Raw genomic sequence first — 72089 nt, 5'->3', positions numbered from 1 at the left:
AAAATAGCTTATAAGATAAGCTTTAAGCTAATAAAGACTAGTATATAGAAGAGATAGTTAAGAATACTAAAGAAACTATTATTACCTATATACGTATATAAATAAAAAGAAATATATACTAGACTTTCTCTATAATACTATATACTTTAAGAAATAATAGTAAGCTAATTTTATATAAATATATTCTTAATTAACTAAAGAAAAGCTATAGAAACTTATATAAAAAGCTAAATATCTACTATAATTTCTAGTAGCTATATTACTAAAATACTACTAACTTCGCGTACTTCTAGATTAATTTCTTCTATCTTACATAGAAATATAAGCTTTTTATAAATTAATAAGTAGAGAAATTTTATAAGAAGCTTCTAGTAAGCTTATATACGTAGATAGGTATATATTAACGTTAGTATATAAGTAATTATAACTAATATATAGATCTTACTTAAGATCTTATCTAAGAACTTACTCTAGAGAAAGCTCGCGTATTTAAGAAGACTAAAAAGCGTAATATATTTATATTAATATTATATTATATACTTTCTACTCTTCTAGACGTTTTACTAGTATCTAATAAAACTCTAGTATTTAAGAAGCTAATTATCTACTTCTAATACTAATAATTAGATTATATAAGCTATAATTACCTAAGTACTTCTACTATATAGAAAGCTATTATGAATATTAATCTAGAGAAGCCTCTAGAGCTATAAGTCTTTAAGAATAATATATTAGAATATAAATCTAATAATTTAGAAAAAGTCTAGCTCTAGAAGAAGTCTTCTTTCTAGAGCTATCTATTAGAGTAATAAATCTATATAAGAAGCTATTTAGTAGTTTTATATTTACCTTACTCTATTAAATATCTATAAATAGTCTTACTATTAAGCTTAGAGGCTTAATTAATACTAGAGTAGGTAGTTACGTTCTAGTCTACTTAAAGTACCTTTAGACTCTTAGAAAAAACTTTTATATTAAGCTATTATATATAAAATCTATTTCTCTTACTAAATATAATAGATAACCTAATAGCTAGATAGATAAATACTTTAAAGCTAATCTAGTACTAGAAAGCTACTAAATACGTACTTACTTTATATATTATAATATAGGCTACTATAACGTAATAATTAGTTATAAGCTACTTAAAGAAGCTAATCTTTAGATTAACTATAAGTAGCGCGTACTAATATAGCTAGATACTAATTAATTAATTAATTATAAACGCGACGTATTTATCTTTATATAATTCTCTTAATTCTCTACTAAAGCTTAAGTAGCTTACTAAGCTAATACTAATTACTATAACGTCTTAATATTAGTACTAGAAAAGCTAAAAGTAATATAATATAGAAAGAGAAAATTATAGCGCTAGAATCTTTAAGAAAACCTATATAAGATAGATAATTAGCTTAAGAATCTAGATTTACCTACTAGATTACTCTATAAACTAAAAAAGCTACCTATTTTATAAGAGACGTATCTAAAGACTAGACTTAATATTAATATAGTTAGCGCTACTACTTTTATAATTAACGCGTATAAAAAAGATATTATAATTAGATACCTTAGTATCTATAAGATTAATTAGCTTATTACTAATAAGAAGAAAACCTCTACTACTAATTCTAAGAAGAAGCTCTACTAGTTAATTACTTAGAAGCTTCTATTTCTAGAATACGCTAGTATAACTATAGCTTATTTCTTAAAAAAGAATTTTAATACGCTACTATTACGTAGAGAAGACGTAGATTATAATATTAAGCTTATAGTAGAAAATACTCTAATAAATAGTTCTTTCTATAGTATATTACTAGAGTATCTCTAGCTTATATATAATTACCTAGAGAATTACCTCTACTATAGCTTTATTATCTATAGTAATATATTATATACGTTACTAGTCTTATTTACTAAAAAGCTAGAAGAAGAATAGAGATTCTACGTTAACTATTAAAAGCTTAACGCTATTATAAAAAAAGATATCTATTCTATCTCTCTTATCTAGAAAACGCTTATATACTTATTACGCGCTAAGATCTTTATAAAGCTAGACGTTTAGTAGACTTTCTATAGAATTTAGCTTAATAAGTTAGTAGAGAATCTAACTTTTTTTTATATATAATATAGTAACTATACGTATTACGTTCTACTTTTTAGTCTTTATAATAGCTCTACTACCTTTTAATAATATATTAATAAGGTGCTATATAGACTACTAGATAATTTCTATATAATATATATTAATAATATTCTTATTTACTTAGAGAATTCTCTTAAGTATAAAGCTTATATTATCTAGATACTTAATTAATTATATATAGCTAGGTTATAAGTAGATTTTAAGAAGTTAGAATTTACTATTAAAAGTACTAATAGAATCTAGAAGAATTCTAAAAAGATTACTACTATCTAGAACTAGCCTATATCTATAACTCTTAAGAGTCTTTAATTATTTCTAGGTTTCTATAATTTCTACTAAGTCTTCTTAAAGAATTATAACTAGATTATTTACCTACTTACTAAGCTACTAAAATAGAAAGTATAGTATATCTTTAGAAAGACTAAGCTTATAGTATTTTAGTATATTAAGAATCTTATACTAGCTAATAATATTCTAGCTTACTACTTCTTCTATTAATATATAAGAGCTAAGATAGATATATTAGATAGTATAGTTACTAGAGTTCTTTTATAGCTTTAAAAAAATAATATCTAGAGACCTATAGTATTCTTTAGTAAAATAATAAATATAGTCTAGATAAATTATAGTATTTATAATAAGAAAATACTAGTAGTTATTCTTAGCGTATAGAAATAGAGAAGCTAGCTAATTAGTCTATAAGATCTAGAACTATTTATAGTATTAACTAACTATTAAGCTCTAGAGTACTTTATAACTAAGTAAAAGCTTACTATAAGATAGGTCTACTAGACTAATAATATTACTAACTATAACCTTAAGCTTACCTATTAATCTAGTTTAGCTAATATAGTAGCTAACGCGTTATTATAAAAATAAAAAAAGCTTAAAACTTAAAAAAAAAAGAATTACGTAGCTTATATAAGAGCTTTTCTAAGTAAGAAATAAATTAGTCTCTTAGCTATTAAGTAATTATTAGGTAAGTTATTACTTCTAGCTACCTAGAGATTAGCTAGTAGTACTATAGAAATTACTTCTACTAATACGTTTATAGAGGTACTCTTTACTAAGAATCTATATACTATAATTAATTAGATTATTAGTACTAATTAATAAAATAAATTCTTATAGCTAGCTTAAGAGAAAGCTACTATATTAGACTCTATATAGAAAATAGAAGCTAGCTTACTAATATATTAGAATTAATTAATAATCTCTACTATTAACTATCTATAAGCGTATTTAATACACGCTATATATACTACTTAGATAACTATCTATCTAGAGCGTAGAAAAACTTTCTAGTTACTATAAAATTAATATTACTAGCTAGATATATAAGAAGATATAGATATATATATAGTAGTATATAAGACTTACTACTAGAGCTATACACTATATAATAAGATACTAGGTTTTCTAAAGCTTCTATCTATCTCTAAGAGAGTATAGTAGAATATTTCTATAAATTTTAAAAGTTTTCTTTTTAATAAAAAAGAATTTAACTATATATATATTATTATAAATTAGCTAGATAAGTAGAGCTTCTCTCTATTTTACTATAAGAAAATTATAGCTTAATATATAGTAGAGCTATATTATTAATATATCTAGCGTATATATAGTCTCTCTAGGTCTATCGTATCTAATTATAGTTCTTAATTTACTTTAGCCTTTATAAATAAGCTTTATAAGCTTACTAGAATTAAGTAAAAGCTTTCTACTATATATTATCTATAAACTAATAGAAATATAGAGATTATTAATTAATATCTTAATTAGTATCTATATCTATTTATTAACTACTACTAGAATAATTAGTTAGACTTTTTACTCTATATAAACTAGGTATAGACTACGCTACTATATAAAACTATAGAACTATTATTATATAAGATTAAGTTTAGATACTAGCTAATATACTACTAGAATTAGAAAAAGTATATAATAAAAGTCTCTACTCTATATAAGTATCTCTTATACTAGAAAGCTTAGAATTTTACTAAAAAGTAATATAATACTATAAAAAAAGCTACTAAGATTATATAAAGTAATATTATAAAAGCGTAAGCTAGATAGATACTCTAGATAAATAAAAAGCGCTAAGAATCTAATTTTATAATAGGTAATCGCGTTTGTATTAAACTCTATAGCTTTTTAATAAATTAACCTAGTATAAAGCTTAATTAGTAGATATATAGCTTTTACCTAATTATTACTATAAAAGGTTACTTCTTTTAGCTTTAGCTACTAGCGTATATATATATATATAATATCTTTTATACTAATTAGCTAAGAAAAGTCTTAGAGCTACTACTAGAGTAGGTAGAGCCTAAGTAGCTACCTCTTAAAGTTAATAGTAATCTAGAGTAGTCTGTATAAGAGATATAGAATAGCTATTTTTATTAGAGTTATCTTTAATACTAAGCTATATAGGTTACCTATAATCTTAACTCTATATAGTATAATACTACTAGCTTTATTAATGCTCTCTATAAGGTAAGAGACTTTTATACTATCTATCTAGAAAAGCTAGAGCTCTTATTATAGTTAAATACTTAGATTAAAATATATAAAAGAGAGAAGACTCTATAGAAAATAGTAGAGAATTTAAAACCTATACGAGTAGAGAATAGATAAGTAGTATAAAGGCGCTACTAAGTAATTTAAGATCTTACTAAGCTTATAGTATTATTTAAAAAGAGAGTCTATAATAAAGCTACTCTATAGACGTAGAAATAGGTCTTCTAGTTTAAATCTAAGCTAATAGAGATAGTTAAGAGTATAATATAGAAGTTTTAGAAGAAAAAAGATCTTAAAGACGTATTTTAGAGCTTAGAGATAAGTTCTTTCTATAAAAGAGAGTAATATAATAGTCTAGTTTAGAGATTTACCTAGATTATATAACTTTAGATTACGTAACCTTATTATATAACCTAGCCTAGCGTTTTAGTACTTAGTATCTCTATATATAGAGTCTTTTAGAGTATTTTTTTACTTCTTACCTTTAGATAGCTAAATTTAACCTAACCTACTCTACTAGTACCTTTTATTCTTATAGCTTATAGAGATAGTACTATCTATAGCTAACTTATCTAGCTAGGTATTTAGAGATACTTATAGTAGTAGAGACTATAAAGCTAGCTCTTATAACTAGTAGACTTAACCTCTACGTAAAAGAAGAAAGTAGTTATCTTTATAAAGATATTAGCTATATAGCTTATAATAGAATTATTTATAATTCTTAAGTAGTTATAAAAGTCTTTAAAACTAGATATATATAAGAAAAAGAGTATAAGATTAGCTTTATAGTTAAGAAGATAGAGTTTACTAGAGGCGTTAGGTATAAAGAAGAGAAATTTAGTAGTAATAGCTTAGAACTATCTATAAAGATTAGTATTAGGTACTAAACAAAGCTAAAGATTATCTATACTCTCTAAAGTTAGAATTTCTTCTCTACTTTAAGCCTTATTATAAGCTTTACTAGCGGCTAGATTATGTTTACCGTATTTCCCTACTTAACGCACAGACCCCACTTAACGCACAGTTTGAGGATAGCCATTACTACTACTTTTGAAGCTGTACAGCCCTATATAGATCTAATTATCACGAGATTTTTTAGAGAAGCATTCTTGAAGGCTTGTTTAATTAATTGGCAACGACAAATTACGTGCGATACCTCTGTGGGAGGCGTACTTTGCGAGTGCGCGATGATGAGCCGGATGCCTCTACCACCTCTTTAATAACTAATAGATCCTCAACATCAACCTCTAGCTTCTCAATAACACGAGCAGGAGGTGCAGGAGCCTTAAGGTTACGCGCCTTACCCTTTCTAGCTAATTGTATATTAGTCCTAAGTTGCTTTTTAGCTGCGCGCGCAAGTAGGGCTTCTTCGCGCTCTACGGCCTTCTGCTATTTTTCTTGCAACTTAATCTCCTGTGTAGCTATCCTTTTCTGCGCCCTTTGCTTAAGCATAGCCTGTTTCTCCTGCTTTTTCTGCTCCTTAGCTAGCTTATCGCAATCCTTTTAGTGTTGTAGTTCTTCTGCTTTAGCGTCTTTTTAGGCTTAGCGATTGCGGGCAGCTTTAACTTTAGATGGTGACTAGAAGACGGCGCCGCTAGCGTAATTCTTGGAGGGTTTGAGTAGTAATGCCTTGCCACGCTTACGGCGCTTCTTCTTATTAATAAGGGCATCTCTAAGGCAATTATTTTTATGCTAGAGGAGCTGTTTTTAAGTCGCTATCGCGTGTATCGTGTAAGAAAGCTGCGAGGCGCGTTTATCGTAGATATTCTCAACTACCTCTCGCAGGAGTCGTTTAATTTTACGCTAATCGCTTGCAGAGAGTACTAACGACGTACTATCGCTACTTAATAGCCTCTTAGGCTCTAGATTCTTGAATTTCTTTAATATAGCGTTGCTATCCAGTAGAGAGATGCTAGTAACTTTAAAGGCGTTAATAATCGTTTCTTCGGCGAACGCGATCCTATATGCCCTATAGAAGAAGCAGAAGAAGTCGCGCTTAGTAATAGATGTGAGTCCCTAGTTGTTGTATATATATTCGCTAAGCTCTTTTGTATATGCAGCTAAAAGAGGCTTAAAAAGGCAGACATCTAGAGGCTGTAGCGTATAGGTTAAATACGGCGGGTAGATAGCTAGAAGGATTCGATTTCGATCGCAGAACTTAATAAACTTCATAGTAATATGTGAGCCATGCCTATTAAGGATTAGGAGCCGATAATCGCGCTTTGCCTTCTTCTTCGTCTTCTCTTGAAAGCACCTCTTGAGCCAGGCAATCCCGAGTTCGTTGTTTGTCCATCCAGATAGTAATAAGGCGAAGAAGGCCTGGTGCTCTTAAGAATTAAAATCCTGCAACTATGTATCCTAGATATTGCCAGAAGCCGCCTAATATATTAGGGCAGGATTAAGAGAGCTGCCGTCGGCGCATATACAAGCTATTGTCGTTATCCACTCCCTGTTGCCGTCCTAGAGTACCTGCTTGACGCCTTCTTAATTATATCGCTGTCGGGAGAACACGCGCTTTATTTTTAACACCACCCCGATTAAGAAGCCCTTCTTATTCATGTTGTATGTATTTAACGGCGCGATATTATACTGCTTAATCTTATCGTCTAAAAGCTTGAAATAGAGAGCGTATTTGAAGGCTGAATTAGCTTTGTGGCGCTAGTTATTAATACTAGATGTCTATCGCGATACAAGGTTAATTTAATGCCGCGCAATATAGCGATCAACCTAGTGTTTTCCAGGCTCTTAATAGGCTATTTCTGCTGCGAAATTTTGTATTATCTCTCTTGTAGGGGGTAGGCCTCGTACACACAGCTTATTAATATACTGTAGAAGCTGTTTTTCCTGTATAGTGTTGAGGAGTCGCTTTTTCTCAGCCCGTGATGTATTGGTGCCCTAAACCCCGCGATAACGCTTCGAGAGCCGCGACCGCTCAACGCCGTACTCCCGAGCAACCTGGGATATATTAGGAGGTCCTCCCAGCTCTAGGGATTTTAAAGCTTCAACAGCTGCGTCAATCGGGTCCATATTGGTGGAGTTATGAGGTGTTGAAAATATACGCGTTTTGGTGTTAACTGTGCGTTGAGTAGGGTCTGTGCGTTGAGTGGGGAAATACAGTATATACTACGCGTTCTTATTACAACCTCTTAACTAGTATACTCGCGCGTCTAGCTAAATTTTCTTTACCTTCTATAGCGCTTACGCTAGTCTATTATACTTCTCGCTGTTAAGGCCTAGATCTAAGAAGCTACGCGACAGGACGACGTTGTCTAGAATACGGATTGCAGAGAATGCTGCTAGCGGCAGCTAGGTTAACTAATAACTCGCCTTGTTAGCTATGGCGTTGCCGCCTTGTCCCCTAAGGCAGCATTCCCCTCCGCAAAGACCTCGTCCGATGACGTCGTTTTTCCTGCGCCCAGCTTCCCTAGGACAATTGTTTCTTGCTGTCTTTCTACTATAATAAGCGACGATTCATGTTCGCATGCGTAGACTAGAAGTTGCATTGTAGTGCTCGTGGGAATAGACTATAGGAGCGTTTTCGAGATAGACGAGGTTCGATCTAGAAGTAGTTCTAAATAGTAATTATATAGTTTAATTTCTAGGTTTAGACAACTAGTTGCGACGTTTCGTGGCGAACGCTTTCTTTAACTTATTTCTAGAAATAAGCCCCAGAGCCCTCGGACTTCCTCGGAGCACGACCCTACCGCGCGGCTTAAAGAGCTAGAGTAAACAGGGTCTAAACCGCTACAAAAGCCGTCTTACGCGGTTGGATTTACTCAGCAGAAGCAAGTGAAGCGTCCGTTTGGATGCTCTGGATTAAATCCTCTGTAGTAACGATGGCAGCTCTATTCGATCGACTCTAGTGCACCATTGTTCCTAGTAAGTTAGCGCATTTGTATTTTAGCTGCCAAGATCCGCCCACTCTAGGTTACGTGGACTTGCTAGTTGCCTCTATGTCCGTTTCTCGGCTTCTTTACTATACAAAGTCCGACTGAATTCTGAAAGTGGCATATCGTCAAGCTCTCTATCGTGGATTGGACCTCCTCGTAGTATTCATACAATAGGTGCATTGCCTGTGATCGAACACGATCATGATCCAACCGAACCATCAGCCCTTATACGTATCATATGCTTGCGTCAAAGAGTAAAGTACTGCATGAGACTTTGGGTAAATCGCCAACACACTATCGCCCATCACATGAACCCGCAGACTGCAGATCACGATAGGGAAGCTTCCATCCCAGTCTTGCCAGTAATTGGTGCGCACCCTTGCTGATTACCGACTCTAGAAAGCAGTCGCGAAAATCGACATCTTTGCATGAATGAATAAGCGAAATCCAAGATGCCGCTTCCGATGAGTGGGACGTGAGCGAAGCAATATAAGTCTTGCGATCTTGTTGAAGAGTTCGGCTTGGGGGCAGGACGGGTTCCTGGAGCTGAAGCAAGCGAGGCAAGCGGCCAGCCAACTGAATTGGAACCTTTGCAGCAAATCCCCAATCGATAATACTTCCACAGTTAGCAACATAAGCGTATCTACTCTTGACGCCTGCTTACCCAGTGACGTTGTATTCCGAGTCGGCTAGTATGTTCTGCGGTGATAGATCACCGTGATCAATGGCGTATGGCGCGTTCTCTAATTCCAGATGAAGCACTTGAGGAAGAAGTCTTCTCTGCTCAAAACAGTCTTGCTCAGTTAATCGGGGAAGTTCACCCTTGCGAACTCGGCGGAGCTTGTTGTCTATCAATCTCAAGAAGTACTTTGTAGCGGTGCCCCCTACAATTATTAATAGGCATTTACACAAGGTGGGCGTGTGAACACACTGTTTTCTTTGGTACACTCGATGAGAGACATCTGAATCTCGGCGATTTGACCAAGGACTTTATCGCGGAGAGGCCTGGGTGGGTCGACGGGAGACCAGGAGAGGGGTGAGCCTTCGATCCACGATAACGCCAGGAACGGAAATCCAACCAAGTTTTGGAATGTGAAGCTGGATCCAAGGTATTTTGGAGCCCAACGAAAGCCTTTTCGGTTAATCTCTTGAAGCACGTCTCGTTCGGCTTGGAGAACATTTATAATAACGTCTTGGGAATCGCTTTGGACGTGGATAGGAATGCGCACAGACCAACTTTCTCCGTCCGAAAAGTCTGCCTTGAATATGCAACACTGACCACCCTCCAAATGCAGTTCGTTCAAGACTGGAACTTCGCCATCGGGTTGGAAAGCAGAAATCGCGGTAGGTATGTTTTCCGGGCGGAAGTTCTGCATCAGGTCTGGTGGCATCGTGTAGCGCGACCGGCTTGTTCGCGACGATGAGAGAGGAGGGGAAATAGAAGTGTGGAGGATTTGTGCCTCTGGCGGCGGGGCAAGCATGACTCAAACCTATACCAGATTAGGATTAGTGCGACAGAACACATATCAGCCCGTGAGACAGCTAGCTTGAACTCACTGCATATCTCTTTCGATCAGAGTCACAATAATACGAATATCATGAATGAATGCAATTGAATCCCACAAGCCGCTAGGTTATGTCCATGCTGAAGAAACTCCATGAGCGAATAGCATGGCAAACATTGTCATGCATCCATCCTAGTCCGCGAAAGCCAGTCCATCCTCTTCCCTGATAAGGACGCATCGCTGTCATTAGTTGGGAGTCTAACCAGACTGTGTGATAACATGAGCGCCATGACCATGGGGGTCGGTGCGGTTATCGCAAGTGCATCTGCATCCTCGCTTTCTGATTGTTTCAGAGAAGTACCAAGCAGTGTCCGTCTGCACCAAGCCATCGGGATACTGTGTGGAAGACCGGTTAGTTGATTATGCTAAATCAGTCGAAGATTGACGTACATCTTTCGGCTTCAGGTTGATGTTGGCTAGGCCCTCAGTGATCTCACATGTACCCTCAAAGTCATCCCCAGGGTACTCGCGTAAGCCGAACAGCTGCCTCAGACCCAATTTGTCAAGCTCTGCCATGAGTTTGGCTGCGAAGGCAAGTTCCTTTTCTCCGATCTCAAGTTTGTGCCCTTTTGAGTACCGGAACTCTGTTGGCACCAACTTCCCCTCGGGGGAAAGCCCCAGAATCATTGGTTGGGGCTTATCCATCCCCTCACCAGGAGTCGCGTTCCAAGGAGTCGATGTGTTGTTGTAAGTGACCATAATCTGCCCAGCACGGAGATTGGAGTGACGGTGCATCATGGCCAGCCCGAAATGGCGATCCATGCCGCTGTTAGTGAAGAGGGGTCTGAAGATTTCCTCGACCAGTTTCGGGCCATCCGACTCGATGAAGGCGTCTCGCGCAGTGTTAAGATTCGGAAGGCTTTGGAAATAGTCGTGGGAGTACGGAGCGAGAGCGACGGTCATGATGACGTGGAGGAAGTGTGTTGAAATGGAGCGAAGACAGTAGCTGACAGCAGAATGTAGCTGGCTAGAGATGACCGCTTGGGCATTGTGGCCGAGTTGCTGGATAGATAGCAATCCTTCGCATCAGTAGACTGGTGCACGTCGCATCGCACATCGCACGTCGCATCGCACATCGCACGTCGCATCGCATATCGCACGTCGCATCGCATATCGCACGTCGCATCGCATATCGCATCGCACATCGCACGTCGCATATCGCATCGCACATCGCACGTCGCATCGCACATCGCACGTCGCATCGCACATCGCACGTCGCATCGCACATCGCATTATCGGCTTAGATTCGCTTAGTGTTGGTGGTAGAATAGCCCGGTCCCTGCATCCGATAGCATATGATATTGAGGGGCTTCTATGAGCTGAGCAGGCTGGAATTGACCGGGACCGAGAAGGTGGAGAAAGCTCCAAATTTGCGTAGGGAAGTTTGTGGGAGCTGGATGTAGAGCGACCCCGTTCGGCTTATTGCCACTTGGCTGGTTTTCATTGGGCGGGGAATCTTCGGATCAAACTGGCTTAAAGCTTTGATTGGTGCAGCCTGTTTTCGGCGCATGCCCGTGCGTTCGGCCAGTGACAGTGGACGAAGTTGTGCCCGGAAAGATCACCCACCCTGAAACATTGTCGACTCGACAGTCCGCCTATACGCGTCTCTCAAAATGTGAGCATGAAGTTTAGGGCTCGCATAACGTGCTGACGCCGAACCAGGTGCACCCATATCACCACGATCAAGGTTACAACAGACGCCAATGGCCAAACACGATGGGTTACCGAGGTTAGGAGAGTCGACTGTGAGCAAGAAGATTGCCCAACATCCAATCGCAATCCAAATCGCCGTACCTGAAAGGTGTACGCTCTAGCTACGACGTACCAATGGACGTTCTTCCAATGCAGTCAAAGGGCAAGGGGAAGGAGGTGACTTTGCGATCAACTAGCGCACATGCTACACATTGGCTGTGTTTACGAGACATATCTGCTCTAAGAGCCTTTAGTGGTGCAATTACTCTTCTCCTTCAACCAAGCTTCTATCTTTTTCATTGCGAACTCGTCATGTCGTTGCGCAGAGGTGGTAAAATCCTCCTCTATCCAGCCATACGTGCCCGCGGAAAGAAGTTGCTCGCCAAACCGTCTACAAGACCTAAAGTCCAGAATGATCGGGTTATCATTGCTATCAAGTGCAATGTTCATTGGATTGAGGTCATTGTGTGCGAATCCAAGGGCATGGAGGTGTTCTACACCTGCGCGGATACCTTCCATGCAAGCAACAATGTTGAAACTATTTGAAACTTTCTTAAAGTGATACTGCAGAATGACTTGGTGATTTTCAAGGGCAATTCCGGTAATACGACCGCGATTGACAGTACGTCCGTAATATCTGATAAGATTTGGATGGTGGTGTTGTTTGAGAAACTCTAAGACCTCCGCTTCCTCGAGGAGCATTTGGGGCAAGAGCTTCGTCTCTTCTTCATCGTCAAGGCACAGAAGTTTCGGACGTTTGATGAAGAGATTCCTTTGGTCTGCATCTGAGACAGTGGAGATAGACGAGGGCCTTATCGGATAGACTTTTTCATCCGGGATTTGTTGCAAGAGTCGATTCAGATCTTCCACGGTCAAATCATACTTTCGTATATCGGGTGTCTGACCGAACCATGCCACGTCCTGGTTATCGACGTAGGTGAATGTTGTACGTTTGAATGCGCCGGTCTTATAATCTTCGACTTCGCAGAGGTTTCTCAGATCTCTCTTTGTGCTGATATTGGGACCTGGGAAAGAGTCTACTCGTGGCTGTTCAACGAACATGTTCCCAGAAACACTTCGGGTGTGCTTCTCGAGGCGGTATTGTGGACGTGCGGGGAGGTCGCGGGGAGGACAAACGTCTGAGGAACCGGGGATCCTGTTCCTCTAGGAGCATTAGCGGCATGAAAAAGTGTTTGAAAGCAGCGCAATACTGTAGAAGGGAGGGCACTTCGGCCGTTGTGCAAGTTTCTCCGTTTGATGGTGCTTGCGGTGGATGTGATGGCGAGCTTCGAGGGAGGTTAGTGATGCATGCGGAAGAGAACGCTTTCGTACCTAATCCCACGTACACGGCAGCACTGAAGCGAAGGGAATATTGCGCCCTGAACTTTTGGATAGACTCGCTCACAGTAGGTGACTGAACTTGAATCCGTAAGGGGTAGCTGAATGGAGAAGAAGACGTGGAGTATTAACACGGCTGACTGTGGGATGGTGTCGCTAAATTGCTTATATAATCCATTCGAGTGGCTAACTATTCGTGCCAGGGCTTAGCTTATAAAGCTAGCTAAGTTAGCGAGCTAACTCTTAATTCGATATTATCGTCTATACGATTTTTTTAAATAGCCTATTACTTTTATTAATACTTATAGTAAGAGCTAATTAAGAATATACTTTATTATCTCTAACTTAAGTCTTTATAATAGTATACGCCTCTAAATAATTTCTTTAAAGTCTATAGAATATAAATATTAGAAGTTTATACGTTTTACTAACTAGTATATATAGAACTTATCTACTACTACTAAGATCTATAGATAGAAAGAATCTTAAAGCTTTACTAAGTAATAGAATATTATATACGCTAAAAATTATATTTATAATTATTTTTTATAGATTCTACTAGACTACTTATTATATATAATAGCGCTAGCTACTCTTTATAGAATTCTTATATAACTCTAATATTATTAGTAGAAATTATAAGTAAGTTTTATAAAATATACTAGTACTCTTTTATACGTATATTCTATTTTAGCTAAATAATATAGTATATCTTTAGTATATAAACTAAGATCTAGAATTCTTAAGATTAGATATAAATACTAATATCTTATCTTTACTTTCTAGAAATAGCTTAAGCTATATTATATAAAGAATAGTTCTCTAAGCTATATATTAGCTAGAGAATTAGCTAGATATAATAGCTATAAAAACGCTAATAGTATATTATAGCTTATATATAAAAAGATTTATAGTTCTAGTATTAATAAACTTATTACTTCTACTAATATAGAACTATATAGTTATACTTATACTATAGATAAGTAGAAATAGAAATAAAGTTAAACTATAATAGTATAATAATAAAAGTTTAATTATCTATTTAATTTCTATCTCTAAACTTAAATATTAGAAAACTAATAATACTAAGCTCTTCTATAACTATAACTAAGAATTATAATTACTAATTATTATTTTTAGAATAAGTTAATTAAAGGTCTAGATTTAGATACTCTATTCTAAACGTTATCTTTTACTATATCTAAATACTTTTTAAATTTATCTCTAATTATAGCTAGTTTACTATTTATTTATCTATTTATAGTTAATTAACTTATCTACTTTTAGAGCCTCTATTTCTATATATTAATTATTCTTATTATAAACCTACTAACTACTACTTAGTTTCTTATTAGTAAGACTTTATTCTATTTATCTAAGTAATAGTAATATTATATAATTTCTTATACTTCTAGCTAAAGAGTTCTAATATAACTTAGAATAATAATAAGATAAAGTAGTACTATTATCTTAAGAGTAAAGTATAACTTAATAGTATATTATTTAAGAGTATACTAGTAGTAGTAATAATTAGTAGACTACTAAACTAGAGTACTTAGAAAATATATCTATATTAGAAGATAAGTATCTATATAATATAAAATATAATCTAACTTTCTTTATACTTTCTTTTTACTATTCTTTTATTCTAAAGTATAAGCTATTTCTACTTAAGTCTAGATATTATATTAGAACTTTAGATAGTAAAATAAATAGAATATTAAAGTAACTATTTTAGTAGACGTATACTCTTATTTTTACTTTAAGAAAATATAAAAACTATATATATACTATTATAGTTAGACTATAAGAGATAAATATAAAAAGTTATAAAGATAAAGTACTAGTAGAGTAGTAGACTTTAATATATAGATCTTAGAGACTTTTTCTATAGATTTATAAAAGCTTTTTCTATATTTTAGATAGTATTTCTATACTAAGATTTATATTAAGTAGAACTAAGATATAATAGTACTATACTAATACTAAGCTAGAATTAATTTAGTAAATAATTAGTTAGTTTACTTACTTACTTAGCTAATAGTAGTAATATATATAAGTAAGATATACTTTATATTTACTTATTTTTTCTTCTTATTAATTATAGATAGTAAGAGTATTAATATAATATATTAAATTTAAACTAGAAAGAAAAAAATAGTAGATTTAAAAGTATAGCTACTTATATTTAATAATAATAACTAGTTCTAAATACTAGATATCTATTACTACTTTTATAGATATACTAGATTTATAGTTACTATAGAGTAGTATATAATCTAATATCTATTATAAGAAATATAGCTAAGTCTAATATAAATAGTAAGTATAAGTAGTTATTTTATCTTTTTTTTTTTAGAGTTACTAGACCTAGTATTAATTATAGTCTCTAAGTAATTAGATTAATACTTAGCTAGTTATCTAGTATTACTTCTTTATTAGCTAAGCTATAATCTTTAAGTTATTAGAATAATTCTAAGTATAAAGAGGCTAGTTCTAGATTCTAAGTTTAAAGTTTAAGTTATTTAAAGACTTTAAAATTTAAGTTAGTAAAGCGTATATTAATAATAGAATAGATTCTTAAAAAGTACTTAGAAAGCTATAAATTATAGGTATTCTAGATAAAAGTTTATACTATCTATTAATTATCTTTCTATTCTATCTTTAAAATATTAAACTTAGTAATTAGATATTAGTAGAATATAAAGTCTTTTCTATTAATAATAGCGTAATATCTCTAGACTTTTATATACTTATTACTATAAGAGATTAAAAAGCTATTAATTTTATAATAAAGCTTATTCTTTTAATCTATAAGCTAGAAAAGCTCTATTAAACTATATAATATAATAGTTTAACTATAAGTATTCTACTAATTAGTAATATTAAGCGTAAATACTCTATATTTTACTTTACTAGTAAGAAATAGAGAGTATATATTATATATAGCTATAAAATAAAAATAATCTTCTAATTTATTTTTAATAAAGAGCTAAAGCTTCTATAGTTATTTCTAGATAAAAGCTTCTTACTTAAATTTAAGGCTATAGTCTAGTTATAGATATAATCTATAAAAAAGAATAGTATTATTCTAACTAGTATTAGTAGTTTCTCTAAAAGTTTTTAGATACTTAGCGCTATAAATTACTAAAATTTTAGTAGAAGAAATAATAAGCTACGTAATATTATAAATTACTCTAGTTTTATTTTTATTTTAATTAATTCTAAAGTATTCTTAAATAGTTTATCTTTAAATAATATATCTTTTAGTAGTAACTATAGTAAATCTAGAAGTCTTTAGTAAAGCGCTTTACTTTTAGTACTAATACTATCTTTATATCTATATATAAAGCTACTATATTTACTAAGTTAACCTTTATAATATAAATATTTATATAGAGTACTTTTCTATTTCTATAGTTATTAGTTACTTAGCGTTTATATTAAGACTATTTTAGTATTAATACTAGTATCTAAACGCTTATAGTAGAAAGAAGCTAATAAATTTTTTTTTACTAGTATAGACTAGATAAAATCTTAAAAATAGTCTATTATATTCTCTTATTTCTCTATTAGCTAGGTTTAGTTTTTATTCTAGTAGTTAACCTAAGTCTTTATAATTATCTTCTATCTAACTAGTTTACTAGCTAAAGCTATAGATGTTTATAGAGAAGATAATACTTTATCTTCTTCTTAAAATTACTTTAGTATTTTTATCTACTAAATAGAGTTAGGCGTTATCTAGATAGAATTAGTATCTTAGAAGCGTAGACTCTTACGTCTTTATATAGAAGAGGTAGAAGATAGTTAAATAGACTAGAGCTAGAGAGAGAGATTTTAGAGTTTATCTAAAGAGTATACGTCTTCTAGCTTATTAGTTTTAGTATTAGAGTCTTCTTTTAAGTTCTTTTTAGAGAACTTATATTAGAAGAAAGAAGGTTTTTAGAGCTAGTTTATAAAGTATATATCTTTTAGCTTATTAGCTTTAGCTTTAGAGTCTTCTTATAGACGTTTCTATTTAGTATAGACTAGCTAAAAAGTAAGTATAAAAGAGGTAGAAGATAGCTAGATATATTATAGTTATATGCTACTTTAAGTACTAGTATACTATATAGACTTTATAATAAAGATTTTCTACTAAGGTCTAGTTATAAGTTAGTATCTATTATTTTTAGTAGAAGTAGAATTAGACTATAGAGCTATTAGTATAAAAAGAGAAGTATAATATATAGTATAGCGCTAGATATATAATAATAGAATTAAAGAATAAATATAAAAGTATTAGCGTAAAGTTAAATAGAAAAAGTAGTTAGTTAGTAAGAAGATTTAATACTCTAGACTTAGCGCTAGTAAGAGGTAGATAGTAGTCTAAAATAAGCTAAAGAAATACTAATTAAACTATACTACTTATATATAGTAATAGTATAGCTATATATAATCTAGTCTATATAGTTATATAAATAAGTAGAGTAAGAATTACCTATTTAGCTTTAACTAAAGAAGTAAAAAAAGTAGATACTATAAATACTATTAGGTAATTATATAGTAAAATATAAGTAGAGTAATTATAATTAAGTTTATAGAATACTAGTAAAACTTTAGTTTCTAATTTAGATAAAAAAATTACCTAATTTAAATTAGTAGAATTACTTAATTTAGATAAAAATATTACCTAATTAGAGACTCTAATATTCTACTAAAAAGTAATTAGATATAATTAGAATTAGGTATAATTAAGTATAATTAATTAGCTAATTAGATAATAGAAATATATACTACTATATAGCTATATCTAATTAGAGCTTTATATACTTTTTCTAGCTATAAAATATTAAAAGTTTAGAAATAAACCTATATAGTATTAGTTTAGGTATTAGTTATTCTAATATTCTATATAGAAAATATATACTAAAATTAATTTTTTATTTTTTTATTACTATCTCTTTATATAATAATACTTATACTTATAATATCTAATTTCTTACTACCTCTTTATAATTATTATAATTAACCTTTCTAGTATATAGTAAATAGGTTTAAGAGTAGAAAATAAAAGAAAATATATAGTTTTTATTATAATTCTTAACTTATCTACTACTAATAGCGTATAGATAAAGCTATATAATCTCTATCTAGAAAGTAGTAGACGCTTTTAGATATTACTAATTTCTTTATTCTTAACCTTCTCTTCTCTTTTCTTTAGAAACTAAGCTTTTATACTATAGTAAAATAGACTATAGTAACTTCTACTCTATAACTCTAAAAGAATCTCTTCTCTTATAACTTCTTTTCTATATCTAGTATATTATTTACGCTATAGTCTAATACTATAACTAATACCTAGCTATCTATCTTTACTAGTAACTTACTAATATTTTTTTAGTAAGACTTATTAAGTTAGTTCTTTTTTTCTACTTTTCTCTTATTCTAGTAGAACTCTTAGTAAGACTTATTAAGTTAGTTCTTACTTTTAGCGCCTCTATTCTCTTAGTAGAGCGTATAGTAGTAGTTTCTATTAGATAATAATAAACTTACGCTAGATAACTTTACTATAGCTAAGATAGAAGTAAATACTTAACTATATAATATACTAACTTTACCTTCTATTCTAGATTCTACTTATTCTAATTTTCTATAAGAACCTATAATATTTAAATAGAATAAAACTCTAATTACTACTTTCTATAAGTATCTAAATAAGATTTAGCTTAAAATCTATAATATCTATAACTATTACTAGTTTAAGCTAGATATTTAGAGAGAAGAGTATAGAATCTACTAAGATAATTAAGTAAAGAACTTAGAGAAGCTAAGCTATATACCTCTATAGAGTTTAGAAAACTATTTTAATTCTAGATCTATATCTACTACTCTCTCTACTCTTACGTATATTAAAAAGATACTTATTACCTACGTTTACGTCTTTATAGAGATCTAGTAGTACTAAGATATCTAGTATAAGTATTAGAGATATATTTACTACTTCTTTATAAATATTAGTAAAGTATTTAGTAAGCTTCTACTTCTTTCTTAGAACCTTAATATTATTATTCTAAAGCCTCTTACTAGTAAGTAGAATAACCTAGATACTATTAACTAGTAATTTAAGAAAGACTATAAAGTTTATTAACCTATTATTCTTACCTAGCTTTAGTACCTAGTAAAGTACTATCTAGGCTATTAAGATATTAAGATTAATAAAGACGCGCTTTAATATCTCTCTATTAATAGTTTTATTAATAATAGTCTTTCTATAGTTAAGTATAGTAACACGAATTCTAAAGATAGTAATAGTTCTTCTCTATTATTCTTACTTAAGTCTAATACGTTAACTAATACTAATATTTAGAATACTAGTATACTACTTAGTAGTTTTATAAAAGATTTCTAATCTACTATATCTAGCTAGATACTAAAGAATAATAGTAGTTATTATAGAAATTCTATATTTACTAATAATAGTAATAGTAATAAGAAGAATCTTTCTTCTAAGACTACTACTATTCTAGATATTATTCTAGATATAGAAGAGTTTAAAACTCTATAGTAGTAAATTTAAAAAATAACTAACTATATCTTCTTATCTATAGAGTCTATTTATTATATACTATTATTAGAGTTTAATACTAAGAAGCCTCTCTTAAGCCTAGTATTTTTATTTCTTTTTTCTAATAGAACTACTAAGTTTATATACCTATATATATAAGATATTAATTTTAATAACTATATATACTATCTAATATACTATAAGAATAGTTAATTTATCTAATATTTATAATTTTATTTTATAACCTTTAATATACTTCTATAGTAATAAACTACTATAAAAGCTAGGTTCTACGTTTAGCGTAACTCTAATACTAATACTATAACTACTAAGAATATATAAGTAGTCTTTAATAAAAAAAATAGTAGATAGCGTCTAGTAGATTTAGTAGTCTAGTATATATCTACTATTTATAGAATATAAGTCTATTAGACTATATAAAAGAAAATACTTAAGATAATAGTATATATTAACTTCTACTTACCTAATATATAAACTAATATCTATTTTATAGATATAATAACTATTCTATCTATTACTATTTATTATCTTTTTAGTAGCTAAGTAATACTAGTATAACTTATTATAGTTTAGTCTACGTTTTAAAAAGTAGTATAACGTAACTATAAGAAACTATATTAGAATAGTAAAAGAGTTTATTTATAATAATTCTTATATAATAGCTTTCTAGTTCTACTAATAGTTTAAGTTATTTAAGAAGTACTATCTTATTCTAAAGTTTAATATATCTAACTCTTAGAACTAGTATAAATAGTAGAATTAAGATAGCTTATATAGCTATAGTCTCTACTATTATAAAAGTACTTTTAACTCTAATATTAAGTTAAAGAATAAAACTACTCTATTTAGTATAGCTTATCTAGTCTAATACTAGAGCTATTATATTTTTACTATATACTCTAAACCTAATCTATAGTAGTTATCTAAAAAGAGCTTTATTTTTATTTTTATTTTTTTAGATATACGCTTTAATTTCTAGAAACTATTATCTATTTTAACTTACTACTATTTATATTAATACTAGACTAGATACTATCTCTAGAAAAATAGTAAGAATAGAAATAAAATCTACTAATTTAATATACTATAGCTTCTACTATAAACTTCTACTTTTAAAAAACCTAAGTTTAAGTTTTATCTTTAGTTTCTAGCTAAGTATAACTATATCTATCTAAATATATACTTATAAGAACTAGTTTTTAGATAGTAGACTAATACTAATATTTAAGTCTATATTAGTACTACTAGTATTATTTAGTATATAGATATTTACGCCTTTAAGAGTAAAATATAGAGTAAGTTCTATAAGAATATAGCTATTAAGCTACTATCTTATATCTAAACTACTAATCTCTTATTCTTTTTTACTATAAAGTTAATAAATAAGTCTATTATATAGTATAACTATAATATCTAGAAAGTTCTATATACGCTATTTTAGTTTTCTTTTATCTACTATACTTAGACTATTATCTATATAGACTATTATCTAGTTAATAGTTAATCTAGAACTTTTATCTTCTAGAATAATAATTCTAGTTAGCTAGAAGATAATAATAATAATAGTAATAAAGTCTTCTTTTAGAGTAGTTAAAGTATTCTCTAGAAGTACTAAGAGTAATTCTTTTTTTATAAAAATATTTTCTACTTAAACTTTCTTCTATACTATAACTATATTAAGTATAAATCTTACTCTAGAGCTAAAGCTTAGATTTAAAATTTCTACCTATAATATTTAGTAGTAGCTAATCTAGAGTAGTTTTCTAGAGTAAAGCTTATGCTTTATTACTCTTTCTATTAATCTAAAAACGTCTAGGCCTTTAATAACTACTAGTTTCTATCTTTTACTTCTATCTATAGCTACTATTATAGTATTTATATCTATACTATATAGAACTTCTATAGTAATCTAGATCTTAGTACTAATAAGAATAACTTTAATTTTAAGAATATATTACTACTAGGGAGACTATCTTTTAATAAGCTTATAAATTAATAACTAGAGTCTAAGAAAGTCTCTATAGATAAAGACTACTTAGATAACTACTCTATAGACTACGTAAAGAACTAGTATATTAAAGAGTATATTAACTCTTTTAACCTTAATTCTACTATATATTAGGCTAATCTAAAAAGGTTTTATCTAGTTAACTAGGTAATCTAGACTAATATCTTACCTAATACTCTTTAGGCTAAATAGTAACTTTTTTATAATTTTATTATTAACTACTATATAGCGTATCTAAATAGTAACTCTCTAGTATAGTTACTAGTTAATCTTAATAGTGTAAGTAGAACTAGAAAGATGTATATTATTAAAATACTCTTAAATACTCTAGATACTCTTACTACTTATACTAAGTATAATTCTCTAGTATTATAATATATGCTAACTAGTATAGTAGTATATCTTATCTCTAGAAGAACGCTAAACTCTATCTTTTATATCTTTTTAGTACTACGTAGTAGCGTACTTAAGCTATTACCTCTAGCTACTCTTTAGTTAATCTAGTTAAGCTTAGTAAGAGTCTAATATATTATTCTTAATAAAAAGTCTATAGTTAGCCTTCTTATACTTAGCTAGGTATATAGCTAATATAGTAAGATATTTTTAGCTTAGATTTATCTTCTATTTACTAGTATAAATATTATTCTTTTAGAAGACTTTTATTAGCTTTCTTCTATAGCGTGTAGACTACTTTATAACTAATTAAAAGCTAAACCTATAGAGACTTATAGTTAGTCTCTTTATATTTAATTTATAAAAATAATTATTCTAGATATTATTATATAATAATAGAGTATAGACTAGACTACTTTTTAGAATACTCTTAATAGACTTTAGGTTAGAGAGTATATCTAGGTTAACTAGAGTTTATTTATATAGCGCTATTAGACTACTTTTACTAAGTATAAGTATTAAAACTTTAGCTCTACTATTTACTTATATAGTACTTAAGTAGAAGTAGCTATTATTAACTATACCTCTATATAGAATATCTTATAGCTAGTTCTTATAGCCTAGACTAAGTATAATTATAAAAAACTTTAATATATATCTATAGAGAAGGCTAGTAACTTATCTAGTAAGTTATCTATCTATATTAGTATTTAATTTATACTTCTCTATAATATTTAGATAGAGTATAGTCTTATTAATAGTACTACTAGTAAGATTAATAGTATTTTATAAACGTCTACTATATAAAACTATTAAAAAAAGATACTACTAGCTATTTTTATTATCTTTAACTATTATAGTAGTTCTAGTCTATATATATATACTAATAGTAAGATTATTATTTCTATCTTTTTTATTTTCTAGAAATTCTACTATAACTATACTATTAGCTTCTAGTTTTAGTTTTTCTTATACTTTATATAGACTATAACTATATATAAATTATAAAACCTTAGTTTTAAGAAAACTATAATCTATATAAGTAGTACTAGAAACTATACTTCTAGTCTTCTATATATAGTAGTATCTTAGATTAAAAGTATTAAAAGTCTTATATTTAATAAGCTTTTTAGCTTCTAGCGTCTAAGGTAGAAGAAGTTAATAACTTCTAAAAATATTAAGATAGATATATAGTAGTAGAGTAGGTAATAAGTTTAGGCTATAGATATTTAATTTAGGTAGTAGTCTAGTCTAATATATTATCTAATATCTTATTAGTCTAGATTTTACTCTTATAATTTCTAATCTTCTAATATTTCTTAGTAGAATCTATTACTCTATATATAGAGTATAACTATCTTAGTAGTCTAGTTTAATATACTACCTAATACCTTAGTAGTCTAGATTTTATCTTTATAATCTCTAGTCTTTCTCTATATCTAGGCGTATTACTATTAGCCTTCTAATATCTTTTAGTAGAATCTATTACTCTATATATAAGAGTATAACTACTTTAACCTCTAATATTTACTCTAGTATATACTTAGTATTATTATTATTAAGTTCTTTTAGTAGAAACTCTTTAGTAATACTATATTTATAGTATTAGTAATAGTTTAATACTTAAACTAATACTAGACTTACCTATAATTAGTTAGATAGTAATTATTAAATAGCTTTAGAAGAGATAGTACTTTATTTTCTTTTACTAGGTTAATCTTACTATATATATATAGCTTCTATATCTAATATTAAAAAGTTAGAGCTATAACTACTTATTCTACGCTAAAGAATAGTATATAGAACTATTACTTTAGAGCTAGAATAGATAAAGTTAAAGTAGGCCTATATTATATTAGTTAATATATTAGTTTTTTAGAAAGCTATATTTATACTTACGCGAATAGCTTATAGTTCTATATAGAGAATATATATCTTTAAGCTAAAATTATTAAGTATAGTAAGCTTTTAACTAACTTTATTAATTATATTTCTTTATTTAGTTTAGATAATATGCTAGTTACGTAGTAGTATAAACTTAGTAGTCTTCTTCTAGAATTTAGCTATTACTATAGAATTAAACTCTACGTTTTCTATTATTATATCTTTTATTTTAATATCTTTATTCTTATCTATAGTATTCTAGTTATTATTATTTAAGAATAGAATAGTTTAAGTAGTAGTATTAGAATTAATAGCTATTTCTAAAGAGTTAAAGTTAATACTAATATTATATATATACTATATAGATATATAAAAGGTTTATTAAGATAGGTATTTATTACTAGAATTTCTAGACTTTACTTACTAGGTCTAGTACTTACTAGTAGAGAATCTATAGAATATTAGTTATATAGTTTAATATATAGACTAATATCTATAAGTACTTACTAATAATTAATAGTAATATTCTTAGACTATACTTTAAGCTCTTTTATAAGCTAATTTTTCTTAGTCTTATTATTCTACTTATTTATTTTCTATTAGACTACTAGTATAAACTTTTTTTTCTAGAAGTCTAAGTAGTACTTATTAGTAGTATTCTTATCTAGTAGTACTTAGAATTCTTTATCTTTTTTCTTTTTATATATTTATTAGTTCTTAATAGTATTATAGTTTATAAATAACTTTTTTTTTTATAATTTTTAAAGTACTATATTATAATTAGTATAATAGTCTATATATTAGTTTATAAAAGCTAAAAAAGAGTATTAGTATAATATTTAATAAAAGTTATAGGTTTTTTAGTTTATAATACTTATAAGTTAAAAATTTTATTTATTTATAAATAGATAAGAGAATTTTATAGCTTATACTATAGAAGTAGAATAATAATATTATACTTATAAAATTATATAATTTTTAGTATACTATCTTTATCTTAACTTTTTAATTTCTAAAAATTTTCTTCTTTTTTATACTATACTTTCTTACTACTCTACTTAGTAAATTTTATATATAGAGTAATATTTTAGCTATTATAAACTAATATACTTAACTAATATCTTTCTTTACTTTTTATTCTACTATTTTATAAGTACTTAAGTTTCTTTTTACTTTTATTATTATTTTTTTATTATAACTTTTTAATTTAACTTTTCTTATTATACTTATTATTACTATTCTAATACGTTTATCTATATATTAGATTTTTATTCTACGTTATTATAATATAGAAAAGCTAAGTATTAAAAAGCCTTATCTAAAGCTCTAGATACGTCTTAACTTCTACTAACCTTATTAGAAAATCTAGTCTAAGTCTTCTATACTCTCTTCTATACTAGAGAGTTCTACTAGGTTAGATATTTTAGCTCTATAGTCTTAAATAGAGAATTCTAATCTACTAGCTACTTCTTCTATACTATCTTCTAGTCTATATTCTCTACTATCTTCTAGTCTATATTCTCTACTATCTTCTAGTCTATATTCTCTACTATCTTATAGTCTACGTTCTCTACTATCTTCTAGTTTACGTTTTCTACTATCTTCTAGTATATATTATCTATTTACTTCTTTACTTAATTCTACTTTACTATCTAGACTTACTCTACTAGTTACTTCTACTAAGTAAGCTTTTACCTCTTTAATTAATAGTTTTACTAGGTCTACTCTATTAGCTACTATAACTTCTTTAACTATTTATTATAATCTAGCTAGACTTACGTATAAAGGTATAGCTTATACTTATAGTAGTTATAGTAATAGTAGCTTTTATAGTACTATTACTACTAAGATACTAAGAAAGAAATCTACTTAGATAAATACTAGTTAGTTAGATATTAGTCTATATATTAGGTCTTACTAACTATTTTTAGCTTTTAGAGGTAAGAATAAAAAGACTTAGAAGATATTAAAGTAAAAGAAGATCTATAAGACTAATATAGGTACTAGTATTTAGAAGATAATTAGCTATAATATTAACGTACTCTACGCTTAAATCTATTATAAAGCTATGTCTAGAAAATCTAAAATACGCTATGTAGAGTTTAGTAGTAAGTATCTATATTATTATTTTTCTAAATTCTATATATAATTTACTAATATATTAAAGTATAGACTCTTTAGAAGATTAAGTACTACTAAAGAATAGTTAGTACTTTTATACTTATAATACTATTCTACTACCTTTACTATAAAATTAGTACTAAGTATAAGGCTAATATATACTAGTAAACTAATATACTTAGTATTTTCTAGATACTAACTAAGAACTTTTTATATACTTTTCTATAAAGTATATATTCTATTATATATATTAGTCTATATATTAGTCTAATCTACTTATAGCTACTAATTTTACTTATATTTATAAAAAGTATATTACTCTTTAGACTAGAGATATTAAGCTTATTCTACACGCTATATTTAATTTAGGTAATTAGTTTAATTTTATTAATAATAACTATAATAAGTTATCTATAGGTTAGATCTATAGCTACTTAAACTAGAGTTAAAGTAGTAAGTATTATAGCTTAGAGTTAGAGTTTAGTTTCTAAAATATTCTACTTATAGAATCTTTTAGGTATATAGCTCTATTAGCTTTATAGTAAAATATAAAAGCTTATCTACTAAATCTTTTTTTTTATATAATCTACTTACTATATCTTTTAAATATTTATAAATAATTAGCTTTATATCTTATATTTACTATAAACGCTTAGTAAATATCTTTAGCTAATAGATAAACTTATTAAAAATTAAACGTTAAAATTAGTTAGTAATTATAGTATTTATTAACTAAGATAGAATAGATAGATAGATAGTACTAAGAATTTACTAGTCTTATTAGTATTTAGTAAAATTCTTTAACTAGCTAAGAGTACTAATGTTTTTCTAGACCTATACTACTAATTATAGTTTTTCTTTTCTATATCTCTATATAGTTTATATATTATAAATATATACTATTTTATAATTTTTTATAATAACCTCTCTCTTTAGATTAAATATAATTAAGAATAATTCTATTAGATTAGACTTAGATTTCTTTTAGTGTCTATTTAAAACTATGTAGAAAGAGCTAGAGATCTAGAGTCTTTTAGAAGTAGCGCTATATATTATTAAGAATAGTAAGCTTTAGTATTTTAGACTAATTTCTATTACTAATATATAATAGATTCTAGAAACCTACTAATTATATAACCTTATACTAGTATTTTAGATCTTTCTAGCCTTTTATTAACTCTCTTCTAAGTTCTAAAATATAAGGCTTTTTACTCTATATAAATAAGTTATTAGATACGCACCTAAAGAAGAGATCTAGAATACTCTCTATAACCTTATTACTAAATTAACTTCTCTCTCTTACTCTACCTACTATTATTCTTTTAGTAAATACTATAGCTATATAGTATAAGTAGTTTTATAAACTTAACTACTATAAATACGTAGATAAAGTACTAAAGAAGAAGTTAGAACTAATATACGTTAGAATTCTAGGTTTCTTTAAAGCTTTCTTTAGTAAAATTATAGGTCTTAAGCTAGTAGTATAGGTAGTATTTAAAAAGTAGAGAATAATTCGCTCTACTAGAAGAAGAGTAGCTAGTAGAGCTAGCCTAAAGAAGTAAAAGAGAGAGACGTCTTATACTAGTTTATAGACTTATTAGTAACTACTAGTATAGCTATACTAGCTCTTATAAGGCTCTATAGCTAATAAGCTAGATATTAGCTTTATAGGTAATCTAGACGCTAGCGTAGACTTAAAATACTACTAGAAGTAGATTCTTATACTAGAAGAACTTAAGAGTAATCTATCTACTAATAAAGCCTCTAAAATATAGCTAAACCTTAAGTAATATATAAGAGAGGTGCTAGTTACTTAAGATAGTTACTACTTTATCTCTAGCTTTACTCTCTATAGATTAGTTATACAGCTATAGAAGTTTAACTAACTAGAGAGTATTACCTTCTATAATAATATCTAAGCCTTATCTAGAAAAGCTTTATAACTCTAAGTATTTCTTCTTAATTATTTAGAAATCTAGAGGTTATTTAGAACGCTAAAGCTTAATAGACTCTAGAGAAAGTTACTAATAGCTCTACTTCTATTAAAGTAAACCTACTTAAGAATAGAAGCTATAATATAATAGAAGAACTACTCTACGTAAATATTTTTAGAACTATCTTCTATTAATATAATTACTACTAAGTGTCTAGTACTATAAATACCTCTTAGTAAGGCTAGTCTATAGAGATTAGCTTAGCTAAATTAGTAAATATAACTACTAACTACGCTCTATTAGAGTTAAACTTAGCTCTCTCTAGAGAGAGATAACGCTTTTCTTATACTATAATAGAGCGAAAATAGACTATTATAGGTAATTTAAAGTTAGTAAGCTTAGTAAACTTTTAGAAACTATCTAAGAGATATAACTTACGTATAATATAGTAAATAATAAAAGAATATTAAAACTAGATAGTATATTTTACTATAGACTAGATTATTAAAACTAGTAGCTATTTATTCTTTAGTATAATAAGCGTCTTATAGGTTAGACTATTTAAATATTCTAAGCTTAAGACTAAAGAGTAGTCTAGACGTACTTTATTATTCTATATATAAGAAGTAATCTTAATATCTTTATATTCTAAAGACTAGTCTATCTAGTTATAATTATAAGAGTATTACTACTTAACTTACTTTATAGAAGTAGCGTAAACTTAAGTTATTCTACCTAAAATTAGTACTATCTATCTAGAATTACGAATTTATTAGATATTTCTCTAGTACTTTAGAGTTTTATAGCCTCTACTAGATTACGTACTAGCTTAGTAGTTAGTAAATTTCTATCTATATCTAGTAGTATTACTAGTACTATTCTATTCTAGTTAAAATTAAAAGGTAGTAAAATATTAGTAATAGAGACCTCTTTAGTAGTAGTAAATAGTATCTTTAGTATATTATATTTTAAGGTTTTATATATAGCTCTAGAGTTTAAGATATTATAAAGTTATAAAGGTATAGCGTATATAGTACTAGAGATTTAGTAATACTATAAATTTAGTAGTATAAGTTTAGTAGTACTATAAGATTAGTAGTACTAGAAATATAGTACTTAGTATAGTATAACTACTAATTAATAGTTACTCTACTAAGTTAATTAAAGCCTAGACTACTATAATAATATTAACCTAAAGTTAGACTATTATATACCTAATTTCTAATCTCTTATATAAAGAAGCTCTTTTAATAGACCTATAGCTTAGTAGAAATAAGCTTACGCTCTTAGAGAAGCTAGAGAATATAGATAATAGACCTATAGTACCTATAAAACCTAAATAAGAGCTAGTAGAGGTAGACGTAGTAAGATAAAGTAATACTAGTTTAATATATTAGATAAAAGGCTAGTAGATAAGCTACTATAGAAGCTATAAACTATATAGAGTATAGAAAGTAAGAGAACTATTAGAAGAGATAATATTAAAGGTTTTAGTAGAATATAGTTTAAATCTACGCGTATAGATTCTAGCTAGAAAGTAGAAGCTATCTAAGAGAAACTTAGCTATTTTATTTCTACCTAGTTCTCTACTATAGTAATATAGTAATAGAGAGTTAAATTTTAAGATCTTTAGTTATAAGTAAGTAAAGCTTTTTAATAGAATTCTTAACTAGCTAATAGCTTTAAATATAGTTATAGTCTTTTTAGCTATATACTATTAGTATAAGTAGTAATACGTACTTTACTTTATTACTTCTTATCTTTCTTTTCTCTACTACTAATATTAAAAGTCTATTATCTCTTCTAATACTTCTACTATAATATATTAGACGTAGTATCTTCTATTATAACTAAGACTTTCTTATCTTTCTTAGATATTCTCTACTACTTTGTTCTATATAATATATTTAGAGAGCTTTTAGTAGATAGCGCTAGTATAGAGAATAAGTCTACCTAGCCTAGTACTAGTAGCGTTAGCTATCTTAGTAGCTAGTCTAGTACTACTACTATTTTCTCTAGACTAACTCTTATATAAATAATATTAGAGTTCTTATTACTAGTACTATAATTACTATTCTAGAGCTTACACGCTATTTTTATCTTAGTCTTCTATTTCTCTTTAATCTCTAGTAGCATACGTCTAATAGGCTACTTATTAGTAGCTTTATAGTACTTACTAGTTCTTTATTCTTACTCTATAATAAGTAATTTAAGCTTACTATAAAGTATATTAAAAAAGTTTTTATTATAGCCTTTCTTAAATACTAGTATATATAGATAAGAAAAGAAATAGATATCTTAAGTAGTAATAATATTATAGAAATTCTATAAATTTTATATAGTAGTTAGTTTAATAGACTATAATATAAATCTAAATTATAAGTAGTATACTTACTATAAGCCTATATAGGCTAGCTATAGTAGTAGGTAGACTACCTAGTTATAATTTTATAGCTAGTAATAGCTTTATATAGATATAATATAAGTTAACTATTTTACTAAACTCTTTAGAGTAGAAGTTAGAAAGATAGAGAGATAAGTATTTAGAGTTATAAGTATTTAGAGTTATAAGTATTTAGAGTTATAAGTATTTAGAAATATAAGCTTAGTAAGAAATCTATAAGTTAGTATTATATAGTCTAATTACTATTAATAAAACTTACTATAGTAGTATTATTATCTAGAGAAATAGTAAGTATATTTACTATAAGTACTAGATATAGTATTAATAGTAGAATTATAGTAATATATTTTCTTACTAACTCTTACTAATTCTATTAAATTTAATACTAAGATAAGCTTCTACTACTTACTCTACCTAGTAACGTATAGCGCGTAATAGTAGTAATACTAAGCTAGATAGCTATATAAAAGAAGGTAGAGTAGTAGAGTCTAGAGTATATATAAAGAGTATAGACTAGATAGCTAATAGTAGCACGCTATATATATAAGAGCGTAAGTGTTATATACGTATACTAGACTAGCTAGAACTAGTATCTTAGTTACGTAGCTATTTATTAGTAATAACTAGTAATAGATACTAGACTAGATATAAGATAGTAGTACTATAGTATATAAAATATTTTATATCTTATACTTTAAGTAGTTATTCTCTAGCTATCTTAACTTTATATAATTATTAGAAACTATTTTTTAAATTAGTAGTAGTAGTATCTATAAAGGTATATATTTCTAGTAGTACTTAGTACTTTATTAAAGCTTTTTTATCTTACTAGAGGCTACTATTAGTACTCTACTTATTATTAAATATTAGATTACGTCTTTACCTCTCTTACCTTTATAAATACCTTTACTAGACTAGTATTTAGTAAAGTATATAATACTCTTACTTCTTAGTACTAAAATAGCTAGATAGATAGTACTTAAGCTATTCTTTACTATATACTTATTAAGCCTAAGTAGATATATAATAATAAAATAGTTTATCTTTAATATAAGAGAGAATATACTAAGAATAATACTAATAGTAAAGTAAGTAAGACTTTTATAAAGCTAGATACTAATACTAAAAGACTACTTTAAGATCTTAGTATAATCTAGGTTAGCTATTATTTACTAAGTCTAGAGTCTTAGCTAGCTAAGCTAAATAGAGAATAAATAGTAGAAAAAGACCTTTTAGAAAAGATATTTATTAACCTACTTCTCTATACTAGAGCTTTTATAAAGTTATATAATAATAATTTTTAGAATTCTTATATACGCTTTAACTTCTCTTTTAAAAATAAGAGTCTTTTTATTATAGGTAACTTCTATTCTCTAATAGTATAGCTAATAGTTAATAGTAATAAAGTTATATAAAGTTTATACTATTTAAACTAGTATAAAATAAAGATTTAGTTTAATAAATTTAAGTATAACTTTTAGTAGATAAAATTTACTACTATAGACCTTTTCTTAAAAATATATACGTAGTATATAGATAAAAATCTTAGTAAGTAGTTAGCTAGTAATATTAATATAGAAATACTAATCTTTTTTTCTAGCTAGAGAATAATAGATAAATAAACGCTAGAAAATACTCTAGATATAGAAATCTATAAAAGAGTATTCTTTACTTTAAATTTATTAGATAATATAGCTATAATTAAGATACTAGAGTAAACTTCTTAAAATTATTACTAATGTAGATTAAGAAGTTTAGATACTTTAAGAGTTAACTAGTTTATTAATAAAGTTACTAAAGAGTAAGTAAGTTCTACGTATAGATAAAGTTATCTATACTAATAGTAAGAAGTTCTTCTCTAAGATAGCTTTTAATAACGTTACTATAGTTCTAACGCTAATAATACTCTAGATATTTCTTAACTTAATAGAAACTTAGAGTATAAGGTAAGCCTTTCTTATTCTTAAAACTATACTCTAATAGAGCGTAGCTTATATATAGTCTAGATAGAGAATTTAAAAGTATAATAATATAGATAGTAACTATATTCTAGAAGATACTACTTAGTCTTAAAGTTATATATAATAAAGATTAGCTATACTATAACTTAAAGCTATCTAATATTAGCTTTATTAAGTAGTACTATTCTATTTTACTAGATATTAGTATATCTAGATATATTAGACTTAGTAAGTTATTACTATCTAAGCTAGGTATATATAGTATAATTAGCTATCTTACTTCTAAGCTTAAGCTAGAGAATTATAATTACTCTATTAATATCTAGACTATAGGTATTATCTTATTTAAGCTAATATATAACTACTACTTATAGAAGTTAAGTTTTAACTTATAGTATAATAATAAGCTTTATAAAGTGTTATGTCTATACTTCTAGACGTGCTATTAGAAGGCTATTAATATAATAGACTAAGATTATAAGAATATATATATATTACTAGATAGAGACTATATATATTATAAGTATTACCTTTTATAGAGCTTTAATAACGTTTATTAGTAAATAGACTAATCTAAAACTCTCTTATAGTTAGTAGTCTCTTTATTAAAATAGTAAGATATAAGTAGGTAATAAAGAACTATATATAGCGTCTAGATATTAATAAGGTTCTCTAATATCTAGCTTAGAGGCTATTACTATCTAAATCTTTGCGAGTAAAGAAGTAACGCCTTTAGATAAAAAGAAGAGTTTATTTCTATAGCGTTTAGTATATTTATTTAGTATAAGATACTTTAGCTAGTAGATAACCTCTACCTACTTAAAGTTAATTACTATTACTTAACTAGTCTTCTTACTCTATAGTATATTATAAAACTTAAGGTTCTTATATAAGACTCTAAGATTATAGATTACTTAGACTAAGTAGTTAACTTATTTCTATATATAGATGTCTAGAATTACTTTAGTAGCTTACGCTATAGCTTAAAGAAAAGAATTTTCTTATTTACTTTATTCTATCTAGACTTCTCTATATATTTTCTCTAGTAGGTATGCTATAAAAAAGCTATTAGTCTAAATATATTCTTTATAGTTTACTAAACTCTAGCTAATAATAGTACTAGGTATAGCTACTCTACTATAGCTAGTATTCTCTATACGTTATCTATTATTTAATAAGTCTTAGGTATTAGTATCTAGCGTAAAAGTACTCTACTCTAGACTATTATTCTACTTACTATATTCTATATAGTTTAGATTAATATACTTTACTAGCGAATACTTTAAAAATATAAAGCCTCTACTAAATACTACTATTTTATTTAGATTACTCTAACTCTAAGCTACTTAAGATAAATCTAGATAAGCTATCTAACTTATCTATATTATTTTTAACTATCTAGCACGTTTACGCGTTATACTCTAGCTTACTATAGCGTCTATAGCGTTGCTAAGCTAGCTAGCTATTATATACTACTATCTTTTTACGCTACTTCTTACTCTTATTCTAATCTATAGTCTCTCTTTAAGTAACTAGCTATAAGCTAGCTTTAATTATAAGAGTATTCTCTTTCTAAATCTACTTTCTTTTACGTAAATTATACTTCTTTTTCTATACGTTAGCTACTTAAAGCTAGGTAACTTTAGACTCTATAAGTACTAGCTAATATGCTATTAGCTTATTACCTTTCTTAAGCTAATTAAGTAACTTAATAATATAAGTTAGTAATAAATTAAGGTACTACGTAATTTTTTTCTAAATTAGAGTTAATTATAACTTTAATTTAGTAGAATTACTAGATATTTTATACTTCTAGGTAGTAGTATTATTAGTAGAAAGTATTAGTATATGTAATTAAACTTTAAGCTTTAATACTACTAAATCTAGGTTAAATTAAACTAAGCTAGTAACTCTAAATTCTATTCTAATATTATTATTTATAATTAATATATAAAAAGCTATATAAAATATAAGTAGAAACTTAGTTTTTATAATATAGTTAATATAGCTATATATTAGAATTTTAACTTAGTAGCTATATACTATTTTTAATAGTAAAAAGTAGCTAATATTAAGTAGCTATAAAAAGTATAATAAATATACTAGTATATAAAAAGTAAAAAAAAAAATTTTTATAGTACTATTAGAATTTAATAGAGTAGTAGCTTTTATAGCTATTTAAAATTAGTAGATAATATATATTTATAATATAACTCTTAGTATATATATTAAAGTACTTTAACTATATTATACTAACTTTATTTATTCTTTAGCTACTTTTAGAAATAGCTATAATCTAGTTACGTAGTAGCTAGCTATCTTTATACTATACTAAAAGGTAGTTCTTACTTATAATAATAAAAAATAGTAGAATCTATATATTATCTACTACTCTTACTATTATAATTACTAAAATCTACTTATAATTATCTAGTTAAAAACTCTTTAGTTATAATTATCTTTTAGAGCTAGTAAGTACTATCTAAGATAATATTATTTCTATTATAAAGCTAGATTTATTAAAATTATACGTACTTTTATTAGTAATACTATACTTTACCTTTATATTATCTACTAGGTTAAACTACGTCTAAATAATTATAAAATCTTTTTACTTTACTTTCTAATAGTTATATCTATAATTAAGCTATATTTTAAGCTCTAGATAGTATATAATAAAGTAGTTTAGCTAGTTTTTATCTATAATCTTTTTTTTCTACTTAGTAAGTAGCTAATTAGCTCTATCTTAAATAGTAGTAAGCTAGAGAGTAAATTTTTACTCGTGTAGATTAAGTATATAGTTAATTATTATCTACTTTTTATTTATAGTAAGCTTTATTAAATTAGATATCTTTTTATATTTTTAAGTTACTCTATTATATTAATAGTAAACTTTTTTCTATAGTATATTATAGAGAGCTATAGCGCGTTATAAGCTTAGCTCTAAGTTTAACTAAATAGTCTAAAGTATAAGCTATAACGTATATTATAAGCGAACTAACTATATAAGTAAGCTAACTATCTTTTTCTTAGTAAGAAAATTAATAAAAATTAACCTATTTTTCTTAAATAACTAAGTAGAACCTTTATATCTTTCTATAAAAATTTATATATATATTCTTTATAGTATATTATACTTTATAGTAAAGTTCTACTAAGATATATTACGTAATTAAAAAGCTATACGTATTTAGGTAACTATTAAGAAAAATCTAGTTTACTTCTAGTTAGTACTATTATATCTTTATAATAATCTATAAAACTTATAGTTTATAGTATTTATAACCTAATAAAGGTTTCTAGAAAATTTCTATAGCGCTAGCCCTTCTAGGTATAGCGTAATAAGAGATAGAATTTAGATTAATATCTTCTTTAGAGTTTACTCTTCTAACTATATATATATATATTAATAATCTAGCTATATAAAGTTATATATTATAAGCTAATATATATTATAAGTCTACTATATATTTAGAAGTAATAATATTAAGATAGTTTTAGTATCTTTCTCTCTTTCTATACTATACTAGTAAAAAGGCTTTACTTTTAAATAACTACTTAAAGCTTCTATATTATTAGTTAATAAGCTCTATATAGTTAGAGCCTACTATAATTTATATAATAATAAGTTTATATACCTAGATTAACTATATATATATAGTTAGAAGAGAAAACTCTAAAGAAGATATTTATCTAAATTCTATCTCTTATTACGCTATACTTAGAAGAGCTAGCTCTATAAAAGTTTTCTATAAACCTTTATTAAGTTATAGATACTATATACTATAAGTTTTATAGATTATTATAGAGATATAATAGTACTAACTAGAAGTAAACTAGATTTTTCTTAAAAGTTACCTAAATACGTATAGCTTTCTAATTACGTAATATATCTAGTATAACTTAACTATAAAGTATAATATACTATAAAGAATATATATATAAATTTTTATAGAAAAATATTATAGTTTCGCTTAGTTATTTAAGAAAAACAGGTTAATTTTCGTTAATTTTCTTGCTAAGAAAAAGGTAGTTAGCTTACTTATATAGTTAGTTCGCTTATAAAGTATATTAAGACTTATAGCTTTAAGATTTTAATTCTATAAAGTATAAGATATTCTTTACCTTATTACTAAGTAGATAGATAAATAATAAGCTAGAGCTAGTATAGCTTTAATAGATATTTAACGCTATAGTTTAGTAATTATTCTATATATAGTAGGTATTAATACTACTCTATTTTTTATAGATAACGTATATTCTTTATACTAGCCTAAGAATTTATTAATTATATAGAGTTTCTACTTATTTTTATTAAAATAGGTTTCTTCTATTAGTAGTAGTTAAACTAAATCTATTTCTATTTAGTAGAAAAGACGCTTTATAGACGTTAATCTACGTTTCTAGAAGACTTAATAATTTATTTTTAACTATATATAGGTGTTATAGTTCTTCTAGTTAATTAGAAGTATATTCTTCTTAAGCTTAAAGCTAGTAATAACCTCTTCTAGGTATATAATAGCTTTCTTATTTATATATACTTATAGTTAATAGGCCTTAGCTCTAGTAGTAATTATTACTAGTTATAGATTCTTTAATAGTTAATATACTATTATAAATATAGTAAATATTTTCTATAGATTAAAGTAGCTAGTATCTTTATTTATACTCTAAGTTATAGACTATATTACTAGACTTATTCTTATATAGAATATTCTAGCTAGAGTTAAAGTAGATTTTAATATCTTAAGAGTATATAAGCTCTATAATATTTATAAAGAAGTCTTCTACTAATACTATATAGGTAAGGTATATTAGAGTTAGTTCTAATAGAGTATTAGTCTAGAGAATTATCTTTTTCTAAGTCTTAACTTTTATAGCTTACTCTCTAGTATATATAATAACGTTTAAGTTAGCTTCTACTATTTTTTTCTAGCTCTAATTCTCTAAGTTATAGACGTAAATATTAGAGCTAGAGTTATAAATCTATTTATTAATAAGGTATAAAGCTATTAGAACTATCTTCTAAGTTTCTAAAATCTTAGCTATTATACTAAAGAAGTAGAATATAGAGTTAGTAGAAAAGATACTATTTATTAGCTTATTATTATTAAAGCTTAGTAGAGTAGTACTTACTTTTAGCGTAAGTTTATTTTACTATTTAGAGAACTAATTAGTAGCTTATTTAAGCTTCTTAGCCTACTTCTTTTTCTTCTTTTTCTTATTAAACTTAGCCTAAATTTTTACGTTAAGGTTCTAGCCTACTAGGTAAATCTTTAGATTAACGTAAGAATACTTACTAAACTAGTAGTAACGTCTATAGAAGTACTCTAGTATTTCTTCTTAAAACTTACTATATTTCTAGCTCTAGTTCTATTATTATAATATTATACCTAGTATTATATATATGTCTAGACTAGCTATAATAAGTTTAGTAGCTTTTTATAGCTATCTATATTCTATAATAAAGTCTATAACTATTAGAGCTAACTTCTATTTTTATATAAATAGTTATATAAGCCTAAGCTTTAAGTACGCTTTATTAAGTAGTTAGAAAGCTTTAAGTAGCTTTCTCTAAACTTATATTTCTTATATATCTAGTATCTTAAGCTTAGCTATATAGTTAGTAATTTAAATCTATTTATTAAGCTAGTTATCTAGTTTATTACCTCTCTAGGTCTTCTAAATCTTCTAGTATTATTCTAGTAGTATATCTTATTATAATATATTAGTTATTATAATCTATTTCTTTAAGCTTACTAACCTTTTATAAACTATATTCTTATCTATAATATAGAGTATAAGATAGATATTAATTATAATAGTAAATTAAAAAGCTATAGAATAGATCTATTATTAAGAAAACTCTACTTAAGAGCTTATCTATATATAGATAGATACGTAATTATATACGTAACTAGAGAGGTTATATAATTATCTTAGAATTATCTTAATACTCTATTATCTAATTAAGAGCTTCTATAATATACTTTCTAGCTCTTAAAGCTACTATAAGAAGAGCTATAAATTAATTAGAAGAAGATAGAAAATAAAAAGCTAGTAAAGTACTAAGCTTATAGAGAATAAAGAAAATATAAGAACTATTACTATAATACTTTATAAAAGCGTAGAATATAGGTAAGTTATATATATATATAGCTATAAAAAGAAAAAAAGTATATAAAAAAAAGAGTATAGTACTAGATACTATTACGCTTTATAAAAGTATACTTAGATAGCTAATTATAGAAATATATAGTTATAAAAGTAAAGAAAAGAAAGTAGTATAGCTAAATATATAACGCTTTATAAGAGTATACTAGAGTTACTATTTTCTAAAATACGTAGCTATATAAAGCTTATACTTAGATAGATCTAGAGTACTAGATACCTCTATTTTAACTATCTAAGATCTAACTTTTACGCTCTAGATTAGCTTATAAAGCTATATATTAATTACCTTATAATTATTTAAGAATTCTTACTACTTCTTTTACTAAAGATAGATTATAAAGCTTCTTTATTAATTATTTATAGATTACGTATTATAACTAAGTATAGTTAACTAGCTTCTAGTAGTATTCTATACTTTATTAATATAGATAGCTATAATTACTCTAATTATAATTACTTTATTCTATAAGTATAGCGTATATTAGGTAGCTTTCTTTACTCTAAATAAGCTATAAGAACTAGTATATATAAGCTTTAAGAGTAAGTATTATAGTAGCGCTAGGTTAAGTAAAAGAGTTAAGTTTATATTAAGCCTACTTAGAATTAAATTTAGTAGCTAAGTATAGAAAATCTCTAATTAAAAGCGTACTTTTAATCTCTTTAAGATTAATAAGTACGGTGTTAGTATAAGTATTAGTTTATTTAAGTACCTAAGTATATAGCTTATAGCTTACTTCTATTTATAGATAATAGGTAACCTCTTAGTAGGTATTATATATCTACTTTTTCTAGTTATTATTACTTAGATAAAGATTCTTTTTAAGCTTCTCTATAAGAGTATAAAGTAACTAATTACTTACTTATAGTATTATAAGCTCTAGTCTTTATAGATTAATAGTTACGTATATCTAGTTCTAGATTATCTAGAGTTTTATAGTAAGCTAAGTATATATAGAGAACCTAATTTAATATATATAAAGCGTTTCTACGTTAGTATTAAGCGTAGAAGCTTTAAGAGCTTTACTTATAAGCTAGACTTAAGTTACTATATTAGAATTAATCTAGGTCTATATACTCTATACTTACGCGTAATATTAAAGCTTAGCGTACTATAGTAGAAACGTATTATAATTAATAAGGTAAACGCTTATTAGAAATATAGTATTTAATATTATAAGCTCTATAGTATAAAGAGAAAGAAAGAAAGATAATAAGAAGTAGAGAATAGACTACTACTATAATTAAGGCTCTATAGCTATTATATTATATAGAGCTTTACTACTACTAGACTTATAACTATAGTAAATTAGAGAGCTAGAGAATAGATCTATTATTAAGAAAACTCTACTTAAGAGCTTATCTATATATAGATAGGTACGTAATTACGTATATAACTAAAAAGGTTATATAATTATCTTAGAATTATCTTAATATTCTATTACCTAATTAAGAGTCTCTATAATAATTATTATAGTAATATATTCTAATATATCTTTTAGAGCTTTTTTTTAAGTAAGTACTTTTTACTCTTCTTTTTATATATATTCTTTTAATTCTAATACTCTAATCTTTTATTAGTATTAATATAAGGGCTAGGTTTATAGTCTCTACTACTATAAGCGTTCTAGAACACCTAGCTAGATAGGTTAGCTATAGGTAGTACTATCTTTACAAGCTATAAGAATAAGAGGTGCTAGTAGAGTAGGTTAAGTTAAATTTAGCTATCTAAAAGTAAAGAGTAGAAGACTACTCTAAGAGGCTCTATATATAGAGGTGCTAAGCGCTAAGACGCTAGGCTAGGTTATATAATAGAATTACGTAACCTAAGGTTATATAACCTAAGGTAAATTCTAAACTAGACTATTATATTACCCTCTCTTATAGAGAGAGCTCGTCTCTAAGCTCTAAAATACGCCTTCTAGATCTTTCTTCTTCTAAAACTTCTACGTTATACTCTTAACTATCTCTTTTAGCTTATAGTAAGTATATTTATATTAGTTTTAAACTAGAAGCGCTTTTATAGCTACTACCTTTTCTCTAGTTACTCTATTCTTATATTACTTAGTAACGCCTTTACGTTACTCTTATATCTTCTACTCTTATAAGTTTTAAATTCTCTACTATCTTCTCTAGACTCTTCTCTTTTTTATACGCCTTTATCTAAGCATTTAATTGTAATAGTAGCTCTAGCTTATTCGAGTATACTATATAAAAGTTTCTTACCTTATAGAGAGTATTAATAAAACCTGCGGTATTATACTAAGTAGAGTTAGAATTATAAGTAACCTATATAGCGCGATATTAAAGGCGATTTTAATAAAGATAGCTATCTAGAATTTTATATACAGGCTATTCTAAATTACTATTAACTTTAATAGATAGCTACTTAGGCTCTACCTACTCTAGTAATAGCTCTAAGGCTTTCTATAGCTAATTAGCGTAAAAGACGTCGTGTATACGTATATACGTAGATAGCTAGAGCTAGAAGAAGTAACTCTTTATAGTAATAATTAGGTAAGAGCTATATATCTATTAATTAAGCTTTATACTAGGTTAATTTATTAAAAAGCTACGAGGTTTAACGTAGACGAGGTTGCCTACCGCGAAATTAGGTTCTTAGCGCTTTTTATTTACTTAGAGCGCCTGTCTAGCTTACGCTTTTGCGATATTACTTTGTGTAATTTTAGTAGCTTTTTTTATAGCGTTATATTATTTTTTAGTAAAATTCTAAGCTTTCTAGCGTAGAAGACACTTATATAGAGTAGAGACTTTTATTATATATTTCTTCTAATTCTAGTAGTATATTAGCTTATATTTAAATTTAATTTTATACGCTATTAGTTCTATAGTTTTATATAGTAACGTAGCTTATACCTAGTCTATATAGAGTAGAAGGTCTAACTAATTATTCTAGTAGTAGTTAATAAATAGACGTAGACGCTAATTAAGATATTAATTAATAATCTTTATATTTCTATTAGTTTGCGAGTAGTATATAGTAAAGAGCTTCTACTTAATTTCTATAAGCTAATAGAGCTTATCTATAAAGGTAGAGGTAAACTATAGACTATAATCTAATATAATAGATCTAGAAGAACTATATATACGCTAGATATATTAGTAATATAGCTCTACGGTACGTTAAGCTATAATTTTCTTATAGTAGAGTAGAGAGAAGCTCTACTTACTTAGCTAGTTTATAATAACGTATACGTAGTTAAATTCTTTCTTATCTAGAGAGAAGCTCTTAAAATTTATAAAGACGTTCTACTAAGCTCTTTTAGAGATAGGTAGAGGCTTTAGAAGACCTAGCGTCTTATTCTATAGAGCGTAGCTCTAGTAGTAAGCCTTATATACTACTACGTACGTATTAATATCTTCTTATATACTTAGCTAGTAATATTAATCTTATAGTAACTAGGTAGTTTTTCTTTATTCTAGGTAGATAGTTATCTAAGTAGTATACACGGCACGTATTAGGTGTATTTATAGGTAGTTAATAGTAAGAACTATTAATTAATTCTAATAGGTTAATAAGCCGTCTTTTATTTTCTAAGTAAAGCCTAATATAGTAGCTTTCTCTTAAGCTAGCTATAGAGAATTATCTAATTAGTTAGCTATAATAACCTAATTAATTATAGTATATAGATTCTTAGTAGAGAGTACCTTTATAAACGTATTAGTAGTAGTAATTTCTACTATACTACTAGCTAATCTCTAGATAGCTAGAACTAATAACTTATCTAATAATTACTTAATAGCTAAGAGGCTAATTTACTTCTTACTTAGAAAAGCTCTTATATAGGTAGCGCGATTTTTCTTCTTTTAGATCTTAAGCTCTTCTTATTTTTATAATAATACGTTCGCTACTATATTAGCTAAACCTAGTTAATAGGTAAGCTTAAGGTTATAGTTAGTAATATTGTTCGCCTAGTAGACCTGCCTAGTAGTAAGTTTTCGCTTAGTAGTAAAATACTCTAAGGCTTAGTAGTTAGTTAATACTATAAAAGGTTCTAGATCTTATAAGCTAATTAGCTAGCTTCTCTACTTCTAGATACTAAGAATAACTACTAGTATTTCTTTATTATAAATACTATAGTTTATCTAGATAGTATTTATTATCTTACTAAAGAAAGCTACTAGTCTCTAGATACTATCTTCTTAAAGCTATAAAAGAACTCTAGTAACTACGCTATCTAAGGTGTCTATTTCTACTCTTGTGTAGTAATAGAGAGAGTAGTAAGCTAGTATAGTATTAGATAGTATAAGATTCTTAACCTGCTAAAATACCGCGAGCTTAATTTCTCTAAAGATATACTATGCTCTCTATTTTAGTAGCTTAGTAAGAGAGTAAATAATCTAGCTATAATTCTTTAAGAAGGCTTAGTAGAAATTATAGAAACCTAGAAATAATTAAAGACTCTTAAGAGTTATAGGTATAAGCTAATTCTAAATAGTAGTAATCTTTTTAGAGTTCTTCTAGATTCTATTAGTGCTTATAATTAATTCTAGAAACTTAGTACTTTTAATAGTAAATTTAGATTTCTTAATATCTACTTATAACCTAGCTTTATATAATTAATTAAGTATCTAGGCTATATAGGCTTTATACTTAAGCGAATTCTCTAAATATATAAGAATATTATTAATATATACTATATAGAAATTATCTAGTAAGCTATATAACACCTTATTAATATATTACTAAAAGGTAGTAGAGCTATTATAAAAGCTAAAGAGTAGAACTTAATACTTATAGTTACTATACTACGTGTAGAAAGACGTTAGATTCTCTACTAACTTATTAAGCTAGATCTAGTAGAAAGCTTACCTTATATCTAACTTAGTAAAGACCTTAGCGCGTAATAGACGTGTAAGCGTTTTCTAGATAAGAGAGATAGAATAGGTGTCTTTTTTTATAATAGCGTTAAGCTTTTAATAGTTAATATAGAACCTCTATTCTCTACCTAGCTTTTTAGTAAATAGAACTAGTAACGCGTATAATATATTACTATAGATAATAAAGCTATAATAAAGGTAGTTCTCTAGATAATTCTATACTAACTATAGGTACTCTAGTAATATACTATAAAGAGAACTATTTATTAAGGTATTTTTTACTATAAGCTTAATATTATAATCTACTCTCTCTCTATATAGTAGTAGAGTATTAGAATTCTTTTTTAAGAAATAGGCTCTAGTTACGCTAGTATATTCTAGAGATAGAAGCTTTTTAGTAACTAGTTAGCGGAGTTTCTTCTCTAGATTAGTAACTAGAGTTTTCTTTCTATTAGTAATAAGCTAATTAACCTTATAGACACTAAGGTACCTAATTATAGTATCTTTTTAACGCGCGTTAATTATAAAGGTAGCTACGCTAATTATATTAACGTTAAGCCTAGCCTTTAAGTATATTTTCTATAAAATAGGTAGCTTTTTTAGCTTATAAGGTAACCTAGCAGGCAGGTTAAGATTCTTAAGCTACCTATCTATCTTATATAGGTTTTCTTAAAGCTTCTAGCGTTATAATTCTCTCTTTCTTTATTATATTACTCTTAGCTTTTCTACTACTAATATTAGAGCGTTATAGTAATTAGTATTAGCTTAGTAAGCTACTTAAGCTTTAGTAGTAGATTAAGAGAATTATATAAGAATAAACGCGTTACGTTTATAATTAATTAATTAATTAGTATCTAGCTATATTAGTACGCGCTACTTATAGTTAACCTAAACGTTAACTTCTTTAAGTAGCTTATAACTAATTATTATATTATAGTAGCTAGTGTTATAATATATAAAGTAGGTGTGTATTTAGTAGCTTTTTAGTACTAAATTAGCTTTAAAGTATTTATCTACCTAGCTATTAGGTTATCTATTATATCTAGTAAGAGAGATAAGTTTTATACGCGCTAGCTTAACGTAGAGGTTTTTTCTAAGAGTCTAAAGGTACTTTAGGTATACTAGAACGTAGCTACCTACTCTAGTATTAATTAAACCTCTAAGCTTAATTATAAGACTATTTATAGATATTTAGTAGAGTAGAGTAAATATAGAACTACTAAATAGCTTTTCGCGTAGATTTATTACTCTAGTAAGTAGCTCTAGAGAGAAGACTTTTTCTAAAGCTAGGCTTTTTCTAAATTATTAGATTTATATTCTAACGTGTTCTTCTTAGGTGCTTACAACTCTACAGGCTCTAGAGGCTCTAAGAGCTTCTCTAGAGCGGCGTTCTTAATAGCTTTCTGCGTAGCAGAAGCTCTAGAGTAATTACGGCTTAGATAGCTAGATTAGTAGTATTAAAAATAGGTAACTAGCTTCTAGATTACTAGAGCTTTATTAAGTACTAGAAAACCTAGAAGAGCTAGAGGTGCGCGTTATAGTATTAACGCGATTACGTTATACTTTTTAGCCTTTCTAGTAGTAACGCGTACTTCTTTAGAGGTAAGCTCTTAAGTAAGGTTTTAAGTAAGGTCTATATAGTAATTATAGTTATTAATATATTAATATTAGTATATATCTAACTACGTACGTATATTCTCTAGTAGCTTTTTATAAAACTTCTCTACCTATTAATCTACTAAAAGCTAGCGCTTCTATATAAGGTAGAAGAAATTATTCTAGAAGTAGGCGAAGTTAGTAGCGCTTTAGTAATAAAGCTTTTAGAAATTATAGTAAGTGTTTAGTTTCTTATATAAGTCTCTATAGCTTCTCTCTAGCTAATTAAGAATATAATTATAGAAAACTACTACACTACTATTCTTAATAGTACGTAGTATTACTAATAGAGTCTAGTACGCGTCTTTTTTAGTTTACGTATAGATATAGGCTATAATAGTTTTCTTAGTATTCTCTAGCGTATCTCTAGTATACTAATTCTAGTTTACTTAAAGTTTATTATATAAGCTATCTCTCTACTACTTAAAGATAATACTCTTACTATCTAATAATAAGAGTAGATCTAGAAACTTAGTAAAGCGTATTAGTTAGCTCTCTTATACTTATAACGCTAGAGGTATAGCTAGCTAGTATATAGAGAGGTAAGAATCTAAAATTAAATTCTCTAGTAGTAATGCGCTTAACTTACATATAATTAGTATTATAAAGAAACGCGTTACGCGTTAAACTAGCGTAGTAGATAGTATCTAGTCTCTAGAGTAGATTAATCGCGCTTATAGTTACTAGATTTTAGCGTCTTTTTTAGCTAGAGTAGTAGTCTATACCTAATATCTCGCGTATATATTATCTCTCTTAGTAAGAGTATTAGTAGTAATCTAGTAGTATATATAGATTTATTATTTATATACCTATTATATATATAATTAGCTAACTATTTTATTAATAATTTTAGCTAGCGTTTCTAGAAAGAGCTTTTAAAGCTTTTTAGTAGAGGTAGAGAGTATATATAAACCTAAGACTAATAATAGCTCTAGTATTACTAAGCTCTAGTAAAGCCTTGTAAGCTTCTAGTTAAAGTTATTATTCTAATTCTTATTAGTTATCGCGTTATATTACTAAACAAGGTTTTTATAATAGAAATATTAGTTAGTATATTCTACTAGCAGGTTCGCTACTCTAGATTTAAGAACTATTAGAGTAAAGAGGTATTATAGAGCTAAGGTTCTACCTCTAAATTAGCTTTATAAAGGTTCTCTTATAGTGTTTAGATTTATTTAGCTTTTTAATTAAGAAAGAAGTAAAGAGAAGAGGTATTTAGCTACTAGCAGAGTAGTAGGTTATTAGTTCTACTAGTAGAGTAGAGAGATTGTTAGCTCTACTAGTAGAGTAAAGAATTATTAATTTTTCGTAATTTATAAAAGAAGAGAGAGAGTTTTTATACGTAGAAGTTCTATAGAAGTTCTTCTATACATAGAGCTCTTAATAGCTTTCTTTAGCTTAGTACTAGTATCTTTCTACTACTAACTAGATCTACTAGTAGTCTTATATAGTACTAAAAAGATAAGCGATTAATTAGTATATTAATAGATTCTTAGAGTAAGTAACTAGGCTTTTATAGCTCTAATTCTTAGTATAGCTATTAGTAAACGCTTCTTATAAGGCTACTTAGTTTAGCCTAATATTATACCGTCGTCTCTAGCTAAAAAGGTATTAACCTTTAGATAATATAAGAGCTAAGTCTGCGGTCTCTACTACTATAAGCGTCTCTAAACACCTAGCTAGGTAAGTTAGCTACAGGTAGCACTATCTCTATAAGCTGTAAGAATAAGAGGTGCTAGTAGAGTAGGTTAGGTTAAATTTAGCTATCTAAAGGTAAGAAGTAGAAGAATACTTTAAGAGCTCTCTATATACATAGAGTACCTATGCTAAGGCACTAGATAGAGTTATGTAACTTAGGCAGAGCCGAGTTAAGCTAAAGTACTAAGTTAGAGCCGAGTTAGACTATTATAACTATAGAACTAGAGTCTTACTTCTAGAGTTACTTTATAAGAGTTTACCTATAGTATTTAAGTAGTTTAGCTTAGGTATAGCTTCTTATTTAAGAAGTAGAGGTATACACTATTAGTATAGTAGCTAATTATTAGCTCTACTAGTAGAGTAGAGAATTATTAATTTTTAAAATAAGAGAGAAGTTTCTATATATAGAAGTTCTATAAAAGTTCTTTTATATATAGAGCTCTTATAGCTCTCTTTAGCTTACTACTAAGATTTCTTTCTACTACCTTCTAGATTTACTAGTAGTCTTATATAGTACTAGAGGTAAGTAACTAGGCTTTTATAGCTCTAATTCTTAATATAGCTATTAGTAAACACTTCTTAATAAGACTACTTAGTTTAGCTAGATATTATACTATTATTTCTAGCTAAAGAGATAATAACCTTTAGATAATATAAGAGCTAGCTCTATAATCTCTATTACTATAAGTATTCTAGAATACCTAGCTAGATAAGTTAGCTATAGGTAGTACTATCTTTATAAGCTATAAGAATAAGAGGTGCTAGTAGAGTAGGTTAGGTTAAATTTAGCTATCTAAAGGTAAGAAGTAAAGAAAAAGCTCTAAAAGGCTCTATATATAGAGGTACTAAGTGCTAAGACGCTAGGCTAGGTTATATAACAAGGTTATATAATAAGGTTATATAACTTAAAGTTATATAACCTAAGATAAATCTCTAAACTAAACTATTATAGAAGTTCTCTTATATATAAAGCTTTTAATAGCTCTCTTTAGCTTATTACTAAAGATATTTTTTCTACTACTAACTAGATTTACTAGTAGTCTTATATAGCGCTAGAGAGATAAGTAATTAGACTCTTATAGCTCTAATTCTTAGTATAGTTATTAGTAAACGCTTCTTATAAGTCTATTTAGTTTAGTTTAATATTATACTACTATCTTTAGCTAAAGAGGTATTAACCTTTAAATAATATAAAAGCTAGCTCTATAGTCTCTACTACTATACGTACGCTCTAGAATACCTAGCTAGATAAGTTAATTATAGGTAATATAGTCTCTATAAGCTATAAGAATAAGAGTAATAAGTAGAGTAGATTAGATTAAATTTAGCTATCTAAAGATAAAAAGTAGAGAAAAGGCTTTAAGAAGCTCTATATATAGAGATACTAAGTATTAAGACGCTAGGCTAGATTATATAATAAGGTTATATAACCTAAAGTTATATAACTAAGATAAATCTCTAAACTAGACTATTATAAACTAGAATAGTTTTAGAAATATATTTTAGAGCTTAGAGATAAGCTTTTTCTATAAGAGAGAGTAATATAATAGTTTAACTTAGCTTTAACTTAGTATCTTAGTCTAACTTAACTTTACCTAAGTTATATAACTCTACCTAGCGTCTTAGTATAGATACTCTATATATAGAGAGCTCTTAAAGTATTCTTCTACTTCTTATCTTTAGATAGCTAAATTTAATCTAATCTACTCTACTAGTACCTTTTATTCTTATAGCTTATAGAGATAATACTATCTATAGCTAACTTATCTAGCTAGATATTCTAGAATACTTATAGTAGTAGAGACTATAAACCTAGCTTTTATATATATCTAACGTCTCTATACTAAGTAAGAAATACTATCTTTTCTATAAAACTAATTTCTACTTCTTATACTTATATCTTAATCTATATTTTTACGTACTATATAACTAGCTAGAGAAAGTTAATATAATATACGTCTTTTATACTATAGATAATTTTATTTTATATACTATTCTCTTTTTAGAAATTAAGGTAAAGCTAGAGAATAGTAACTAGAAAGAGGTAGAGCTATAGATAGATATCTAGATAGTAGTAAGTTTATAGTAGAAGATAGAGCTAGTAAAAAGAGCTTTTAGAACTTAGGTATTAGAAAGCTAATCTACGTCTAGTTCTAGAGTTAGTTTTAATTTTAATAAGACTAAAAATTCTAATATTAATATAGATAACTTCTCTATTACTACTCTTCTTAAATCTACTTTTACTATTATTAGCTATAAGTATAAAATCTACTATACCTATCTATCTTCTATTACTAGAGATATTACTATTCTTAGACTAGATAAAAAGTTTATAAATTTATTAACGCGCTTTATCTAGAGTATTTTTAAACTTATTAGCTTTTATACTACTATCTTAGGCTATAGATATAAGGTAAAAATAGATAGTAGGTAAGAATTAGTAGAAGAACTCTAGGGTAACTATTTAGAGAAGGTTATTAGAGAAGTTAGTAGAGGCATCTAGCGATAACGTAATAACGAGACCTAGAGCTTATTATCCTCTAACAACACTAAGCTAAAACAAGTCGCCGTCCTTGAACTGCCTTTGCTGCGCCTGATTTACAACTCGTGGATTCTGTTCCGCTTTCTAGTATAGCACCGTTCTAGTCTCTAGATCTCGCTACTATTTTAAGACCGTGGCTCGGATCTACCCCGCCTTTAGAGCCGTTTTAGAGCTCGCTGCACTATTCTAGCCTCTTTTACCTGTAACTACTAAAAGTACTCTAGCTTAGCAAACGTATGTATGCGTGTGCGTGTATATATGTATATATATATATGTATGTTCTATTATAGCTATACACTCTATAGGTATAGGCCGTTACGAAGCGCTAGCTATGTACATTCTATTATTAACTATCTGCTCTAGTTTAGAAGCTAACTATAAGACCTGCTAATTGTATATCTAACGCTATGCTTAGCTCCGCAAACAAGCGGAGCTAGAGCAGTTTGTTTAGTACGCTTGCAAGAGGGATTAGGACGTAGTAGTGTTAACTTGCAGTGTTTAGCGTAGCGAGCTCTAGCACGGTCGCTCCAGAGTTGCGCAGATCTAGGCTATAGTTCTATCTAGGGACGAAAAAAGGCTCTACGGCGGGAATTGGAACAGGACCTAGGGGGGCTAAATTAGGCCCGGCCAGGGTGTGGGAGCGGGGACTTGTTTTAGCTTAGTGTTAAGGGCTCGCCCTCGGCGCAGCACCAGCCACAGGTACGTCATATATCCCTAGCGAATATGTGGCGCTGCTGCTAAGTTAACTAGAGCGCATAGCTTGTAAATCCCTAATTAGTCTGCGCGACAGCTATTAGCAACCTTCGCGATGCAGCACAACTTATGGCTATGCTATATCGCAGACTCCTCTAATGGCGCATTAACATATTACACCGTCTTCTAACTTGGCAGACCCTCCGTTGACGCCTAGGCTGACCGACGAGAAGCTCTTCTGCGTGAGCCCGCACCCCCGCCAGCGCCCTGTCCCCACGACTCTCCACCTCCACTTCTCGCCTTATCGCTAAGGCGGAAGCGTGCGACCTCTTCCGCACCCTATACCTATACAATGTCGACGCGCACCACCCAACACCAAGCGATCGAGACGCGATACCGACACTGAAGTTCTGCCTACCCACAGCGTATCAGCAGCCCGGGCGGCTTCGAATGCGAGCGCACTGATCCTCAATGAGAGGAATACCTTCAGTCCGCCTGGTAGCCAAGCCGACAGAGGGTAGATACCTTGGCTGTGGGAGCATATCGAAGGAAACCAGGACTTTGGATATCAAAGGATTGAGCGTTATGCCTGGGACGAGAGCACGGCGCGTAGCCTCTTGGACCCGGACGTTAACGGCGAGGAGCGTGAAAGACTAGTGTATGTGCTGCGGAAGGTAAAGAAGATCTGGCTGAACGCGCGAGTGTGCCAGTCGAGGGATCGCGATAAGAACGCGTGGTGCATAGACGTGATTCAGCCGCTGGTGAAGCTCGCCATGAGGCTTAAAGGGAAGGAGAAGTTTGTAGCACTCAATGCTGATCTCCGATCAGACAGTCCCAGGCTATCGTTGCTGAATTCCTTGCGTCCGTCCCCGACGTCTCTGGCAAACCCCGCCTTCTCGATCGCAAAGCGGACTTCACTCTCCTTCTCCCACATGCTTCCTCATCCCAAGGTATCCCCACTCGTGCAGACGCTTTGTCTTGTTTCCTCGTTCCTGGTAGCCATCTTATATAATGCGTCGTTGTTTCGGACGGCAAAACGGGTGGGACGTTGAAGGAACCGTTTCGGCAGGCGTATGCTCTCGCTTTCGTTTCGAGACAGGATTGGTCGGCGATGAAGGCTGTTGGGGAGACAAGGGGCCTCGAGGGGGTGAATGGGACGCGATTGTCATCGCCGTCGTAGTCGGGCTGCGAGGGGTGGACGCGGAGAGTCGTAGGGACAGGGCGCTGGCGGGGGTGCTGGGCGTCGACGGCGTTATGTAGGTGAGGAAGTCGCGCGCGCCGTTGTCCGCCTCGCTCGGGTGTGCCGCACTCTCGAGGTCGGTTACCTTACGTAATCATTGGAAGCGAGATTTGCATGCTCCCTCAATCGTCTAGAAGCGTCTTCCAGTCCACCGACTGACTGCCCGCGCAAGCAGATTTTAGAGCAGCCTGCACCTATCTTACCATGTGTTAGTGCGCCTCGCAAATTCCGTTCTATTACGGTAAGATGATAGGCCACAGTCTCGAAATAATTGCTGAGCTTTGTTCTCCAGGGCATCAACAATACTCTACGACGGTATTAAGACATGGTCGTCGTGCGGAAATGGGGCGAAGATCATATCAACAAGTCCCTCAGACAAATCGATTCAAATACCTGGCTCATTGGTGGCCTTATCCTCTATCGTTCACCGTGTCCATCCGATGGGGCGACTTGGAATGACGACGGCGACCATTCAAGCTACACATTGACGGAAGCACCAATCCCTCTTCCACCAACAACATCGCCTGATAGCCCGTACATTAAGCTGGTTCATGAAGCTGGTGATGCTTCTGCCGTCTGGTCTATTGGAAATAGTGCTTTTTGCAAAGTTCGGTACATTGAGGAGGGTATCACACCCGAATCAATCACCTTGGACTTTGTCCAGAATCAACAACCCAGCTTTATGACACCCAAGGTTATACATCATGCGTTCGGCAATGATCGATCCTACCTGTTCCTCCGCAGGCTCCAAGGCCGGACTCTGGACGTTGCATGGCCAACCCTGAATACGCAGTGGCGACTCCACTATGTTAATACCGTGGTAGACGTCTGCAAAGAAATGGCAGAGTGGAAAGGGCATAGGGTTGGCGGTGTGGACAATCAAAACACACCCGAATACTTCCTCGTCACGCCCCGAGGTAGCGACAACTTTAATTCGGTTCAAGCGGGATGTGAGGCGATAGGAATGGATTGCTCTAAACCTGTCTTCTATCATGCTGATCTCGGACCTGGAAATATCATTGTGGAGGACGAGCCGACTACAGGAGATATTGGGATTATTGACTTTGAAATTGCTGGTTATCTTCCTCGAGGTTGGATTAGGACTAAGTTTCGACTTTCTCCCGGGATGAACTTGTCAGCAAGCGAGCATCCAACCTGGTGGAGAGCAGAAGTTCAGAAAGCGCTTGGAGCTCATGGGTTTGAGGATCACGCAGATGCTTGGATGCGGTGGCGGGGCTATAGCGCGCCCTAGCAGTAATTTAAACATTTCACTATTGAGGATCGAGATAGGATTTTACGATTGCTGATTTAAGTCATGCATGATAAGGAGTGTCTGCCTGCATTCCGGAAGAACTAGCAAACTTCAAAAACTCCAACCCCTTTACTAGTTCATGCCATCATAGCTGCTACCGTTTCTCCACGTTGATACTACTAGGATTCATTACTATGACTTCCAAAGACTGCTCGTAGAGACCGATTACCTTATCAAGCTGGAGCAATAGGAAGTGCAGCACCACAGGTGCTTCCATCCGCCAAAGTTCCTTCGCATGTTTCCCTGCCAGTTATATTGTTGTATCCACATTTTGGACAGTTCGCCCAGTTAACAGACTCGATATGACCGCCGACTGCCATCGCGAAGGCTTGAGAGCAGGTGGAACCTGAAACAGTGCAAGGAGGGGACGTAAGAGGGTGAAGGGCTAATCCGCTTCGATTTCGATCGTTTCCGTGACAGAGGAGAGACTTGCTGAGGCGCGCAGAATTGCAGGAGGAAAAAGCGTCTTCCAAAAAGTTAACGCAAAAACTAGAGTATTGGCAGAGATTTATCATCTGTCAGCCTACAGAAAACACAGAACGCACACAAGGCGCCTCCGGCGGGGTCAAGAGCGGGGTCGCTGCAGGCATCCCATTCGACCGGTCTCTCTAGCAAAGCCAATCAACAAGTCGTACAGCCGCAAACATGCATTTCCCCAATCACATACCTAATCGAAGGCTTGGTTGCTCAAGGTGAGCGTCGAAGCATGTGGAGCATTTTAGCAAGTGGGGTGAGCTATTGCACGCAATCCGAAATCAACTCCACGTCACAGCAGACAAACCATCAACAGAGCAAACTTACATACTAGATCAGAGGGGAGAACTACCGCTTTTTAGATAGAGCGGTTGACTAATGTGAGGGTAATCTGGACGATTCTTTGATGGTTGAACGTTTTGTCGAGAGGTGTCGATAACGGCGTACTCGTGGAAGCATTGTGCGTTCTGTAATGAGGAAGGTGCTGCTTTTATCTCTAGGGCGACGAACGTGGCAATCTCGGTTGGCCAAGGCGTTGGGCATCTGACCACCCAGCTGCACAGGCTTCGCATCCACTCCAAAGACTAAGCCTATCCATCTACGTCGACAATGTCCTGGAATCCGGACTAGCAATTGCGCTGCCAGACTTGCCGCAAATTATACAAGCAAGTAGAAGCTATTCAGGTTGGTTAATCAACTTTGTCTCGAACAGCTACATTGACAACCCCTTGCCTCCCAAGCTGTCCAGTTCAGCTACGCGCCAATTCCCACCACCGCCGCCAGCACACTCTAGAACAACAGACCATCGAGCCATTAAACATCCCTCCGCACCTCTCCCCACGTCCAACTCCGCTGTCATCTACAGATAGCTCGCCGACGAACCTCGCTCCGGCTATTCCGACAACGCCCGTAGTCTATGCCAACGGGGAACACCCGAGCGATGTCAACAGCTTTAGTCTACGCATACTCGCTACGGCGGAAGGAGAGCAAGGAATAATGGGCGTCAGACCTTTGGCGGGATAACACAGTATGACATGTGGAAGGCCACGCAGAGTGGGTTTAAGCGGACTCGGCGAAGAATTCTTCCCATCTCTAAGCCCAATAAGGCCGGTGAGCGCAGGTAAGGGGAATCCATTAGGACTTTGGAGCGGAAGAGCGGAGGAGAGACGGTATCTATTATCTTACGTTACCTCTGCAATTCCGCAGCCAGATTGCAGCGGAAGGTGAACCTGCAAGTGACAAGATGAATATGCTCATATGTTGAGGGATGGACGAACGATTTCTTGATAACGGGCGCACAAGGCGCACTTGCTGTCCTCTCTCATCCCAGAGCGGATGCGCCAATCCCCGCTCATGTCTAGATGCTTTGTCTTGTTTCCTTGTCGCTGGTAGCCATCTCATGTGATGCGTTGGCGTGTCGGACGGCAAACCGGGCGGGACGTTGAAGGAACCGGTTTAGCACGCGCATGCTCTCGCTTTCGCTTCGGGACATGCGTTCTTGTCGGTGCCGGTAATGAAGCGATTGTTTCACATCGCTACCGGGGCGTGAAAGGACGCATTCTGAGTATTGAGGTAAGGCTATGGGTCACTCCTCCGGGCTGTGGCGTTGTGGAGGTGCTGCCGTAATGAAGGGCTATCTCATCACGTGCTGCTGCTTGGGGAACAGCACGTAAAGCTCGGACCATGCCCGACAAGCAGCTCTGCGTCGGAACCCTCATTTCCCCCGTCCTCTCGTCACTCTTCCATGGGGACCCCCGGCCCGCGACTTGACTTTCTGGACGCGCGCTTTCGGAGCCTCCCACCCCAAAAAGGTGTGCTCGCAGCGCCGCACTACCCTCCGCCGACGCAGAGAACCTGCGCTGGGTGAGCGTTTCGGGCCTTCCTTGAGCTCCCCCTCCGCCCACAAATAGAACCCACCACCGTTTCGACACAACTTTAGAAGTAGTACAACCTCTAAACTACGACTGTGCCCGCACACCTTACAATTCCCAAGCCAACTCCGCTTGCAACACTACGCAGAGCTGCGCGATTATGTCGACCCCCTCCGGCGGCAAGTCAGGGAACCCGCGTTCGCCAGCGGTCTTCAGAGACTACCTTAGTCAGGTCGAAAGCCTGTTTCACGCTTTCCAACGCGCGAAGCTCGAGTCCGAAGACGGTGGTGTACAAGTGTTTCGTCAAGACATCTCCGCACCATGCGGAAGGCGGGAGAGGGGCGTTTCGAAACGCGGCCAGCGTGCGCCTACACCGCTGTCTACGATTCCCTCCGTGTATTTCGATGAATACTTTCGCCTCGAGAATCCGCGCACTTTCGATATTGTCAGTGAGCATGCGGAGGTTGTAAGGCAGCCACTGTCTACCACGGGAGACGATAGCAAGGGTGCTAGGAAGCCGCTTATTGCCGATGCTATATTGCAAGAGAAGCTATCGTGGTACATGGACACTGTAGAGATTCATCTGATATCTTCGATTTCGCAAGCGTCAGCCTCTTTTTTCGCCGCGCTCGGCTCTCTTCGTGAACTCCAGGCCGAGGCGGCCGACTCTGTTGCACAGATCCAGAAGCTGAGGGAGGACCTCGCACGTTTGGACAGGGAGATAGCAGTACGCGGTTTTGAGATCATCAACATGAAGCGAAGACGGGACAATCTGAGAAAGCTAGGCGAGGCTACCAAGCAGCTTCAAAGTGTCCTCAGCGGCGCTAGTTATTGCGAGGAACTCGTAGACTCTAGGCAGCTAGAGACGGCTATACACCACATCACGTACGTCGAACAGCTTGCATCCGGAACGCTAGATCCAAAAATTCACGGCGAGTTGCATTGGCTTTTGCCGAACCCATTTATCGGGCTTACCAATCTACGCCGACTACACGCTTTTGAAGGACTGTCGCGAGGCATCAACCAGCTTCGCCTGCGGATTAGGAAAGATTACGAAGCCCGATTGCTGGACGTCCTTTTGTGCGACCTGCGCCGACATGTGTCCAGCGTACCGCCGAGAGATACTCTAGCACGCTGGACGGATGCCGCAAAACGTGCACGCGGTGCCACGGATGCCTTCTTATCGACACCCGCGTACATGATGACTGCAGAAAAGCTGCGCGAAGAACTCACCCCTATTCTGCAGGGACTTAGCCAGTCGCAGTATCTAGCTGCAGCAAGCACCACGTTTCGTGAAGCTGTCATCCGAGAGATAAAGTCTCTTATCCGCCAGCACCTACCGAGCTCTACCAACGACGACAATAAGACTGTCGCGTCTACGTCTACGCAGGCAAGCGGTCGACGTCTAACTCAGCAGGAGAAGTCGAGTATTCTGTCTCGCAACTTGCGTGCTCTTAGTCCCAAGGACGCCGAAGCGTTCTTCGTTAAGGTCTACTGCGGGATAGGCGAAGCATTACGAAGGCTTAGAGTACAGATTAAGGTTCTCCTCGATGTTACAAGCGGCATAAAGAAGACTCCAAGCAACGTACTCACGCCGTTCCAAAGTCCGGAAAGTATGGACAATCCGGTAGTCCGTCCGCCCAGCCTTTCGATGGGATGTAATTTGCAAGAAGAGATTACTCAAGCTCTTGACATGTCAAGTCTCCTTGAACAGGCAGTGGACAAGGCACAATTAGAGACGACAAAGGTGCTGCGAGTTAGAACTGAGCAAATTGTTCGCCTTGGATTAACCAATTTCCTAAGATACCTGACGCTGAATCGCTTTTTTGTCAATGAATGCGAGGCAGTCTCTGGACACTCTAGGGCGGCGCTTAAAGGCGTCGTGAACAACCAAATCCAAGACTTTGTCTCACTTCTGCACGAAGTAGAAAAGCAGAAGCTAGCGCAAAGGATGGATTCTGAGAAGTGGGAGCGCATCGATTTCAAGCCCAGGGACGCAGTAATCCTGGCGCACATTATCCAGTCCATAACCACTGATCCCCCAGCATGGACCGCAGGCCTGGAAGCGGACGAACGGAATTCACAGACAAACGGCACCCCTGCGGAGCCTGGGATCGCTGCTAAGCACGACAAGAAAGATTCGACACTAGCGGTCATCGAGGAGGAGAAGTTTATGCTCGTCGATTCGGCAGCATGTGCGCTTCGCGGCATAGAGCAATACACAATCCTCCTGGCATCGGTCCCTAGCATGGCCAACGACATCTCGACATTCCTGCTCGACTATCTCAAATTTTTCAACTTTCGCACACAACAGCTCATTCTTGGTACCGGCGCTAAGTTAACAGCTGGGCTGACGAATATTAATACTAAGCACCTTGCCCTTGCCTCGCAGTCGCTGTCCTTCTTCATTGCCCTAGTACCCTACCTGCGCGAGTGTGTCCGTCGTCGGCCGTCTATCACAGGCTCCGACATGGCAGAATACGACCGGCTGAAGCGCTTGTTCCAAGACCATCAGTCCTCTATCTACAACAAGCTCATCGACATAATGAGTGTTCGCGCGACCGTCTGCATCAGAGCGATGGAGAAGATTGAGTGGGACGATGAAGACGAGGTGCATGGGAACGTCAGTCCGCACGTAGAGACGCTCACGAAAGATACGCTCACACTACAACGAGTGCTGAGCAAGTACCTGCCGGAGTCGAGCGCGAGGATGATCGTTGGACGGGTCTTTGTGAGCTACAAGGAGCAATGGAGCAAGGCATTCGAAAGTGCGGTAATACGGACCCAGGCCGGGCAAGCGAGGTGAGTATCTTCCTCAAGAACATGTCGTTGCTGGCTAACTAATGTGTAGGCTTCTGCGACACGCGGAGCTGCTCGAAGCAAAGCTCGGCAAGATTGACGGCGCAAAACAGCTCGGCGCGCACATGATCAATATTGTCAAGGCGAAGCAGGTCGCATCCGAGGGCACGCCCGCATGAGTTGCGGCTGCAACCAACGAAGCACGGCGGGAGAGACTTAATGTAGTATTTGATATCAAAAGAGCCTGCTATAGACAAGGCACCGTGCCTTGCGGCTCGTTCCGCAAGGAAACCTTCCCAGACAGCGGATGCTTGCATTGACGAAGACCATCAGCGGAGGCCCGAACCGCAAGCGACTAAAGAAATCCCAGCTACCCCCAACGATGAGCCTGGATGTAACGTAGGTATGCGCCGCCCGACCCATCAGCGATTTCCAACCATTTCTGAGCAACTCCACGCTCTAGGACTTGCGATAGTCGATGAACTGCACTATGCCAGAGCTTGTGCGTTGAGAAGAGAACATCGTTGAGGGGAGATCCGCTTGATGCCCAGGCGTATTGTGGAAGCTTGCCAGAACGCTTGGCCAGCATACGCAGCACAATCCCAGCCATTATCTTGGAGTATGGACGGCAGCCAACGCTTGGCAAAATCGAAACAGCATTCCTCGAGTATGCGCTGAGCAGTCGTTAAGATAGTATGCTGTGTCGTATATGGAAGGTAAGACGGGTAGAGCGAAGGTGGAACATCGTTTGCAGGGCATAGTAACGGGGTTTCTGAAAAGGGGTCAGTGGCACTTCGATATAAAAGAATGCGGTCTTACCGGGAGTCTCTTTTCCGGGCTCAGACAGCCTTTGGGAATGCTGACCACCGTCGTCTTGATCCAGCTCATTGACCTGAGAATATCGCGAAACTCGGGGTCGTCGGCCGTTAGGATGTATCGCCCCCGCTTCCCCGACTTCTCAAATGACCACCTGCACGCTCTTCCGCCTGACGTTGTCCTTCTTGAGCGAGGGCGCGTACGCGACGTCGATGCTGCCGCCGTCGGACGGCACGGCGTTTGTGCTGCGGCTCTCGTCCCGGGCGTGGGCCTTCTCGTCGGGCTTTGCGGCGGGATGGTCGTCCTCAGACACCGTGAAGGATGCCTCTGGCGTCCACGAGTCTTCGCTGTCCATGCGAGGAAGGTTCGTCGCTCGCCATGATTGGATGGCGATGGCGATGCGATAGAGATGGCGCTATCGAAGGCGTTGCGCAGTGTGCAATGGGGTGGCTTCATGTGAGATCCAGCGTTGAGACATGGCGGGTTCTGGCGCGCGGCTGTCAGACGCCGCCATTGGATATATACTGCGCTGAAGGGCGGCCGGAAGAGCTGGAAGAACAGTGGCAAGACAGAGACGAACGGCAACGCTCGCTCCGAGGCATCCGCCGACGGTGAGCTCAAACCGCCGACGGCGACGATGTTCGGAGAAGCGTGACGCGCTGCGAGCTTGCGCCACACGCAGCCCACCAGCCCCACCCGTCACGTGGAGGCCGCCTCTCCAGGGCCAAGGCTCCAGACATCTCACATCCCCGGACTCTCCCGACAACCCGGCATCCAAAACGCGCCTCATATAATTACAGTACGCGGGCAGACTCATCCTCACCGCCCCACGCCTCAACAGCCAGACGTTCCGTCCACGATCACTGTTCCCTTCGCTTTCACTCTCATCGCCGCCGTGGCACATGTTGAGTTGTCGCGCGCTGTTCTCGCAGGTGGGGAATCCACTTCAGACTCCTCTGTCCTTGCTGACGTCCGCAGGTAAAAACCGCCTTCGAATCTTCGAATCCCCACTTCCCGTCGCCCCCCCCAACCACCTGTCCGCGACCGGTCGCCTTGCGAGCTTTGCGCTTCTATCCTCGCATTCCCGCCTTTCTAGTTACATATCTTCCGCGTATTGGTCGATATGTCGGATCGTGAGGTGGTCGTGTATCGCCAGTACTGCCCAGCGGGAGTGCAGCGTGTTCTTGCATTCGGAACTAGCGCCTTCATCGGGGAAGTTGATGGTTCGACCGTCCTCAAGTACCCTCTCGAGCCGGGTGGTGATATGAGTCACCTCAAGCATGAACACAAAATTCTCAAAATACTTGGCCGACACCCCCGAATCGTCGCCCACAAAGGACTTACAGATGCTGGCTTATACCTTGAGCGTGCAGCAAATGAAACGATCTACAAGTACCTAGTCGAATCGGATCGTACTCCGCCTTCTCTTCGCCAGCGGGTGACCTGGTGCCGTGAGGTGGCTGAAGCAGTCGAGCATATTCATTCAAAAAGCGTTATCCACTGCGACATTCAGCCAACAAACATACTAGTCGACGAGAATCTTCATATCAAGCTCGCCGATTTTCAAGGGGATTACCTCTCTGAGAACGGCGAGGTCATAGCCGGCCGGAGCGGCGAGCCATGCAGATATTTCTGTCCCCGGGATAATGAGTTTGAGTCTAGTCCGACGACGGATCTTTTTGCGCTTGGGTCTACTATCTACTTTATTATGACTGGCCACGAAGTCTTCCTAGATATTGCTGGAGGAGAGGATAGGTGGGCTGAGCAAGTAAGGTCACGTTTTGCAAGCGGCATTTTTCCTGAGGATTCCCACGCGTGCAATTTCGTTACGCGGAAATGCTGGGAACGTCGATATAGTTGTGCAAGTGAGGTTCTCGAGGATATTAAAGCCGTTGAGAAACAGCTAAGCGGCCAACACCGTTAGAGCGAAAAGCGTTCTCTCCAAATCACACGTTTTCATGTATTACTACTGATATGCGATCGATAATCCACTTCCGCCCCGCCAGTTCACTGTCCGAGTTGAAGTGTGGCTAGCATTTAGGGCATATATGCCCTGGCACCTTCACCAAGCTGGTTCCCGTGTATACGTCTTTGTACCCAGTGTGCTCGCTCTCGTTGCAAGGAAAAAGCGTTATGACTTCCATCTCGTGCTTTGGTGTTGCAGTGCAGTTCAGCCACTTGGTCTTCGTGATACGTCGCTCGCAACGACAAGCCATGGTTATTTTGTGATGAGGACTTAGGTGAGGACACAAAGTAAGTGAAGAGTCTTGCAACGGATGACACATTATACGTACGGAAGTGACACCAGAACTCTTAAGTCGATGCCGGTTCGCGAGAATGAAGGGTCTTGATTGTGAATTGATAGAGCTGAAGATATGCCTTTGTAGTATTTGGCACCAGATCAGCTTAGCAGCGGAGTCCTGTTCCGGCTTCTGCGGGTGTGTACGAAACGGGCAGTGGCTTATGCAACCAACTTACGTCTGCGCGGCCGACTCATCATGCTCAATATTATCGCTACATAGGGATGAGGGACGACCACGCTAGAGTTAGCTGCATGTGATGACCGGATGGTCACGACGGCTGGGCCGAAGAGATCGGGATGTGTTGTCAGAAAGCACGGCGCTTGTGCCAGGCTACTTTCGCCGATGTGTGCCACTCCTGCCGTGATGCCGGCCGAGTCTGGCTGGCAGCTGCATCAACCAACCCGCCGGCGTCCTCCAATCATCTCCTCCGCCATGCCCCCAAGGTGCCATGCCTATTATTCCTTGCTCTCCTTCTGCAGTGGCGACTGATGGGGTCATGACCCGGGGGCGGGCGTGTGTTGGACCCTATCCAAGATTAGAATCTTCGCAAGCACTTCTCTCGATTTCGTGCATGTTACATACCAGCCCGGAGGTCACACTGGCCCTGCTAGCCCTCGCGCCAGCACGACACAGGCTCCGCCGAACCACCATTCCCACTCCCCGTCCGTGGCATCCGACGGCACCGGGAGAACCGCCCCGCGAAAACCACCCCGCTCTGCCACGTTAACCGGATCTTCTACACTAAGCCGGTTTGGGGCCACCAAAACGCGCAAAAGCAGGTCACGCGGGCGAACGGCGCATGATTGGCGACGACTGAGCTGCTGCCTATCACGACATGATAAGCACATGCTTAGGTGCGCCTTCCACCTGAAGAGGAGCCTAGATGCCGGAAATGCAGGCCATGCTAGCACAGTACCACCAATTAGCGAAGACGCCCCGACGCGGTGCGCGGCGCTAATCCTGCCACCTCGTTGGACGGTTACGCCTCACCGAAAACAACTCTCGCGAGAAGGAGCGTTGCATATTAGACCTATTTGGCCGTCCACCCCAAGCACTACAAGAGCTCCTCCCTCCTCTATCATGGACGGACCCTCGCAGTCTACGAAAAGACGGCTCGACACGAGTCTCGAGACCCCTTCATTACCTGCCGCGAAACGAGCACGACTATTCAAGACAAACCTGCAGTAATCCGCGCTAAAGCGCCCTAGAGCCTCGTTCCTTAAAGACCACGTTAGACTAACAGACACAATTTCTAAGTAGCTTAAGTCTATTAGATTAGACTAAGAAAAACGCTACTAGTTAGACAGCTATCTTTACGTCTTAAGCAATAATTCTATCTTAAGAAACTTTATAAGATTAGCGCTATAGATAGCCTATAACTAAGATATAGATAGATACGCTATACTACTAATACTAAACTTATATACTAGATTATTTACGCTATTAATTATACTATTAGATAATACTAGTACTACCTCTAGCTTAAGTTAATTATTAAGAGCTTTTATTAAAGATCTATCTTACTAAGACTAGAATCTAGCTATAAATAGTATCTATATACGTTACTATAATAAGCTATTCTCTAAATATATTACTAGTATTATTAATTATATATATAAGAAGTATAATTCTTCTAGACTATTTTCTAATAACGTATACTAAGATATAGCCTTAGATAAACTTAAAATAAGTAGACTTAATAAACTAGAAGTTAAAGACTACTTTAAGAATAGAGTATTCTTTAAATATAATCTAGAAAATAACCTAATATATACTAATAGATAGCTAATATCTAGATATACTATACTAAGCTCTACTAAAACTAAGCTTAGAGTTAGTAACCTAATCTCTAATATACTATATAGATATAGTTATTATTATATATTTTCTAACTAGTAAACGTAACTTATCTCTATAGAAACTAAAATAAATAGAATAGCTAATACTTAGAGATTAATATACCTATTCTTTATTATTAAATTTAAGAGTAATAGTAAAGACCTCTAGATAGTAATAAACTAGTACCTTAAAGAATTCGTATCTTGCGTTAATATTACTAAACGTCTTAATAACTAACTAAGAAAGTATAAGAGTAGTAAGATCTAACTAGTTAATAGTATCGCGTTTAGCATTACTATAAATAGTACTAAAGTATAACTCTATATCTTATAGAAGTATAATAAGTTAGACTACTATATATAGAAAGTAAGAAGCTTCTTACTTTAGAATCTAGAGTATTATATTAAATTCTATAAGTATATTAAGAATATTATTAACTAGAGAAAAGATAAATATCTAATAGAGATCTAAGAATTACTAAATACTCTTCTAGAAGTAGCTAGATAGAGAGTCTTAGAAGTTATAAAAGCCTAACCTCTACTATATACTAGCTCTACTAGTAAAAGTAAAAGATACTACTCTAGTAACCTAGAATACTATAAATAATTAGTTATTAGAATATAAACTATAAAAGAGAGAAAACTTATTATAATCTACTTATTATAAGCTATTCTTTTAACTAAGACTAAGGCGTACTATTATATAGAGAGGTAAAAGATATACTTTAAATATAGATTATTTATTAATAAAGAGGTAAATATAATAATATAATAAGTTATAAGTTATAATAGTAATTTATTAAATAAAGTAATTACTATAAAAGGCTATAAGAAGTAAGCTTTCTAGTATTATATATATAAGTCTTTTAGTGTAATTCTATATTCTATTTATATATATACTAATAGGTCTAGTACCTTAAGTATAAGTAGTAGTTACGAATACTCTTTAGCTTATCTTCTAAAAGCCTCGTCTCTAATTAGTCTTAAAATAAGCTACTATAGGTTACTCTATTACTATTTCTATTCTAATAGTTCTAACACTATAAGAAACTTTCTAAGACTCTTCTAGTCTTAAGTATATCTATTCTAAACCTATCTATTTATATATTTAATATTCTTTATATTAGATAGTATCTAATATAAGTTAACCTAGATTCTAAAGTTATATCTAGATACTTTATCTTATTTTCTTATTACTAGTAGCTATTTTATATAATACGTTTAGTATTTTAGATAGTAAAGTAGGTAGAACGTTAAAGAAACTATTTTAGTAGGTATATGCTCTCGCTTTTATTTTAAGATAGAATTAGTTAATAATAAAGGCTATTAGAGAGACAAGAGGCTCTAGAGAGTAGTAGAACGCGATTACTATCGCTATTATATTTAGGTTATAAGAAGTAGACGTAAAGAGTTGTAGAGACAAAGCGCTAGTAAGAGTACTAGGCGTTAATAGTATTATATAGAGTAAGAAAGTTATATACGCTATTATCTATCTTACTTAGGTATACTATATATACTAAGAGAAGTATATATTTAAAGTAGCTAGTATTAACCTATAGGCTATTATTATAAAGTAGATAATATAGTAATATAATATATTATACTATAAGAAGTAGAAGACTTAGTAGACTATAGAAAATATCTATATAGATACTAAGACGCTAGTTATAGTTACGTAAGTAGTATCTAAACTTAAACCTATATTAGTACTATAATAGTACCTTTCTTCTACTTTACTATTTATTCTAAATAGCCTAACTCTAAGAAAAATTCTTTCTATCTTTATTAGAGCTTAGTTAACTTTCTTACCTATAATAGTAGTTTTAGCTTTTTTAGGTATATACTATAGAAGGCTAGAATTACTTTATCTTAGCCTCTAAGGTCTATTACTAGCTACTAGAAAGGCTTATAGTATTTCTATTTAATAAGATATTATAGGTCTCTATAGTTATTATAGCTATTAAGTAGCTTATTAAATTTCTATTACTTAGTTACTTTATCTAATCTATCTTCTTATTCTAGAACTCTTCTACGTAGGTAGTATAACTCTACTTTATTAATCTTATCTTATTCTAGAAGGCTCTTAATATTATATTAGAGTTATAGAAGTAAGTAATAAAATACTAGAAAGATTTTTATAGATAGTAGTAGGTCTAGTAGATAAGTATATAAGTAGACTTTCTTAACTTTATATAGTCTAGCTATCTTATTATTCTCTTTCTTTATTAGGTAGTTAGTTTTTATATTACGTGTATTAATATAGACCTTCTAGCCTTTCTTATAGTATAGCGTATCTTTTTAGTAATTATTAGTATATTACTTATACTAGTTAATAGACTACTATATAAGAGCTTTTAGTTAAGTAAGTATATATTTAAAGTAGTCTATAATAGTATTAGTATAGTAGAACTACTATTTCTATATTAGAAATAGGTTTAGTAGATATAGTTATAAAGGCTCTAAGTCTAATTAGAGATTATAGCTATAGTTTATAAAGAATAAAGATATAACTATAGTCTCTAATACTATATTATTTATTATAAATTTAGTAAGAGATAACTATTAGACCTAGTTATTTTAGTAGAAGTTTATAAACGTATAAAGGTATTATTTAATACTACTATTAACTCTTTCTATTTAGCTATTAGTCTCTAGATAGAAGAATAATAAGTATTTTAGCTTAATATCTAGTCTCTCTAAGAGATAGTACTAGAATTTAGAAATAAACTATATATCTTAGTCTAAAACTATATTATCTAGTATACTATATAAATAGTATACGTAGCTTATAAAAGCGTCTACTAATTTCTCTATAGATAGTAAAGAGACTAAGATAAGATAGCGTATTTTAGTAAGGTAGTAGATAACTACTAGTAGGTACTTATATATTTATCTATTCTTTTTATATAGTAGTAATAGAGTAATATAGTTAATAGATATATCTAACTAGATATAAAATAGTACTAGTAGTAGTTATAGAAAGCCTTAAGAAGTAAGACGTAAGCTTTTAATACGCGTATATAGCTTATAAGCTTTAATATATTCTTTAATATCTCTAGTAACTTATAACGCCTATCTAGCTAGGTACCTATTAGAGGCTACTTAGTCTACCTATAGTTACGTAGCAGCCTAGTATATAGCTTAGTCTTCTTCTACTCTTATTTTATAAGAATTTAACTATATACTAGTACTACTTAATATATTATATTACTACTTCTTAGTATATTATCTATCTATCTTACTACTTACCTTATAATTTAAATTCTTTATACTTCTACACGAATAGATAGCTAGCCTTAATATACTCTACTAGTAATTAACTTTTTTAAAAAATTTAACTATAATAGCTAATAGTTAAAAAGATAATAAGCATACTCTTTATAAGATACTAATACTATAAACTAATACTAGCCTATCTATATTCTAAGATATCTCTAACGTTAACCTATAACTTTATAGTAAAATATAATATTACTACGTATAAGACTATCTTAAGAAGTTACTAGAGAGTAATAATAATAAAATTACTCTAGAAGAAAGAAATACTAGAGACTCTAAATTAGGCTAAGACTAGCCTAGCTATAGGTTTCTACTAAAAAACTCTTATACTAATAGTAGCTTATAATTACTAACGTAAGAAATCTCTATACTAAACCTTTCTAAGAATAGAGATACTACTTTACTCTATTATAGAAACTCTTTATAGCGTATAGATAAGATTAGAGTATTATACTATACTATCTTAAAAAACTCTTATAGAGCTAGAGTATCTTTAGCTCTAGCTACTAACTATAGTCTAACCTCTACCTAGAATCTCTCTAGTTCTAGCTAATTAGACTCTGTTTAAGCATATAAGCTTAACCTTTTTAGACGCTAAAATAACCTTTAGATAGTAGAAGCTCTAGACTATAAGGTTAAGAGAGCTAAGAAGGTATACTATAAATTCTTAGCTAGGTTTAACCTACGCCTAGAAAGATTTCGCGAAGTACTTGCGGCCTCTTTAGTAGATAATTACTAAAAGGTAATTACTAGCTTACTCTAATTCTAGAATTTCTCTAAGCTTAGTATACTAAAAAAAGCTCTAATAGTTTAATAAATTAAGTACTAGATCTATCTAATAACCTAGTAAATAAAGCTATACTTTATAACTAAGAATTCTATCTAACGTATACGTTAGGTAGCTACTCTAGTTAAATATAATATCTATCGCGATATTTTAGACTATAAGATTAAAGCTAGTAATATTTAAACGTAGACTAACGTCTAATAGTATCTATAAAACCTATTAGAAGACTTTATACTTATAAAGTTTAGGTACTACTATAGGTTCTAGAATATTAGGTAGCGTTAGAATAACCTATTTAATACTTTCTATAACTATCTAACTAATTACCTAGCTCTTATAAACCTTAACTTATTTAAGAGGCCTAATAGTAATATAGTTAAAGTTTTATTTATATAGACTAGATACTCTAATTAAATTAGACGTAAAGTATAACGTGTAGAATAGCTTAAGAGCGTTACTATATAGCTAATCTTTAAATAAGTAGTTTATAATATAAAGATAGCTCTTAGTACTATCTCTAATCTAGACTCTTTCTAGAAACCTTTTACTTAAAGGCTAGTTAGTTTAGAAAAATAAGTAGTATTCTCTTTATCTATTCTAAATAATAAGTTTAAAAAATAGAACTAGAAGCTATATAGGTAACGTACTTCTAAGTAATAACCTTCTTAGTTATTAGCTCTCTTTTAGTCTAAGAGCGTTACGTTCTCTTTCTATATAGAATCTAATATAAGAAAAAAGAGTTACTAGAAAAGTTATAGAAAGACTAATTAGTTAGAAAATAGAAACCTCTAATAGTAAACCTTACTACTCTACTATTAGGTTACTATATAGATAGTAAACGCCTCTAGATTACTATTACTATTTAGCTTTTAGAACCTAATAGTAACCTAGTAACTCTCTAAGCGCTATATAATAGTAGCGTAGAGATTAACCTTATTTAATTAAATACTACTAGAGAGCTATAGCTTGCTAAAGCCTATTAAAGAAAACTATAGGTATAGTTTCTTAATAATAATTAGCTATAGCTAGTTTTCTCTTATAACCTTATAGTTACTTACGCTAATAGTTATAGTAACTTAAAAGTAATAAACCTATAACCTTTCTAGATAGCTAATTTTATAGGTTATAACCTTGTTTTAGACTACTCTTAGCTAGTAGAAGCTAACCTAAAGATCTAGTTTAAGAATAGAACCTTTAAATAGTAGAATTTAAATATTATAGATAAACGCCTTAAGATCTATAACGCGAATACTCTTGTCTAAAATCTTAACCTAGAGAAATAAGTATACATACTCTACCTCTAAGACTTCTAAGTTAGAAGACTTACGTATAAGAAGAAAGACCTTCTTCTTACTAGTAATACGTTACTAACTTAATAGTATACTAATAGATTAATCTTATAGATATAGTTAGCTAAAGAAGATAAACCTTATAATAAAGAATATTAGCGTTTACGTAGTCTTTTATAGTTCTACTAGTAGTAGTAGAAGCTACTTAAGTACCTAAACTACTATATTAAGAATTATTCTAAGCTTAAGTTTCTTTTTTAAGCTATAGTATCTAGAGTTATTATAGTAATTAAGAATAAACCTCTACGCTAGACGCGAACACCTACGTAGAAGTATTATAATAGCTCTAATAGTAATTTGCTAGCGGCCTAGAATAGTACTAGTAAAGAGAATATTCTACTAGATAATAAAGCGCTTATTCTAGAATACCTCTAGAATTAACTAAGAGTCTTTAACTCTTATATATTAGATAGAATTACTCTAAATTTAGAGTATAATTATACTATTAAACTAGAGAATAGTAAATTACTACTAAACCTTCTAATCTATAACTTATCTAGACGTAAGTTAGAAATTCTATAAGAATACCTTAATAATACTCTAGAGAAAGAATAGATTTAGTATAGTAAATCTCTAGTAGATATACTAATACTTTTTATACTAAAGACTAATAGTATACTATAACTCTACGTTAACTATAAAGGTCTTAATAAAGTTATAGTTAAAAACTAGTACTCTATTCTACTAGTTAGTAAGATACTAGACTAACTCTTAAGAGCTAAAGTCTTTATAAAATTAGACTTACGTAACGCCTATTATAGACTTTATATTAAGAAGAGAGATAAGTAGAAAACTATGTTTAAAACTTATTATAAATACTTTAAATATCTTATTATACTCTTTAGCCTAGCTAATATACTAGCTATCTTCTAGTTTTATATTTATAAAGCTCTAGAGAGTCTATTAAATTAAACCTATATTATCTATTTAGATAATATTCTTATATATTTAGAGAATAAGAAGAATTATAAACGCTACGTACGTAAAGTTCTTAAAAAACTATAATATATAGAGCTAATTATTTATAAATAATTAGAAGGCGTAGTAAGTTACCTAATATAAGATAAAAGAGAAGCTATATCTAATTAGAAAGGCGCTAAGTCTATATAGATAAGCTTTTACTAGTACTCTTAGTAAGAAATATTAAAACTTTAGAAAGCTAGCTATAGATAGCTCTATAATAGCTATAAGGCGTAGAAATTATAATATTATTACTATATATTATATAAGAATTACTTATAAATATATATAATAGCTATATAAAATTAAGTAAGTATATAACTAATAAAGCTATAGCTAGGTATACTAGTATATCTAGTTATAGTTACTCTATAAGTTACTTCTAGATAACTCTAGGTTTATAGATATATCTATAACGTCTACTAGCGCTATATTATTACTATCTATTATACTAGAATTACTTAGAAATATATATAATAGCTATATAAAGCTAAGTAAGTATAGTATAGAGCGTAGTTATAGATAGATACGCGTAGGCTAGCTAGCTAGCTAGCTATAAGTATAGCTTTCTAGATTTTAACTAATACTATAGATAGTATAGAATTTTTAAATTTTTAATATTCTATAGCTAGAGTACTTTATAGTAGCTTATAGAGCTATAGTAGGCTTTAATTAGTAGCTATATACACTAGCCGTATATAGTAAAGCTAGTAACTAATATCTAAACTAATACTAAATTACTAATCTCTAACTTACTAATCTATGCTACTAGCGCTCTTAGATACTACTAGCGCTCTTAGGTACCTAAGAGCTCTCTATAGGTATCTATAACGTCTACTAGCGCTATATTATTATTATATTTTATACTAGAATTACTTAGAAATATATATAATAGCTATATAAAGCTAAGTAAGTATAGTATAGAGCGTAGTTATAGATAAGTAGACGTAGGTAAGCTACTAGCTAGCTAGCTAGCTAGCTATAGTACGTAGGTTAGTTTCTAAACTTTTAATATTTTATAGCTAGAGAGACTACATAGTACTCTAATTAGCTATAGCTCTATAGTAGTATAGATTTCTATTATCTAATTAGCTAATTAATTATACCTAATTATACCTAATTCTAATTATATCTAATTAATTTTTAGTAGAATATTAGAGTCTCTAATATAAGAGCTAGGTTTGTAGTCTTTACTACTATAAGCGTCTCGAAACACCTAGCTAGGTAAGTTAGCTATAGGTAGTACTATCTCTACAAGCTATAAGAATAGAGTACTAGTAGAGTAGGTTAGGTTAAATTTAGCTATCTAAAGGTAAGAAGTAGAAGAATACTTCGAGAGCTCTCTATATATACAGAGTGCCTATGCTAAGGCACTAGGCAGAGTTATATAACTTAGGCGAAGCTAAGTCGAACTATTATATTACCCCCTCTTATAGAGAGAGCTTGTCTCTAAGCTCTAAAATACGCCTTCTAGGTTTCTCTTCTTCTAAAACTTCTACGTTATACTCTTAACTATCTCTTTTTAGCTTATAGTAAGTATATTTGTATTAGTTTTAAACTAGAAGCGCTTTTACAGCTACTACCTTCTCTCTAGAGAGAAAGAGGCTTATTTTCGCGTTAGTAGAGCGGCTTTCTTATTAGCTCTCTTCTTAAACGATGCTATAAGCTTAGTAGGGTCTTAAATTACTTAGTAGCGTCTTCGCGTTACTCTAGCGTCTTCTACTCTTATAGGTTTTAAATTCTTCGCTATCTTCTCTAGAGTCTTGTCTTTTTTATACGCCTTAATTTAAGTATCTAATTATAATAGTAGCTCTAGCTTATCTAGGTATACTACGTAAAAGTTTCTTACCTTATAGAGAGCGTTAATAAAGCCTATAGTATTATACTAGGTAGAGTTAGAATTATAAGTAATCTATATAGCGTAGTATTAAAGGTAATTTTAATAAAGATAGCTATCTAGAATTTTATATATAGGCTATTCTAGATTACTATTAACTTTAATAGGTAGCTACTTAGACTCTACCTACTCTAGCAATAGCTCTAAGGCTTTTCTTAACTAATTAGCGTAGAAGACGTTATATATACGTATATACGTAGGTAGCTAGAGCTAGAAGAAGTAACTCTTTATAGTAATAATTAGGTAAGAGCTATATATCTATTAATCTAGCTTTATACTAGGCTAATCTATTAAAAAGCTATAAGGTTTAACGTAGACAAGGTTGCCTACTATAAAATTAGGTTCTTAGCGCTTTTTATTTACTTAAAGCGCCTACCTGTCTTACGCTTTCGCGATATTACTTCGTGCGATTTTAGTAGCTTTCTCTACGGCGTTGTATTACTTCTTAGCGAAATTCTAAGCTTTCTAGCGCAAAAGACGCTTATATAGAGTAGAGGCTTTTATTATACGCTTCTTCTAATTCTAGTAGTATATTAGCTAGTATCTAAATTTAATTTTATACGCTATTAGTTCTATAGTTTTATATAGTAACGTAGCTTATACCTAATTTATATAGAGTAGAAGGTCTAACTAATTATTCTAGTAGTAGTTAATAAATAGACGTAGACGCTAATTAAGATATTAATTAACAATCTCTATATTTCTATTAGTTTGCGAGTAGTACGTAGTAGAGAGCTTCTACTTAATTTCTATAAGCTAATAAAGCTTATCTATAAAGATAGAGGTAAACTATAGGCTGTAATCTAATATAATAGATCTAGAAAAACTATATATACGCTAGATATATTAGTAATATAGCTCTACTATATATTAAGCTATAATTTTCTTATAGTAGAGTAGAGAAAAGCTCTATTTACTTAGCTAATCTATAACAACGTACACGTAGTTAAATTCTTTCTAGTCTAGAGAAAAGCTCTTAAAATCTATAGAGACGTTCTACTATACTCTCTTAGAGATAGGTAGAGACTTTAGAAGACTTAGCGTCTTATCTTATAGAGTATAGCTCTAGTAGTAAGCCTTATATACTACTACGTACGTATTAATATCTTTCTATATATCTAGCTAGTAATATTAATCT

General features: G+C 31.7%; 9 protein-coding genes across 9 annotated transcripts; 3 read left to right on the top strand and 6 right to left on the bottom strand.

Annotated features, from left to right (window-relative positions):
• Positions 1-8850: 8850 nt before the first annotated feature.
• BU26DRAFT_442836 (uncharacterized protein) lies at positions 8851-9932 on the bottom strand (the record flags this gene model as incomplete). Its single annotated transcript, XM_033824523.1, has 3 exons — positions 8851-9172; positions 9221-9440; positions 9488-9932. 3 exons carry the CDS (start codon positions 9930-9932, stop codon positions 8851-8853), a joined length of 987 nt encoding a protein of 328 aa, XP_033675349.1.
• Positions 9933-10153: 221 nt separating this feature from the next.
• Positions 10154-11024, bottom strand: BU26DRAFT_498111 (uncharacterized protein; the record flags this gene model as incomplete). Its single annotated transcript, XM_033826327.1, has 2 exons — positions 10154-10457; positions 10512-11024. 2 exons carry the CDS (start codon positions 11022-11024, stop codon positions 10320-10322), a joined length of 651 nt encoding a protein of 216 aa, XP_033675348.1. The 3' UTR covers positions 10154-10319.
• A 1050-nt stretch (positions 11025-12074) lies between these two features.
• Positions 12075-13246, bottom strand: BU26DRAFT_470815 (uncharacterized protein; the record flags this gene model as incomplete). The annotated part of the gene is made up of 3 exons (XM_033825361.1): positions 13146-13246; positions 13025-13099; positions 12075-12977 (listed from the first exon to the last, which is right to left on the bottom strand). A coding segment is annotated over exon 3 (801 nt), but the record flags the coding sequence as incomplete, so codon positions are not given.
• A 38171-nt stretch (positions 13247-51417) lies between these two features.
• BU26DRAFT_526084 (uncharacterized protein) lies at positions 51418-52568 on the top strand. The gene is made up of 2 exons (XM_033830661.1): positions 51418-51507; positions 51559-52568. The coding sequence occupies exon 2, from the start codon at positions 51592-51594 to the stop codon at positions 52516-52518; it is 927 nt and encodes a 308-aa protein (XP_033675346.1). The 5' UTR covers positions 51418-51507; positions 51559-51591; the 3' UTR covers positions 52519-52568.
• A 41-nt stretch (positions 52569-52609) lies between these two features.
• Positions 52610-53177, bottom strand: BU26DRAFT_237967 (uncharacterized protein). The gene is made up of 2 exons (XM_033820966.1): positions 52748-53177; positions 52610-52697 (listed from the first exon to the last, which is right to left on the bottom strand). Exon 1 carries the CDS (start codon positions 53091-53093, stop codon positions 52752-52754), a length of 342 nt encoding a protein of 113 aa, XP_033675345.1. The 5' UTR covers positions 53094-53177; the 3' UTR covers positions 52610-52697; positions 52748-52751.
• An 811-nt stretch (positions 53178-53988) lies between these two features.
• BU26DRAFT_237923 (uncharacterized protein) lies at positions 53989-54666 on the bottom strand. The gene is made up of 2 exons (XM_033820964.1): positions 54330-54666; positions 53989-54225 (listed from the first exon to the last, which is right to left on the bottom strand). Exons 1-2 carry the CDS (start codon positions 54451-54453, stop codon positions 54056-54058), a joined length of 294 nt encoding a protein of 97 aa, XP_033675344.1. The 5' UTR covers positions 54454-54666; the 3' UTR covers positions 53989-54055.
• A 335-nt stretch (positions 54667-55001) lies between these two features.
• Positions 55002-58166, top strand: BU26DRAFT_237883 (Vps54-domain-containing protein). The gene is made up of 2 exons (XM_033820963.1): positions 55002-57725; positions 57775-58166. Exons 1-2 carry the CDS (start codon positions 55084-55086, stop codon positions 57899-57901), a joined length of 2769 nt encoding a protein of 922 aa, XP_033675343.1. The 5' UTR covers positions 55002-55083; the 3' UTR covers positions 57902-58166.
• A 44-nt stretch (positions 58167-58210) lies between these two features.
• On the bottom strand, positions 58211-58893 carry BU26DRAFT_572838 (uncharacterized protein; the record flags this gene model as incomplete). Its single annotated transcript, XM_033834279.1, has 3 exons — positions 58211-58494; positions 58542-58614; positions 58693-58893. The coding sequence occupies 3 exons, from the start codon at positions 58891-58893 to the stop codon at positions 58211-58213; spliced, it is 558 nt and encodes a 185-aa protein (XP_033675342.1).
• Positions 58894-59661: 768 nt separating this feature from the next.
• BU26DRAFT_572837 (kinase-like protein) lies at positions 59662-62970 on the top strand (the record flags this gene model as incomplete). Its single annotated transcript, XM_033834278.1, has 2 exons — positions 59662-60306; positions 62959-62970. 2 exons carry the CDS (start codon positions 59662-59664, stop codon positions 62968-62970), a joined length of 657 nt encoding a protein of 218 aa, XP_033675341.1.
• Between the last annotated feature and the right edge of the window lie 9119 nt (positions 62971-72089).

The sequence above is a fragment of the Trematosphaeria pertusa genome, assembly GCF_010094035.1.
Source record: "Trematosphaeria pertusa strain CBS 122368 unplaced genomic scaffold BU26scaffold_31, whole genome shotgun sequence".
Taxonomy (NCBI): domain Eukaryota; kingdom Fungi; phylum Ascomycota; class Dothideomycetes; order Pleosporales; family Trematosphaeriaceae; genus Trematosphaeria; species Trematosphaeria pertusa.
This window is presented reverse-complemented; position numbering and strand designations above follow the sequence as displayed.

Excerpts from the sequence above, each read along its gene's own strand:
- BU26DRAFT_526084 (XM_033830661.1), top strand. The coding sequence starts at position 51,592 with ATGGTCGTCGTGCGGAAATGGGGCGAAGATCATATCAACAAGTCCCTC.
- BU26DRAFT_237967 (XM_033820966.1), bottom strand. The coding sequence starts at position 53,093 with ATGATAAATCTCTGCCAATACTCTAGTTTTTGCGTTAACTTTTTGGAA.
- BU26DRAFT_237923 (XM_033820964.1), bottom strand. The coding sequence starts at position 54,453 with ATGAGATGGCTACCAGCGACAAGGAAACAAGACAAAGCATCTAGACAT. Across the intron at positions 54,226-54,329 it reads GCGCCCGTTATCAAGAAATC|ATACCGTCTCTCCTCCGCTC; the intron begins GTTCGTCCATCC and ends GTAAGATAATAG.
- BU26DRAFT_237883 (XM_033820963.1), top strand. The coding sequence starts at position 55,084 with ATGTCGACCCCCTCCGGCGGCAAGTCAGGGAACCCGCGTTCGCCAGCG. Across the intron at positions 57,726-57,774 it reads ACCCAGGCCGGGCAAGCGAG|GCTTCTGCGACACGCGGAGC; the intron begins GTGAGTATCTTC and ends ACTAATGTGTAG.